This window comes from Coptis chinensis, chromosome 5 (assembly GCF_015680905.1).
Source record: "Coptis chinensis isolate HL-2020 chromosome 5, ASM1568090v1, whole genome shotgun sequence".
Taxonomy (NCBI): Eukaryota; Viridiplantae; Streptophyta; class Magnoliopsida; order Ranunculales; family Ranunculaceae; genus Coptis; species Coptis chinensis.
Genome location: NC_141460.1, coordinates 7511756 through 7583844, shown reverse-complemented (window position 1 = coordinate 7583844; position 72089 = coordinate 7511756). Strand labels below are relative to the sequence as shown.

General features: G+C 39.2%; 2 protein-coding genes and 2 long non-coding RNA genes across 7 annotated transcripts; 3 read left to right on the top strand and 1 right to left on the bottom strand.

Annotated features, from left to right (window-relative positions):
- The first annotated feature begins 18599 nt into the window (after positions 1-18599).
- On the top strand, positions 18600-20027 carry LOC147496481 (uncharacterized). Its single transcript, XR_015194801.1, has 2 exons — positions 18600-19825; positions 19946-20027. It is a non-coding gene; the product is annotated as an uncharacterized LOC147496481 (long non-coding RNA).
- Positions 20028-30706: 10679 nt separating this feature from the next.
- Positions 30707-31433, top strand: LOC147496480 (uncharacterized). The gene is made up of 3 exons (XR_015194799.1): positions 30707-31020; positions 31126-31267; positions 31387-31433. It is a non-coding gene; the product is annotated as an uncharacterized LOC147496480 (long non-coding RNA).
- Positions 31434-43195: 11762 nt separating this feature from the next.
- Positions 43196-49361, bottom strand: LOC147496479 (uncharacterized). 4 transcript variants are annotated; one of them, XM_086559478.1, is made up of 8 exons: positions 49026-49361; positions 48311-48942; positions 47950-48237; positions 47756-47855; positions 46834-46935; positions 46238-46340; positions 46104-46148; positions 45889-46009 (listed from the first exon to the last, which is right to left on the bottom strand). In XM_086559478.1, the coding sequence occupies exons 1-6, from the start codon at positions 49269-49271 to the stop codon at positions 46290-46292; spliced, it is 1419 nt and encodes a 472-aa protein (XP_086415604.1). In that variant the 5' UTR covers positions 49272-49361; the 3' UTR covers positions 45889-46009; positions 46104-46148; positions 46238-46289. The 4 variants fall into 4 exon arrangements, 3 of the variants coding, with proteins under 3 accessions (XP_086415604.1, XP_086415606.1, XP_086415605.1); XM_086559479.1 differs by lacking the exons at positions 45889-46009; positions 46104-46148 and adding an exon at positions 47056-47661 and having other exon boundaries at positions 46307-46340; XM_086559480.1 differs by lacking the exons at positions 45889-46009; positions 46104-46148; positions 47756-47855 and having other exon boundaries at positions 46296-46340.
- Positions 49362-52282: 2921 nt separating this feature from the next.
- LOC147496478 (tRNase Z TRZ3, mitochondrial-like) lies at positions 52283-54432 on the top strand. Its single transcript, XM_086559481.1, is given in 4 exon segments — positions 52283-52850; positions 52979-53013; positions 53016-53506; positions 54031-54432. Coding segments are annotated over 4 exon segments (969 nt in total). The 5' UTR covers positions 52283-52710; the 3' UTR covers positions 54334-54432.
- Positions 54433-72089: the final 17657 nt, after the last annotated feature.

The window sequence follows — 72089 nt, the reverse complement described above, 5'->3', positions numbered from 1 at the left end:
ACTCCAAAACCTATCTGGCATCATAGCGTAATCTAGAAAATCCCGGCTCACATGATCATATGCTTTTAGCCAAATTGATTTTACATAAGATGCAGGTTGCGGCTCCTCTTCCATCATCAATGGCCTCATTAGCAATTAACACCCCATCAAAATTTGTCGTCCAAAAGCGAAAGCCCCGCTGTTGAGGCGATCCTCTAGATAACACCTTTTTAACCTAATAGAGAGAACATTTGAAATGATTTTATAAGCACTTCCAATGAGACTAATGGAATATAAATCACCAATATTCTCCACCCTTTGATTTTTGGAATAAGCTTTATGAAGGTGTTATTAAGGCTATGGGCTAAAAACTTCGACTCATAAAAATCTCGGACCATATCCATAAAATCGCCTTTCACCACCCCCAAACTTTTCTAAAACTCAATTGGAAAACCATCCGGACGGGGAGACTTATCACTCTTGGACACTTCATGGCTTCCCATACCTCCTCCTCCATGCTCTTTTCTAACTCATCCCTTTCCCCATCTGAAATGCAATCTAAGCCAAGATTATCAACCCGAAGGCGAATTAGGCTCGAAGATACAACTTAGAATAATATTGCACCACCTTTATGCGAGATTATTTTCCCTCACCTCCCCTGCCTTCAATTAACAATCTCTGAAGAAAATTCTCTCAAAATCTCGCTTTAGCACATTGGTGGAAAAATTTAGTATTAGACCTGGCCTTCCTTGATCCATCTTTCTCGACTTCCGTCTCAAGAAATTTCTTCTAAGTTCACCACCTTCTCAAAATTTGCTTTCATGTTTAAGCGACTACTCCACTCTTCCTTAGATAAAGGACCTTCCTCCTCCTTCAAATCTAAAATCCTTATATCACTTAAGAGTTTATCCTTTTTCCTATCAATCCTACCAAAAACCGTCTTATTCCACTCCATAATCTTAAACTTAACAAACTGCAGTTTCTTAGAAAACATAATGCTAGGTCTATCTCCCTCCTGATAAACCCCCCACCATTATCTAATCTTGTCCACTAAATTGGGATCAGAGAACCACATGAGCTCGAATCTAAACGGGGTAGGTTTGCCTCCACCAATCTCTTTAGATAAGGTGATAGGGTGGTGATCCGATGTCTTACTAGAGACCATGGCTTGAATCAAAGCGAGGCCATCTCTCTTCCCAAATCACTCTTGACAAGAAATCTATCCAAAGGCGAAGGGTGGGATTCTCATGCTTATTTGACCGGGTGAACTTTTGATTGGGGGAATGTCCATAAAGCACACCTCTAACCCGGCTCATCAAACTCTCTCATCTTAGAAGTTATCACGACAACCACCCATTTTCTCATGAGAAAATCTAATCACATTGAAATCACCCGCTATACACCACGAGCCTCCCCTAGAAAGCATAAACATCATCAAGTTCTCTCAAAAAAAGAAAAACTCCTCTTTATTCTTCTTAGAAGGCCCATAAATAGCAGTAACTAATTTAGAGTCTGCTTCCCCACAAATTGAGACAAGAGACATTGAATAAGATCCAACAATATTATCACACACCTCTACCTTGTCCTTATCCCATATAGCACAAATCCCACCCTTAGGCCCTATGAAGGTAAATTGATCCCCATCGAAGGGCATTAAGGAACTGCCCGGTTCAATCATTCATGAGGGAACACAATGGTTTTATTGCTTGGGACCTGGGTATTCATAGTGCTCTCTCGTGAGGGATATAATGAGTGTCTGCTCGACAATGATGTTAGACTCTATTCATACGTGAGACCGGACTGAGACAAGAGGCTTTTGGTCTATTGACAGAAAGAAGGAGGTTTTCTTCTAGATCATTTTACTTTAAGCTTTGTTCTCTAATCTCCCATCATGATCTTAATGCCCTTCCTAAATTTCTGGTCATATTATCACGGGGTTCTAAAGTTCCGATCAAAAGTTGTCTTTTTGTTTGGTGTGCATCTCTTGGTAAAATCTTGACTATTGACAATCTCGAGAAAAAGGCGTGTCAAAGAAGTTCTTCTCACTTTTTGTCCATTGTGTTTAAGGGATGGGAGTCACATTAATCATATTCTTTTGCTTTGTCCTTTTTCATGGCCGGGTTTGATGTCATTTTATTCTAGATTCTGGCGTTTTATGCATTCGAGGGTTCAAAAAGTCCATTATGTGCTTGAAATGTACCACTTTAGCGAGATAAAGGGCAAAGTCATGTGAGAACTTCGAAAGCCATTATCTTTGGACTCGGACCTCGTGGGCGATACCTTATGTCAAAAGCGACCCGGCTCGGAAAAGAGCTTTGCAATAGTCAAGCCTTGACCCAATCAGAGGGCAGAAAGTGGACGAAAAGTCTGTGGAAGTCAACGCTGCAGCTGAAGAGGCCTTTTGGATTTGAAAGGAAATTGGGTTTTGGGCACGATTCTCACAGCCTGAACCAATCAACCCATGCACGAATTTTTGGATCTGGATGTATAAAAACAAAAAGCAGCTCTTCATTAATGGTAGATAGATAATGGTAGCAGAATGGTTAGAAAATAATAGTTAGCTTAGAATGAAAGTAGCCATTAAAATAGCTTGAGATCTAGTTTTATTTAATTGTTTTGATTAAGTATAGTTTCAATATCTAATTCATTTCATTAGATTAAACCTTGAATCTTGTTCTTCATTTGATTAGATCAATAAAGTAGTATTCTTTTATCCATTTGATTTTGTCAATTCGATTCTAGATCTAATTTCAATTTATGTCCTTATTCAATTTAGTCATTAAATTAGATTTCATTATTGTTTAATTAAATAAATTTCAATGCTTTATATTATGTTTAGTTTTAATATAAATGGAAATGATTGAATGATTCAAGGCTAAACCTCCATTAGAGGGGTTGTGAAGCCTTGATGAAAGCTTGATTCGATTATCGTATAGAAATAGTTGTTTTTCTATTTTCAGAAAGGCGATTAGTTCACCGTGAGAATGGGTTTAATTGTTCACATGCTAGTTATGAATTGGTAGAAATGCCATGTATAATTAGGGATTAGGAATAACCAAATGTTTACGTAAGCGTTCAATTCGGATTCGACGATTAAATGGTTAGTGGATTAAGTTGAGTTAAGGTGGAATCAATCCCCCTGCAACTCCTTATCATAGAATCAACGTAGCATTCCCTTAGTATTAGATAACCGACTAGTTGCATCTTGTGGGTAGTTGCATCGTAGTATAATTCCCCTTAGTAAAACTCTCATAGACTTAAAAGCGACTAGTTAGATTAGAAAACAATCCATGCTAGAGCACTGGGAGTGGAGCGAACTTATCTACTCCCTATATCTCGATTGGTTGAGAGTAAGAAAAGATTTGATAAACATAGGCATCATTAAGTTTTAGTTTATACGTTTTGAATTCATAGTTCATTTAGGTGGGTAGACTATTCATTTTACGTTTATCAAATGGTAGCTGCCATCTTAGTTGCACTTTATCATTGTTTTCATAATAGAATTAGTAATTTTTAAGTCCCATTTCACCCACCCACCCTTGTTTGATTCATCTTGTGGTTGCCGTTCAGTTTTGGAAAAATTCGCCGAAAACATGGCGCCAGCCAAAGAAAGCGCGACCAGCTATCTTGGACTTCGTTTATACATCGCTTGGCCAAAGACGTTTATCTTCTTGAACTTCGTTTATGCAACGCCAGCTACGAAAGCGCGACCAGCGCTATCTTCTTCGGCTCGACTTTGCCTTGGCCAGCATGAAGATAAATGGCGCCAGCCCTTCTCTGAATTTCGGGATTTCCACGGTTTGATTTGAACCCGAGTTGTCAAGTTTTTCGGTGTTCTATTCTCTTATATACACTGAACACGTAAACAAGGCGCTATTCATAAAGCGAAGCAAGGGCCTAATCGGTATTCCTTTCTTCCACACCTCGCGCATCTCTGTTAGAGGTTTATACTAGTATATCAAGAATTGTTTGGAGTGTTGCATGTGTAGTTAAGCTTTCGACTTAGTCTTGCATGAGATTAAGGTGCTGGTGGTACAAAAACGCGAGCGTAAATACACAACAACATCAACAATCAAGTCTATCTAGTATACCACACTACACCTCCCAGCTACTATCACACACCACACACACCACGATATAATGGGGAAGAAAGAGACTCTCTCCGGACTTCAAAGCCTTGGCGATAGCCCCAAATCTTGCATCGTTCTAGCAAACCAAACCGGGGGATTTCAGAATCCCTCAAATATTTTTAATTTGTTACCGTTTTTCATGGTTTAGACCATGAAAAACCTTACCGGCTATATCGTAGGATTGAACAAGTCCTAACAACATTCCACCATCCTACGGTTGGTTGAACAAATTAAATTAAGGGTATTCCCTTTCACCTTAGCCCGATAAAGGCGTCTTGATTAGCGCCTTGGCCTAATTACGTGGACTTCGTGGGCTAAACTTGTTCATTTGTTTATGGAACATTTTACCCCCCTAAAAACGGATGAGATGCTTTCCAAAGATTCATTTCTTTTCGACAAAATCCTCATGAAACATTTTGAGGAGGCTTGGAATCGTTCACCGATCGCTTATAGAGTGTCCCATCATAACTTAGCGAAAAACCGCGTTAGTTCGTGCCTTTTTCAAAAGGACTTCAACATCACCATAAAGAAGTCCTTGACATAATGAATGGGGGGGTAGTTTCTTAAGTAAAGGAGCCACCGGAGGCTTATAAATTTTTAGAGGACCAAACTAAAAGAAATAATAATAATTGGGGGTAGTGACGATTACTCCCGCTCCGCTAGTTCTTCTTCCACAGTTAAGGCTACCAGTATGTTTGAGGTTAAATCAGATCCTGAGCTTAAAACTCTAATTGAATCCCTCACAAAAAAGGTAGATGCCATTTCTGTACAACAAAAGCCAATCCCCGTTATGAATGTAAATTCAAATCCATGTAGTTTCTGTTGGAGCCCTGAGCATCCCGAATCCCACTGTCCTATAGCCTATGAACAGGCTTGTTCCATTAATAGTGAACCTAACGCCCGCGGAGAAAAAATCCGACCGGTTGGAGAAATAACCAAAAGCGTCACACCTCAAGGGTACAATCATCAATATGTTAGGCCTACGCAAAGCTTTAACCAAGCCCCACTACGACAAGGACAGGGTCAGGGTAATTTTAATAATTATAACAACCAAGTGCAACCTCGACAAGGTCAAGCACAAGGTCAAGGTAATTATAATAATTATAATGCTAATAGAGGTATCGTTCGGTAAATAATAACTATCAAAATCCACCGATAAATAATTCACGGGAAATAGTTCGGTAACACCCCCGTGACCACTACACCCACACGACGGATCGTCTTGACACCTTTATACAAGTGAGCCAAAACTTTTCCAAACCATGGCTCAATCCAACCAACACTTACCAATCCGTGAACTAATTTAACCCAACGGTTGGCTCAAGATAAAGCCCAAACCAAAGGTGTGTTTCGTGTAACATAATACCTAATCCTAAAACAACACCTGACCTTTGAGGTAACGGATAATACTAGTAATGAATTTGAAAATGTAGGTGAGATAAATGCCATCACCACTCTCCGTTCTGGCAGAGTGGTTGATAACAAAGTAACTATGCCTATAGTTACCCCACCAGTAGCCCCTACACCTGCTATATTACTAGATACTGAAATAGAAACTGAAGAGCCTACCAACTGTAGGGTACCGATTAAACAACCAAGAAAAGAAGAAAATACGGTTAAACATCCGGGAGATACCATTGCTAAATATGAGGCGAAACCACCGTTTCCACAAAAATTAGCCATGTTAACTAAGGATACAAATTATGAGGAGATTAGGGATGTTTTTAAGAATCTAACTATAAACCTTCCCTTCCTCGAAGCTATTAAAAAGCTACCACATCATGCTAAGTTTCTTAAGGAATTGTGTACTACTAGGCGAAGACCAAATATACCAAAAGGCGCCTTTTAACAGAACAATTCCCAACCTTATCCGAACATAATGGAATTGTTAAGTACAAGGACCACGGTCGCCCTCATGTACAATGCACCTTAGGAGATTCTATAATGACGACGGCGTTATTAGACCTGGGGGCTAGTGTTAACTTACTCCCATTTTATTTGTATAGACAAATAGGTCTAGACAAAATGCAACCCACTAAAATGGCGTTGCAATTAGGCGATCGGTCTATTAAGTACCCTAAGGGTGTAGTCGAAAATGTGTTGTAAAAGTTAGGGATTTCTACTATCCGGCTGATTTTGTAGTCCTCGATACGAAATTAAGCTAACGACTCTGTCCGATCATTTTAGGCGTCCTTTCTTGGCAACTGCCAATCGCTTCATTAATTGCGTGATGGTTCAATGTCCATGTCTTTTGGCCATCTTGTTTGTTGAGGTCAATGTTTTTAAAACAAGGGACACAGTTACCCGATTCGATCTATGGATGGAGAGGTTAGCATGATCGAGCTTTGCTCGAGATTATTTCAACAACACGTTCCACGATAGTCATATGCCCAAAATTCTTTCCTTTGGAAAGTCGGACTCAATATTTTCTTTCCTACACTAGTCGATACACATGTTATTGATGCGAGGATGGGATAGATGACTTTTCAAAGGCGTGAGAGGACTACCATAGTAATGTGGATATGACCAATCTAGATGAGGAATTTGATGAGTTTCTTGGTAGGTGACAATTCACCCTATCAAGAACTAACTAGCACAACATCCACCTCGATTCCCCTCCTTCCCCTTTCAAAGGAACCTCGAAGTTTGCTTTTCGATCCTGTTGTTTCTTCGTGCTCTATATTTTTTTAAATCCTCTAACAAGCGGATACTTGAAGGACAAACTTTGTGACACCTTCATTTTCAAAATTGAGGCAGTCCTACACACACAATGAATGAATGAGTTCGCTAAAACCAAATCCTCATTGTGTACAGGCTGTCTTTCTAGAACTTATCCATACCTACCATATTCTCCACAACCATTCACTTTTCCACACTTATTTACTAGAACACCCACTCATTCAAAAATGAAAAAGAAGGTGCATGATAGGTTACACAATAGGGTTACCCAACTTCGTTTGGATTCCACTAGGCTGAGTCGTAGGAAATCTTGGTGTTTCATTGTGTTTGGATATGTTTCCTCTGATATTTATTTATGGAATGATCCACAACTATTTCGGTTGTTGATATATGATCATTTGCAGATGTTCATACATATGTTTTAGATAAAGTCTTGAGTACCGACTATAAACGACTCATTTTCTGTGTTGGTGCATTTCCTTTCATTCCAATATATTGGTGGAGTGCACCATTAAGGTAACCGGCCCTCCCTATGGAGTGTGTGGCTGTAAGTACGGATCCTAAGTCCACGGTTCACATAGTTCACGTTTTCCACTCTTGCATGTTTTTCTCGGATTTTGAGTCATGTTTCTCTATGGTGTGAATTATGTCTTTATTGCTTATTGTTTTTTCCTCCTTAAAACTAAAAAAAAAAAAAAAAAAAAAATAAACATAGTAATCTATGAAGTCTCGAATCGACTTTAAAAAGACCCATCGCTAAAAACAAATTTTCTAAGCTTCGTAAAAAATTTGTTTGGGGTGGGGTGTTCGTGGTTCCGCGACTAAAATGTTTTATGTCCCATTAGAGTTGCTTAGGCCATTTTATTGTATTACTTATTCGGATTGACATGATCTATTAATTTAGAGTTCATTCGTCGCGATAACTTACGCCACGTCACGCACTTCGAGGCGTTTTCCACTATCTCATATGTCATCCGAAGTCGGAATAGAGTGTTTTATGGATCATTGGATAGGAAATTCTCTCCTGATCATTTCCATATCTCATTCGCAAATATCGGACCCGGTAACGGCGGAATTTTGATTTGAAATTCGCGAAAAAATCGAAAAAAATCGAAAATTTTGATTTTTGGGCTTGGGCTTCTAACTTCAGCGCCCACCAGCCCATGGAGATGCCAAGGCCTTTACATTCTCACGACAGTTCATCGTTTCATCTTCCATTAACGCCATTACCAAGCTCCAAACCTAAAAGAAAATCAAAATAAAAAGAAAATACAAACAACCCACGCCAAAAATCAAATCCAAAACCTCAAATCGACTTCAAAACACCAACCATCACTACCACCACCGATTTCTATTATCAAAACCAACTAAATTTAAAATTTTTTTGGTGCTGCCACCACGCCACCACCACCATTGTTCTTAAAGTCGGTCAAGTTTTAAACCACCACCACCACATCCTATATAAACCCTAATCGACATTTCAAAACTAGATGGCTCAACGCCAGATTATACCGAGCAGATTTTCACCACCCGACCATTACCGCTTTACTGGTGACGAAATGGCTAGTAGAGATCTGAATAGTCTTCGGTAATTCGACGACGAAGACTTCTACCATGAAGACTTGGTCGACGGGTTCTACAACACCGGAGTTGGAGGGAGTCGGATTTTGTTTGGTGAAGAAGAGGAGGAGGGAGTTGACTCACGGGTTTGTTGGAGATTCTAGGCATTCCGCCTAGAATCAACTGATGATGCTTTTTTAGAGCCCCAGCTTTGACGGGTTGAGCCGTTGATGGGCATCATCGCCATCAATGGGAGCTACAATCCAAACTCCCATTCAGGTGCGCCCGAGCTTCTCGAGGACCAACCAACCGGGCGACCCGCTGGATTGGTCGGAATGTCCTAGGCAAGGACAAGGTCGTTGATATCGGGTCTGACCTGCTTCCACGCCCTATGGATACTCGTGAGCCGAAGTACGATTTCTGTATCCGGAGTTTTGCTCAACATAATCAGGAGGATCGGACGGTCGTTGGCACCTCTTTCTGTGCTTATCACTAAGATCATGTCAAGATGAAGGCAACTCCCGCTTCGAGAGGATTTACATTACCCCCCGCACGGAACCCGCTGATCTATGGGGAGTGTGTCCAACAAGTCTGGAAATTGCCCGAGGATAGGAACAGGCTGGAGGAGGAGGAGCAGAGGGTAGATGAGGATGAGTCGGAGGAGGATGAGGAGGATGGCACCTGTTTTGATACCGGATGCCTTCCGTGAGGTGTTGGTCGATGCCGAGCGATGACTATGCTACATAGCGCACGCGCTCACTCAACACTCTCGCGGCAGACCTCCTCCGACTCGGCCACCATTCACCACAACTTCGAGCTCCAAGACCCGAGAGGGAGGATGAGAGATGGGAGCAGTGAGGGTGAGATGGAAGCCCCCAGCCTTTAGAGTGGATATGCTAGCACGCTTCCCCCCTCCTGCGGATCGCGCCTCTCGAGGACATTACTAGGCATGAGCCGCCGACGGGCTCCACGGGACTTCTTCTGCCGATCTTCGGAGCCCGTGAGCCACCACTGAAGTTCAGGCCCTCCGCCACCAAAATGGCGAGGTGTTTAGAGAGGATGAGCGATTGATAGTCCTGTTATTTATGTTTTAGTAGTTGTTGTTTTATTTACTTTTGTTGTCTTTATTGTAATGTAACTTTTATTTCAAGTAATTTGAATTTTTGTAGTAATATCTCGAATGAAATTATAATACAAGGGTTTATTTTCATATTGTGTGCTTATTTCATATCGACCACACCTTCCAAACTTGTTTGGGGGTGGTTTGATTATTTCAAGCTGTATTTTTATAAAACCCTAGTGTTAGAATTTATCATGGAGTAAGGTGAAAATATGGAAGTTTAGGCATATCGTGATTGAGAATCATTGTAGGATGAAATCTAGATTAAATAGGTACATTCAGTCATAAAATCCAAATAAGAGATAACCGGGTTTGAATTAGAATCCGTGAGATGAGTTGTTTCGATTTTGAAGTTTGAAATTTTAGGATTTCCTAAAACCGCTTTAAATTAGTTTTGGCAACTTTCCGATCCATTCGAAAGCAACTTTAAGCCTATATAAACTTGATACAATCTATCCTCACAACTCACATTACACCTAAACTCCATCACTCACCCTTCAAACCCGCTGATTCCCACGCTTCGACTTCATTTTCGCACTTCAAGAACTCCGGGCGGATACCAGCTTCTAGTTGAGCGCTGGCGCCTCTACAATTCTGTCGTAAAAATTTTGTCGATACCACGCTTCTAGTCGAGCGACCCCGCTAAGTTACTGGAAATCAAAAAATACAAAGAAGCCGCCACGCCTCTAAGTTGGCTACCGACTTCTCTACGGACCAGAAATTTTCCAGTTTTTCGCGTGTAGTATCCGAATCATTCGCAGCTATTCCAAAGCGAATTTAGAGATGACATCTCCAATATTGATACGGAACAGTCTTTTCAAGATTTGTTCCAAAGCACTACTTACTTACGGTGCTTGGTTTCGCGGAGGTGATCACATATGTTGGTCGGGAACCTCTTATGGTAAGACCGGGTGAACTTTATTCTCCAAAGCACTTGCATCTTATTTTTATAATAACTGCATTTTCTTTGAGAGACCGGATGGAGAACAAGTGTTCTCCATCAACATTGACGATGAACCAATGGAGATTACCAGGTTCTTGCTAGCCTTTGTTCTTGGACTTGCTATGCCCGCTGAGATACAAGACCCATGGTGCTATTGGGTCGATAATATGCATGTCTACACCTATGAGTCTTTGCACGAGGCTTATGGCAGGCATTTTTCCAGATTGAGGACCAAGGGGACTATAACGTTGCCTTGGTAGCCCGGTCCATGAACATAGGAACTGCTATGTTTTGGATAATGCTAAACATTTTAGGGGAATGGCTTTTTTTCCGCGGAATGACGCCACTTTTGCAGCGTTTTCATTGCTTTAGCCAATGGACGCCGGGTTCTATGACCTTCCCGGTGACTTTGATGTCTAGTTTAGCACGAGCCTATACTATGAGGCATAAGTACCTTCTTATGCCCCGTTCTAATTTCAATGATTATGCTATGTTTCTTTCCCCGTTTTTTGTACACGTTTCACGGATTGGATTAAGGTAGACACGCGGCGACCCACCAATAGTATTATCCGATCTTTCCGCGTAATGACTTGGGATGGGTGGCGGATACAACCTCACCAGGGTTGCACCCTACACCCCATCAGACCAAGTGGCACTTAATAGGTTAGCAACCATAGATGATAAATGGCGTGAAGCCCGCAAATTATCATAGCATGGCAGACGCTGAAGGAACCTCACTTCTTTATAGAAGTAGAGGATGACGAAGATGACGAATAACAACGGGAGTGGAGGTAAGTTTTAGTTTCTGTTAGTGTCTGCTTATGTCCCAAGCAATTTAATTATGTTAACCCCATAATGGGTGGAACTCTTATAGAGTTGTGTCAGTTTTTATTTCCTATATGAGTACGTTCTAACATTGTTTTGCAGATGTTTCTGAATTTCACGCGCTTCAATGGTATTTTTCCTACCCTCTTTATTTACAATGCTTTGAGGACAAAGCATGCTTCTTGTTGGGGGGGGGCATAGAATCACGTGTAATTAAGACATCTGTTAGGATATAGATATATATAATATGCATTTGTTTTCTAGTTAAAATTTCAAAAAAAAAAAAATTTAAAAATATAAATAAATAAGTTTATGCTATACACTTAGGAATATTGGTATTGTTTTCTTTCTCCATGCTCTTAACAATCTAGAAGTCTCACATAGTTGTTGCATCAGAATAATTGTTAGAAACTTAGGTTAATCGTAGGTAATAATCTTTGCATCTATCTATAAATATATTAATTGGAGTATCTATGATTGTTATGAAGTTTTTCAAATCTAGGCTAGAGTACTTATTCTACAAATCCTGTGAGAATATAGCCTAAAGCCTTATATGAGCTAAACATTTGAGAAATGACACAAGGGAGAAGTAAAATCGGGATAGAGAAATCACACGCCCACTTTTGCTTGATCACTAAACCATATCCTAAGTGAGAATTTAGGCTCTTTGGATCGATATAGCCAGAAATTCAAACCTATGAATTATTTTCCGCTAGTCACCACTCGAGCACGTTTCTTTAGCCTTCCATACACCACAATTCCTTTACCCTGTTACAAAACAAAACAAAATAAAAAAAAAGAGAATAAATCAACCTACCCAATTTAGAATAAGTCCGAGAAGAGAATGAGTGAAGAAAAGAAGAAGAGAAAAACCAGGTAAACAAAAATTGTTACTTAAAGCCAGAAAAATAAAGAAAAGAAGTTTCCATCCAAAGAAAAGAAAAAATAGAAATAAAATAAAAAAAAACTCAAAAAAAAAAAATAGAATAAAAAGGAGTCAAAAGCCAAAGAAAAGAAAAAGAAAAAATATGGCTAAGGATGGAAACAAAGTATAGAAGCAAAAGAAAATAACAAGGTTTTCTCTAAGTTACATAATCTGAAGACTCTCCCATTATCTCAGACTTGTCCTTTTGAATATCCATTTCCTTCCTTCTTAAACCATCTCCTAATCCCAGAACACCTAATAAAGACCTCTAAGCTCAATTAGGAATAGGTTAGTGTGATAGTAAGTGGCAAGATGTGTTTGATTGACCCCGGCTTCCTTGTTGTCATTGAGATTGTAAGGTAAAGTGTGCCCACTGATTAACCGGAGTAAATAAACTTGAGTGCAAAAAATCGAGTGTTGTTTCTTGACTATTATTGTGAGAACCTATTTGGGGGACGCTATTCCGAAGTTCGAAAAACAAACCCGCTAAACATTTGATAGTACTACTCATTGTATATATGTTTATTGTAGATGATTGATTATTATGCATATATTAACTTAGGGTTTTGACTGGTTATTCTTATATAATTGCTAGAGAGATGTATAGATAGTTGAGCATGAATAAGGAAACAATAGTTTTATTTTCTTAGTCGTTGTAGTATAGATGAAGTTTGTGAGTACCTTCATCGGAAAACTCTCACGAGGTTATAACTCGCCCACTAGGGAATTCCTAGTGGTTTAAGGCCTTGTTGCATATGGTCAATGCAATCGCACTCAAATAAACGAGATTAGGTAGAACTCCATTTTTGGTCACTTATTCTAATTTTCTCATCTTTGCTGCGAGGGACAAGCAAAATCTTTGTTTGGGGTGGTTTGATAAGAGCCCAAACTGTAGTTTTAACCCCTTAATAATCATCTTGTTAGACCAATTATGTGAATAATAAGTAAGAGTTAACACCGACACGCGTTTTTATGCATTTCAGGTTTCAAAGTCCATTATGTGCAGAAATGTACCACTTTAGCGAGATAAAGGAGCAAAAGTCGCCAGAACTTCCAAAGCCGTATCTTTGGACTCAGACACTGAATTGGGCATACCTTATGTCAAAACGACCGCTCGGAAAGAGCTTTTGCAATGGTCCAAGCCTTGACCCAATCAGAGGAGCAGAAGTGGACGAAAAGTCTGTGGAAGTCAACTGCAGCTGAAGAGGCCTTTTTGGATCGAAGAATTGGGTTTTGGGCCTGATTCTCTGGCCCAAACCCTGGCTCCAAGCCCATGCACGAATTTTGGATCTGGATGTATAAAAACAAAAGCTTAGCTCTTCATTAATGGTAGATAGATAATGGTAGCCAGTAGTTAGAAAATAATAGTTAGCTTAGAATAGAAAGTAGCCATTAAAATAGCTTCTAGATCTAGTTTTATTTAATTGTTTTTGATTAAGTATAGTTTCAATATCTAATTCATTTCATTAGATTAAACCTTGAATCTTGTTCTTCATTTGATTAGATCAATAAAGTAGTATTCTTTATCCATTTCGATTTTGTCAATTCCAATTCTAGATCTAATTTCAATTTATGTCCTTAGTTCAATTTAGTCATTAAATTAGATTTCATTATTGTTTAATTAAATAAATTTCAATGCTTTATATTATGTTTAGTTTTAATATAAATGGAAATGATTGCGGAATGATTCAAGGCTAAACCTCCATTAGAGGGGGGTTGTGAAGCCTTGATGAAAGCTTGATTCGATTATCGTAAGTCGCCGTATTTTCTATTCCACTCTAGAAATGATTAGTTCACCATGAGAATGGGTTTAATTGTTCACATGCTAGTTATGAATTGGTAGAAATGCCATGTATAATTAGGGATTAGGAATAACCAATTGTTACGCGGAAGTTCAATTCGATTACTGACGATTTTCGTCGTTAGTGGATTAAGTTGAGTTAAGGTGGAATCAATCCCCTCTAACTCCTTATCATAGAATCAACGAGCATTCCCTTAGTATTCGATAACCCATTAGTTGCATCTTGTGGGTAGTTGCATCGTAGTCTAATTTCCCCAGTAAAACTCTCATACTTAAAAAAGCGACTAGTTAGATTAGAAAACATCCATGCTAGAGCACTAGGAGTGGAACGAACTCTATCTACTCCCCTATATCTCAATTGGTTGAGAGTAGAAGAAAGATTTGATAAACATTTAGCATCATTAAGTTTAGTTTACTTACGTTTTGAATTCATCGTTCATTTCGTAGGTAGACTACTCATTTTATATTTATCATTGAGTTAAGGTGGAATCAATCCCCCTCTAACTCCTTAACATCGAATCAACGTAGCATTCCCTTAGTTGTCTGATAGTCGACTAGTTGCATTTTGTGGGTAGTTGCATCAGTAGTCTAATTCCCTTCAGTAAAGCTCTCATTGACTTAAGACCCGATTTCTTAGACTTAGAAAACAATCCATGCTAGGGAACTAGGAGTGGAACGAACTTCTTACTCCACTTAGTGCAATTCGCATTGAGAGTAGAAGCTTTGATAATTGAGATAGTAAAAGATAGTTTTAGTTTACTTACGGATTGAATTCATCGTTCATTTCGTAGGTAGACTAATCATTTTATAGTTATAAGCTAATCTAACCAAGGCTCTGATACCACTTGTTGGGGTTTATACCAATGCTAATCGATTCCCCCACTACACAGATAACTTGTATTTGAACATAATTCAACTCCAGACAAATTCTAAATATCAACTACAATCTATACTAACATGCCCAACTCGCTAAACAACTATTGACAACAAATAATAAAGTAAAGCAGTAAAAGCAAACCACAACACAAAGATTTACCGTGGTTCGGCAAATGATGCCTACTTCCACAAGAGCTAGTTCTTTATAAAGTAGGAAAGAAGATTACAATCTCTCCTTTCAGTCTCTCACCTTACTAGATCACTCTTATCTCTTTATAGGGTTATCTCTCTCAATCTTGATAGCTTTCAAGATTGGGTTTTCTCTCTCTGGTTGCTTGCTTGCATTAGTCTTGGTTTTCCAAAACCTTGATTTTGTTTTTATAGGAAAAAACAAATTTTGTGGTTACTGTAGCGAAGCCCACGAAATTAGATTTGGGCACGGGTTGCGCTCGGGTCAAGACCAATCTGAGCGCCGGTCGCGCTAAAAGTACTGGAGATCTTCTACGGCATGGGCGCGGGTCGCGCCTTGGTCAAGGCCAATCTGGGCGCGGGTCGTGCTCTGACATTTCCATGCAGAATGAAATCATTTCCTCTTCATGTGAGGGATAAAGCCAACACTTGTTTCCCTAGGCACTTGATTCCCTTCATAATAGGAGAAGACATCAATGAAGCAAAATCCTTGGCAGAACTAATCTTTTGAGTTTTATTTGTCTGAAACAATTCCAAAGTTACCAAATAACATGAAATTTGGCCAAGGAATATTTTAGCTTCGTAGTCTCAGTTTATTTCCCTCTATTAATCATTATTTGACGTGCCATCTTAATAATGTGATCTGTAACTTTATTGTCTTGAAGGTATACACGGTCCCCCAGATCTCCAATCTTTGTCAGAAACGGCATATAATTTAGGGAAAATGTGTGACAAAGGCCTCTCGTCTAGCCATATATCCTCCCAAAAGCGGATGTTATCACCTTTGCCTAAAGCAAATCTAATATGTTTGTAGAATGCCTATCCCACTCTCTAAACGCCTTTCCAAATACCACATCCATAATGTATGGCCACAGGACCACTCTTCCACCCCAAATCATGTTCTCCAAACCTAGACACAATCACCTTCCTCCAAAAGCTCTCCCTTTCCTCCCCGAATCTCCAAAGCCATTTACCTAGCAAAGCAAGATTAAACTCTTGTAAGCTTCTAATACCTAAACCACCTTCCTGTCTAGAACGAGACACCTTCTCCCAACTAACCAAATGAAACCTATGCCTCTCCTCACTGTCATCCTAAAGAAAATTTCTAATAATCGCCTCCAATTTAGTGGCAACACTCTTAGGCATGTGGAAAAGGGACATATAATAAACATGAAGACTTGAGAAAATGCTTTTAATCAAGATCACTCAATCGCCTTTAGACAAAAATCGTCCCTTCCACCCAGCTAGCCTACGACTAAATCTCTCAATAACCGAATCCCAAATAGAACTCAATCTATAACTCGCTCCCAAAGGAAGACCCAAGTATCTGGAGGGAAGACTACCGTTGTTGCAACCTACAGAGGACGCCAAAGCATCCAAATTATCCCCCTCACTCACCCTAAAAATAGTACTTTTCACCATATTCACCTTAAGACCCGATACAGCCTCAAAACAACAGAGGATACCCCTAAGATACCTCATTTGCTCTAACTCCTGCCCAACAAAAACCACTATATCATCCACGAACTGAAGATGAGATATCAAAACCTAGTCTTTACCAACTCTAAAACCCTCTAAAAACCCTAACCTATTAGCACTCTCAATTATTTTACCAAAAACCTCCACAACTATGAGGAAAAGAAGCGGGGATAAAGGATCCCCTTGCCTTATACCTCTAGAACTCTTAAAAAACCCCGCCGGCGACCCATTTATGAGAATAGAAAAAGAGGCCGATGAGACACATCTTCTTATCCAACCCCTCCACTTAACTCCAAAACCTATACGCATCATAACGTAATCTAGAAAATCCCAGCTCACATGATCATATGCTTTAGCCAAATTGATTTTACATAAGATGCCTAGGTTGCCGCTCCTCTTCCTGTCATCAATGGCCTCATTAGCAATTAACACCCCATCCAAAATTTGTCGTCCAAAAACGAAAGCCCCTTGCTCTTGAGCGATCACTCTAGATAACACCTTTTTTAACCTAATAGAGAGAACATTTGAAATGATTTTATAAGCACTTCCAATGGGACTAATGGGACGCAAATCACCAATATCCTCCACCCTTTGATTTTTTGGAATAAGCTTTATGAAGGTGTTATTAAGGCTATGGGCTAAAAAACTCGACTCATAAAAATCTCGGACCATATCCATAAAATCGTCTTTCACCACCCCCCAAACTTTTCTAAAAAACTCAATTGGAAAACCATCTGGACCGGAGACTTATCACTCTTCAGACACTTCATAGCTTCCCATACCTCCTCCTCCATGCTCTTTTCTAACTCATCCCTTTCCCCATCTGAAATGCAATCTAAGCCAAGATTATCAACCCGAGGGCGAATTAGGCTCAGCATACAACTTAGAATAATATTGCACCACCTTATGTCTGAGATTATTTTCCCCTCACCTCCTCGCCTTCAATTAACAATCTCTGAAGAAAATTCTCTCAAAATCTCGCTTTAGCACATTGGTGGAAAAATTTAGTATTAGACTGGCCTTCCTTGATCCATCTTTCTCCTGACTTCCGTCTCCAAGAAATTTCTTCTAAGTTCACCACCTTCTCAAAATTTGCTTTCATGTTTAAGCGACTACTCCACTCTTCCTTGGATAAAGGACCTTCCTCCTCCTTCAAATCTAAAATCCTTATATCACTTAAGAGTTTATCCTTTTTCCTATCAATCCTACCAAAAACCGTCTTATTCCACTCCATAATCTTAAACTTAACAAACTGCAGTTTCTTAGAAAACATAATGCTAGGTCTATCTCCCTCCTGATAAACCCCCCACCATTCTCTAATCTTGTCCACTAAATTGGGATCAGAGAACCACATGAGCTCGAATCAAAACGGGGTAGGTTTGCCTCCACCAATCTCTTTAGATAAGGTGATAGGGTGGTGATCCGATGTCTTACTAGAGACCACAGCTTGAATCAAACGAGGCCATCTCTCTTCCCAGTCACTACTGACAAGAAATCTATCCAAAGACGAAAGGGTGGGATTCTCATGCTTATTTGACCAGGTGAACTTGCCCCCAGTGAGGGGAATGTCCATAAGCGCACACCTCCTAACCCACTCATCAAACTCTCTCATCTTAGAAGTTATACGACAACCACCCATTTTCTCATGAGAAAATCTAATCACATTGAAATCACCCGCTATACACCACGAGCCTCCCCTATTGAAAGCATAAACATCATCAAGTTCTCTCCAAAAAGAAGAAAACTCCTCTTTATTCTTCTTAGAAGGCCCATAAATAGCAGTAACTAATTTAGAGTCTGCTTCCCCCACAAAATTGCAGACAAGAGACATTGAATAAGATCCAACAATATTATCACACACCTCTACCTTGTCCTTATCCCATATAGCACAAATCCCACCCGCCGACCCCATCGAAGGTAAATTGATCCCCATCGAAGGGCATTAAGGAACCTGCCAGTTCAATCATTCATGAGGGAACACAATGGTTTTATTGCTTGGGACCTGGGTATTCATAGTGCTCTCTCTGACAGGGATATAATGAGTGTGCTGCTCTGACAATGATGTTAGACTCTATTCCTTCTGTGAGACCGGACAGAGACAAGAGGCTTTGGTCTATTGACAAGAAAGGGAGGTTTTCTTCTAGATCATTTTACTTTAAGCTTTGTTCTCTAATCTCCCATCATGATCTTAATGCCCTTCCTAAATTTCCTGGTCATATTATCTGGGGTTCTAAAGTTCCGTCAAAAGTTGTATTTTTTGTTTGGTGTGCATCTCTTGGTAAAATCTTGACTATTGACAATCTCAGAAAAAGACGTGTCAAAGAAGTTCTTCTCAACTTTTGTCCATTGTGTTTAAGGGATGGGGAGTCTGTTAATCATATTCTTTTGCTTTGTCCTTTTTCATGGCTGGTTTGATGTCATTTTATTCTAGAGTCAAGGGTTTCTTAGGTTTGTCCGGTTTCGGTGACGATGATATTAGCCTCATGGGACTTGAGAGTCCACTATGGGAAGGGGAGACGAATTTGGAGCATGTTGTCTTTTGCGATTCTGTGGGGCATTTGGTTGGAGAGGAATCAGAGACACTTTGAGGGAACAACAACGCTTATGGAGAAAGTTGTGTTGGCAATCAAAGCTCTTTTGTGTTTCTGGTCAAAAGTGCATATTGAGACACGAGACATACCATTTTGAGGCATTTGTGTTTCGATGGGAGTCCATAATGAGATGATCGGGCTAAGAGACTTGTCACTTTATGGTTTTTCTTTTATTTTCTTTTTCTATATGCATGTAATGGAGGATATCTCATCCTTATGTACCTATCTTTAATTATATTAATAAAATTATACTTTACCGATAAAAAAAAAAATCTCCAATCTTTGGTTGATGCAATGTTGCTATTTATCAAAAGTAGTGCGGTGAAGACTCATTGCTTTGGCCTAATTCCCAATGTTGACTGAGCTATTGACTCTGCCTTTGGAAAATTTTCCTACTCCCTATCTGTTGATAATGTTGTCAAGATATCAGCTATTTTGATAAAGCCAAGTAGTCCACTTGTTTGTCAACTTGATAGTAATTCCACCAAATTGGTTCCTTCATATGTGGGTATAAATGAGGAAATAGAGTGGTCTCTAGGACTTCTTAAAGCTCCTTGTGGTTCGGTTTTGAAGCCTGGTGATATTTGCGCAATTTATGTTTGTGAGTTGCCTGAAATTAAGGGGAAGTTTGATCCATCAAAAGCTGTGGCTCTTGGATTGAGACCCAGACCTAAATATCGTGAACTGCAACTTGGAAACTCAACGTGTCAGATAAGCAAAACATGATGGTGGGTTAAGTGAAGATAGCTACCACCTCCTTTGGCTCATATGTTGTTGTTATTGCAAATTTATTTTTGGAATATGATACTATTTCTTGATTTTATATTTTACTTTTTTTGGTTATTCAGGTTCATCCAAGCGATGTACTTGGCCCCTCAGTCCCTGGCCCAATTGTGCTCATTGTAGATTGTCCTACACTATCTCATTTGCAGGAGTTGGTGTCTATTCAATCTCTTAAGGATTACTATTTGGGCAGAAAATTGGATAGTGTAAAGGAGCGTTTTGATCTTCTCCTAATTACAGTAGAAAAGGATGGGAAGGGTTTGGATTTTGGGTGTGACCGAGGTCGCTCAGGAGCGAGCTGCCTACGTATCTTCTCTCGTTTTTCCTTTTCTTTGGGGAGAGAAGAATCAGGTCTGACGTAGTTCCAGTAGGTGGTATTTATAGGCTTTCGGAAGTGGATATCAGCCCGGACCGTGTACTATTTTGTACAAATGTAGGGTGGAGATCGCGAATGAGTGTTAGGTTGGTTTTAGTATAAGCCGTGTTACGATTAGGGGTAGTGCGGTCGTCCCTATTTCCGGTGGTGGGAAATACAAATAAGATTTTGGCAATGATTACATCCGGTGGGGTGTGTTTCTATCCGGCGTTACGTATCGGCAAAGTGTTAAATCTTCGAGATATCTTCGTTCGCACCACCTACTCGAAGGAGCTGCTTTCGCAGTCGATCTTGGAGGTCGCCTTAGGTTCTCTATATCGCGGTACACGCGTGTGCTTACTAGGGCTTATTCGCAGGTCGGTTTTGTAGGTCGATGTCTTGGTTAAGCTTATGCTCCTCGCGTGTGCGATGCTCTATGAGGATATCGGCTCCCTACCACAGCCCCTACCGATAGAGGCGTTGATGTAAAAGCTATTTGAGAGAAAGAATCGGAAGACCGTGTTGGAGCATGAGCGAGTAGTAGTAGATGAACCGGACCGGGAGGGCTTACTTTTGAATCTTTGTGGCACTGGTGAATTGGCGGGAAAAGGTAGTTTTACCTTAATTGCACGTGACAGAATCGTAGCAGTTGGGGAAGAAACGTGTCGCCGCGTTATGCGGAACTGCTGAAAGGACAGTGCCTTGGAACACGTGTGCGGGCTATAGTGTAGGCTATAATCATAACTTCTTGGTAACTGAACGGGCGGTTTATACAAAATCAGATTTGAGATACCAAAAAGCTATTGCGTGTTTTCTTCTTCCGCAAAAACGCCAGCTAGGGTTTCTCAGGTGAGTGCTCCTGTTGCTGTTATCTTTCCAATTTCCATTTGTTTCCCTCTCTGTTCGGCTCGTTATTTTAAGTAGGTAGGTCATCATAAGGGTATAGGGTTTCAGCTTGAGTAATTGGTAGGGAAAAAAAAAACTTGCCATAATGTCTGATTCTGATGACACTCGGTCGGAGGAGGTCCGAGAGATATCCTTGAGTTGTGGAGAGTACGAGGATGAAGAGGCAGTGAGTGTTGGCGTGGAGGTTGATTTGGAAGAAGATGATAGGATAGGTGAGGGTAATGCCCGATCTAGGTCAGGAGGTGACGTAGCCAGTACGTCAGGTCGAGGGGATATGTCGTCATCAAGTGATGTGCCCCTTAGAAGTGTAAACCGTCGTGCTGCTAACTCGTTCCCCGAGCTGAGGACAGCATATGGGATTAATGTCCCCGACACGGAAATATCTGAACCCGATTGAGTGAAAATGTTCGTAGTGAGGAGTACAACCCGCCGAATGGTGGAATAATAATTTGCGAGGGCCAGCTGAGAGCGCATATGCACATACCGTTCTCGAAACTGGTATGCGACTTCTTGGCGCTTTGTTGGAAGTCTCCCTGTCAGTTCGTAGGTAACACCTGGCGATTATTTAAGGTGTTCGACCTGCTGAATGCGAGTGGGGAATATGACATAAGGGTATCTGACATAGTTGAGCACTATGTTGTAAGGCGATCTGGTAACTTGAACTTTAGCTTGCAAACCATGACTACGCGTTCTGGCTGGATCGATGGTCGATGCGAATCGCGGCCTGGACCAAGAGCCGTTCTTTGCTAGTTGGCAACTACTGTGCAAATGGGTGTAGATTGCAAACTAGGATTTGTAACATATCTGGTGGGTAGGAACACCTCTGTGTTGTTTCTCTATTTAAACGATTGAAATTTGTTCTAACAGGTCGTTGTTTTGCTTTGGCTGCAGAGTTTTCTGTGAAAAAGCGAACTGATCGTGGGGAGATAGAAAGATTTGCCCGGCTGACTCGTGCGGAAAAACAAGCGAAGTTGCCCGAGGTTGCACATTTCTTTGTGGAAAAGGGTGGACCGGCAATCCGGGAAAAAAGGAAAGCGCAAAAAGAGCGAGCTCGAGCTCCACTAAGGCAAGAAATGATGGAGGCGCGAACGAGTGACTTAGTAACACGAGAGGAGAGGCAACGGGCGCATGGGAGTGCGAGACGTCCTGTTAGGGGTGGTACCTCAGGAGCTGGAGGATCGAGCTCCCGCCCTGAATGGGGTTCGATCGATGCTCCTGTGGAGTTGGAGCCGGTAACTCTGACCGCTCGGGCTAGGGGCAGGTCGGAGAGGAGGTAGCGGCGGCATACCTCGAGCAATATTTGGACGAAGTTGCGAAGTAGCTCAACACACTTAGGGAGGGGCTCCAGTAGAGGGGCGGTTCTGATGGTGGCTCGGCTGGGGCCACGGTTTTCGCGGGGGCGAATGCGACTGAAAGCGAGTCATGGAGTTGGCCACTTTTGGGATGGGGTACAGTACGCCTCGATGGGGGCGTGACCCCAGTCCGGTGAAGAAGGCCAAGGCTCCCCGTAAGGTGAGTGGAAAAGCTGTTGCGTCTGCGGACGATCTGGAGGGACAATTTGTGTACCTGGATGAGCATGGGGCGAACGGGTGAAAGCGAAGCGGAAACCGATGGAAGGTATCGGGCTGTTTGCTAGAAGAGATAGCTCTGGATGGCAACCGCAGAGAGCTAGATGAGAAGGGGTTGGCCGACAACTTGAAACGAATGGAGATTGCGCAATGCTTGGTACGTCTGTGTAGTTTCGTCTGAGGTAACTGTTTGCTTACATAAGCTGTTGTTGGTATTAACCTTGTGTATGTTCGTGCAGCTGGTAAGTGGGTTCCAGAAATTGAAAGAGATCGCCCAGTTTGCAGAGGCAGATAGGGAAACGGTGGTGAAGCTGGCTGAGGAGCTGAAAAATGTCTAGGACGCCTCGCAGATGGAGCGCGAGGAACTGGAAGATCTGAAGAAAGCTCATGAAGCGCTGAGTCTGGCTAAGATGTTGAAAGATACGGAAGCGGAAGATCTGAGGCAAAAGCTAGAAGGAGCTGAAGATAACGTCCGGGCAGCTACCGTGGAAATTGGTAGGCTGAACGATTATGCCTTGCATTGCAAGAAGGTTGCTCAGGACGCTAACAAGGCCTATGACACCTTGGACGCAGACTTTGTTGAGCTGGAGGCTGACTACAATGGCTTGAAGGAGGAACATGCCCGCTGTGCGTCCCGTCCCTCAGTGGAAGAGGTACAAGGGGATGTCGATGGGGCGATTGCCTCTTCGTTGATCGTGCCAGAAGCCGGGGTAGTTCGAGCTGAAGCTGTTGCATCTGATGCGTTGATGAGCTTAGAATTGGATGGCATATCGATTATAGTGAAGGGAGAGATGCTGAGGTCGATGAAGTTTTTGAGCATGGAGAGGTATCTATGGTGCCCAAAGAGGGCGAATTGTAAATTTGTTGCATGTCTTTTATCAGCTTATACGTTGTGATACAATAGAACTGGTTTCCTGGGGTAACATGGGCAGTTCGCCTTTTTTGTGTTTGTATACTATAATCTTGAACGAGTTGGTGTCCCGTGCTGATTCGGGGTAACCAAGTGATGTTAATTCGTGTGGAGCCGGGTTGGATTTTCTGAGTAGTCTCAGCAACTCGGCTCAAGAACGATCTGTATGAAAAAGCTGTTAAACCAGGTCGTCTTTTGTTTTCATGCGATGATGGATACTTGTTTTGCTTGTGTATTGATAAATGTAAAATTGAATAGTCTACCTACGAAATGAACGATGAATTCACAACGTAAGTAAACTAAAACTGGACTTTACGAATCTATTATCAAAGCTTCTACTCTCGATGCGAATTGCACTAAGTGGAGTAGGAAGTTCGTTCCACTCCTAGTACCCTAGCATGGATTATTTCCTAAGTCTAAGAAATCAGTCTTAAATCTAATGAGAGCTTTACGAAATGTTATGCTAACAAGACGCGTTATTTTAAATAACTAGATATAATAAATAACAAGATAAAATATAAACTAAAGATAATCTACGAAGCTACGGAAATACGATTGTTTGACTCTAGATAAAGAAATAGAGGGGAATTAAATCCACCTCGAATCTAACTTAATAACCTAGTATAGATTGTCAGATCTCGATTCTTACGTTTTCACCCGGCAAGAATTTCGAGTCTAATCCCTAGTGTTCATGGCATTCCTACCGGATACTAACTAGCATGTGAGGTCGCCCACCCATTTCTCATAAAAACACGACCTTCTAGAGTGGAATAGATTCTACTACCAAATTCTATACTAACCACTAAGTTTTCATCAAGGCTTCATCAACCCCTCTAATGGAGGTTTAGCCTTGAGTCATCAAACTAACTTTTCCCATTGAATCTAAACTAAACATAATGTAAGAAATTGAGATTTACTTAATTAACAATAATGAATCTAATTTAATCATTTGGAATGGAATAAGAACAAGAATTTAATTTAGATCTAGAATGGAAATGACAAAATTCAAATTGACAACTAACTATTTTATTAATCTAATCAATCAAGAACAATCATTCAAAGATTTAATCTAAAACAGGAATTGAAATGGAACTAAAACTTAATCTATTAATAAAACTAGATCTAGAATTCTATATATTAATTTAGGTCTAACTAGCTACCATTAACAAAGAATGAAGCTTTTGTTTTTATACATCCAGATCCAAAAATCGTGCATGGGCTTGGAGCCATGTTTTGGGCCAGAGAATCAGGCCCAAAACCCAATTCTTTCGGTCCAAAAAGGCCTCTTCAGCTGCAGTTCACTTCAACAGACTTTTCGTCCACTTCTGCTCCTCTGATTGGGTCAAGGCTTGGACCATTGGAAAGCTCTTTCCGAGCCGGTCGTTTTGACATAAGGTAGGCCCAATTCCGAGGTCTGAGTCCAAAGATATGGTATTCGGAAGTTCTTTTGATCGTTGTTCCTTTATCTCGCTAAAGTGGTACGCTTATGCACATAATGGACTTTGAAGCCCGAAATGCATAAAACACGTAATCAGTATTAACTCTTACTTATTATTCACATAATTGGTCTAACCGTATGATTATTAAGGGGTTAAAACTACAGTTTTGGGCTCTTATCATGTATGCCTGATTCGCTCGCTTGATCATAGTTGTTTAGGAATAGACTGCACATAATAGAACATGATTGGTGTATTGTGGTGGCAACTTTTCCGCATCTGACTGGTAAGCTAGGATGAGCGTGCTGTTGTTAGATTGTTGTTAGCTGTGAAGTGTCGCGCGTCTTGCGACCGTCAGATCGCGGGAGTCTGGCTCGAGGCGTAAGTCGAATCGCGTTGTATTCGGTGTTGTAAACCGAAGTGTTCCCTCGCGTGCGTGACACGTGTAGGGAGATGAGCGGTTCAAGGAACATAATGATGGCGGGCAGATGGCGTTTGGCGTCTCAAGGTAATTATGAGGCGCTTAGGAAAAGACGTTTCCTAAGGAATATAAACGGCTCCTCGAATATCATCAAGGGGTTTGATCATCGTTGTGCCTAAACTTCCCTCAGCCTTCTTTGCTCTGCCCTTTCGCTGTGCCTTTCCTTCGTTGCTGCTTCATCAGGTACGTGGTTTCTTATTTGTGCATGTTATTCTGTTTGAGAAATACTTGGAGTAAACTGTAACTCATGCCGCATTAGCTTTGTTGCTAGGTTAGAGCATGGCTAGATGTCGCGCGTTTGTGAGAGAAACGTCACCGCTGACAATGGAGGAAATGGAGTTTGAGCCTCATGTTCATGGTGATCGTGGGAAGAGGAAAGTTACTGGTGAAGAAAGCAAGGGTCACAAACGACTGAAGAGGGCTAGTCGCCCCGCTGGCGGCATTGTGTTCAGGTCGCCACTGCGAGCGGGCGAAACTGCTGGTCGGGCTACTGAGCGCAACGATCTGGGGCAAAGTCACCCAGTCGCTGGTGAGAGTTCGTCTCCCCAAGGTAGGGATGTGGGGAGCGAATTCTACTATCTGGGGAAGACGGGGAAGAATCGGATGGTGAAACGCTCGGACTGTAGCTTCCACTCGGCGCCCATAGCGACTAGCGTTCTGAAGGGGATCGTGTTAGATGGTGATAAAGCAGAGGTGGAAGATGAGGACATGGGGACACTACTGGGGACGATGGATATGGCCGCTTGTTTGGTGAGTTCAGGACACCCTAAGCTATTTTGCCGTTTTCCAAGGGAGTCTGGTGTTCTAACTTTGCTCATGCAGTTTCTTGTAGGGTATGATAAAATTTGAAAGATGCCGTCGGCAATAATCGAGCCCTGGTGGCGACCCTCGTGTGGAGCTGGGGTTGATGCGAGCTGCGTGGGGGGCTGACAAGAAGAAGCTAGAAGTGATGACCACCAAATACCAGAACGTTGCTGCGGAGAATGCTGTACTAGTGACGGATATGACTGAGCTAGAAAGGGAATTGGCTGTGGTGACTGCTTATGCTAAGAAATGCCAGAAGGTGGCACAAAGCGAAGAGGGCGTATTCCGAAGCTTGTATCGGCTACGCCGCTCTGGACGAGAAGTATGAGGCCCTGAAGAAAGCGACTGTGGGCGATGAATCAGGGCAAGAGATGCGGGTGATGCTAAGATCTGCCCGGCACACGGCTTCTACCAGCGCGCCACCAGAAGATAAGCATGTCATAAGTGAGGTTTGAGGATGTGATCGACCATAGTCTCTGTCAGTTGGAAATTGTAAGTACCGGTTACGCTTTCCTCTCTTATATGAGAGTTAACAATAGAGCTGTGTCTTCAGGCTTGCCTGAGCAGTTCGCCTTTTTATTCGGAGAACTGGTTTCCACGAAAGTGGCAGTTCGATACTTTACTTATTTTGTAATAGACGCCGATCTGGATTTCCTGGGTAAGCCCAGCAGATCGGTGAACATATCTGTCGCGACGTTTGGTCGTGTATTGTTATTGCTTATGCTTCGCATGCATGTTGTTGCCTATGTGTGTATGACTAACGTTCTGTGTATGAGGCACGTGGTTTGCGATAAGTGAGTATCTGCTTGCGGAGAGTGTTCTCGTTTAGTCGACCCTAGAAATATAGGTCCTCATCGTGACAAGAATTGGAGAGGCTATGTAGCCTGTAAGCTCAGAGTTATGCGCTCCGCGGAGGCGTTCTCGCTTTAGTCGATCCTAAAAAATATAGGTCCTCGGCGTGACAAGAATTGGAGAGGCTAAGGAGGCGTTCTCGCTTTAGTCGATCCTAGAAATATAGGTCCTCGGCGTGACAAGAATTGGAGAAGCTATGTATGTAAGAAGCTCTAGAGAGCGCTCTCCGAGAGGCGTTTCGCTTTAGTCGATCCTAGAAATATAGGTCCTCGACGTGACAAGAATTGGAGAGGCTATGTAGCCTGTAAGCTCCAGAGAGCTGTCTGCTCACGGAGAGCGTTCTCGCTTTAGTCGATCCTAGAAATATAGGTCCTCGACGTGACAAGAATTGGAGAGGCTAGCCTATAAGCTCCAAAGAGTTGTACGCTCCGCGGAAGTTCGCTTTAGTCGATCCTAGAAATATAGGTCCTCGGCGTGACAAAAATTGGAGAGGCTATGTAGCTGTAAGCTCGAGAGGTATGCGCTCCCAGAGCGTGTGTGTGGCGTTAAAGCGTGGTGGAATGGGGAAGTATACTGGTTGTGCATCGGATGACCGCTGCATGACGTTCTGTTATTTAAGCACTATAGATCTAAGGTCACATTTGTATGATTACTTCGTATAGCTATTCCACCCCCTGTTCCGCTCTCGAGGGGACTTGGATACGGGCTAGCTAGTGGCTAGCAGTTGGGGTCGAAACGACTGGCGGCAGCCGGCCGACGGGATATCCCCGAGCCGTGGATCGCGGGAACCTGGAGGTATGCAACGGTGGGGGACTATATTGTTGTTGTCACATGTGGTGACCACCACCATCTGAAGCGACCGATACTCTAACCGATGGGCGGCCCGACTTTGTATCAACGCGTTGGATATCTTTCTTTGGTGAAGTAATGAGTTGGGGCGACCGCAGTGTCGGCTTATGGAGCCCCCAAAGATTACGCTTTGGCGGTTCGAAGTCCGGACTCCGGCCACTAAGTCATGTGCCATTGTGTAACTGGTGGGCTCGTGTATGATGGGGGTCGGTCCCCTGATCTCCACAGTGACATGATCTGGTTACATTGGTACGCTTCAAGCTGATTGCTTCTAAGCTCCATCACTCCCCGAGGTCCTGGGAAACGTAGAACTTGATGCAATGTTGACGGGACCGCCTGCATCTGATGGATCCGGGGCCGCGTCCCCTAGTATGGCATTATAGGGCGACTTGATGTCGAGAACGAAAACCGTGTATTCGGGTAATCTTATCCTCTCGAGATCCCACCGACATCGGGCAAGATAATGTCACCAATGGGGTCGGCCCTGGAGCCATTGAACCCGTAAAGGGGGGCAATTGGGTCTACGAGAACGGACTTGGGGAGATTCATCTCTTGCATGGTGTGGTAAAATAAGATATCACAGGAACTGCCGGTCGATCGGGGCGACTTATTTATCCGGTCGCTGATTTTGACATGGACTACCAATGCATCATTATGAGGAAGGCAGACTTTGCTTAAGTCGGCCTCTGTGAAAGTGATATCGCCTGCGCTGCGACCTGGACCACGCGTGACGTGGGCTGCCTGTGAAGTAAAATGATAGACTTCCTGAAGAGCGCCAACTCGACGTCTTTTCTCTCTGGAAGAGGTCACGGAATCGTCCGGGAAAGTAATCACATGAATAGTGCGAGCATTGTCACGATCAGACGAGTGCTGCATTCTCTCGTGATGAGAACAATCGCGGGAGCGTCCTCTGCTGCGAGGACGAGCCTGAACCCCTTGGTGGTGACGGTGAGGTGGAGATCGACTCACGCATTACCTGACGAGCCATCGTCGCCAGGACGCAGTCGCCATCGAGGAAATGCGAAAGTGTATTGTTTGATATGACCAGCTTCCACAAGGTCCTGGAGATAATGCTTGAGCCCCCAGCATGCATCAGTTTCATGGCACTTCGCTTTGTGAAATGCACAAAATGGCTTGCCAGTCGATCGCATCGGGCTGCCCGACGCCGGCCGGAAAAATGAGGCGCGTTTAATCTTGTCCAAGATGTGGTGGGGGAACGATGTCGGGGACAGCGAACTCTCTTGTTGTTGTCGATCGTAATGCGAGCTTTGTTGGTGCAAAGCGACTGGCGCTTCTTGGCCCGTGGGGTACGATCTGAGGCTTGCGACCTCCTGGTTCTCTTCTAAGCCGTGGAGTTTTAAAGTTTCCTGCAACTTGATGTACTTGTCCACGCGAGCGTAGAGCTCGGACAGTGTCTCTGGGCGTTCCTTCATCAACGACCTGGAGAGGTCGGTGTTTCGCACTCGGCAAGCATTGGAAAAGGCCAGTGTGGCGAAAGATTCTTTCAAGCCACTTTCCATGCACAACAGTTCGGCCTTGAACCGTCCTAGGAATTCACGAATAGTTTCGTCCTCCTTGAATGATAACTGAAACAAAGAATCAAGATCTGCCTTCTTCCGCCTGTTGTGGACGTACTGGCTGGCGAACAAATCAGTAAGCTGTTCGAAGGTTTTTATAGAATCAGATTCCAGTGAAAAGAACCAATCGAGAGCGCCATCCTTGAGGCTGGCTGGAAATAATCTGCAGTGGAGATGATCAAACTCTGGTGAGCTGTAAAGTGCCAAACTCTGAATATAGCGAGCCACATGCTGACCAGGGCACGTGCTGCCGTCGTACATGGGAAAGCGTGGCTGGATAAAGTCTTGTGGAGAGGGTTTATTGAGGACCTCTGCGGTGAACGGAGATGCGCGATACGTCTTAAGCATCTTGTGCACAATCTGTGTCGAATCCTTCTGCGCGCGTTCTGGCCAATCCTTTGGGATAACTCATTAATCTGTTGATTAACGTCATTGATGCTGTTCTCTGCTCCGTTGCCGACTTGTTGTTGCTGGTAACTATCCACCTGAGCACGTAAAGTAGCATTTTCCTCCCTGAGCAAGGAAATGCTCTCATTCGTTATTCCCAACTGGTGGGCAAGGTGCTGGACTTGATCTTCTAGGCTAACCATGCTTCGTGGGCTTGAGAGTTAGAGATGGATGAACTGGTTTAAAGTGGCTCTCAAGTAATCGAAACCACAGACGGCGCCAATGTAAAGGAGCGTTTTGATCTTCTCCTAATTACAGTAGAAAAGGATGGGAAGGGTTTGGATTTTGGGTGTGACCGAGGTCGCTCAGGAGCGAGCTGCCTACGTATCTTCTCTCGTTTTTCCTTTTCTTTGGGGAGAGAAGAATCAGGTCTGACGTAGTTCCAGTAGGTGGTATTTATAGGCTTCCGGGAGTGGATATCCTTCGGACACGTGTACTCTTTTGTACAAATGTAGGGTGGAGATCGCGAATGAGTGTTGGGTTGGTTTTAGTATAAGTCGTGTTCTGATTGGGGGTAGGTGCGGTCGTCCCTATTTCCCGGTGGTGAGAAATACAAATAAGATTTTGGCAATGATTACATTTGGTGGGGTGTGTTTCTATCCGGCGCTCAGATCGGCAAAGTGTTAAATCTTGAGATATCTTCGTTCGCACCACCTACTCGAAGGGAGCTGCTCGCAGGTCGATCTTGGAGGTCGCCTTGGGTTCTCCTATGCTGTGCACACGTGTGCTTACCAGGGCGCTATTCGCAGGTCGGTTTTGTAGGTCGATGTCTTCAGTTCGCTTATGCTCCTCGCGTGTGCGATGCTCTATGAGGATATCGCTCCCCTACAGATAGGGCTAAGTTTGTGGATTGTATTATTCACTTGAGTCCATCCTTGGTCACAAGGACCGTTACGTACCATAAGTGGATGAAACGATTTGGTGGGGCGCAGCATATTATGGCTGGATATGAAATGTAAAGGCCTGTTCTTGCTGGATGTTATATGGAGGGCATTCCTACATGCTCGTTAACTTTTTGATTTCATGTGGTAGTTTTTCTAACCCTTTTACGTTTCTGCAGAAAGAATATGAAAATTCCGATTCTAAAAGCCAGTGCTAGAGTTGCCGCACGACTTAATTATTTGTGTCCTCAGTTCTTTCCGGCTTCAGGATTTTTGTCTCTTCAACACCTTTATGTGCGAGAGCCATATGGTTTGAGTGAGGTTTGTTAGTTAAATCTTGCCTTTGAGACGAAATGATTACTTATTGTGCTCATTTTTCTTAGGAGTCACTTGTTTGTATGAAACGACTGGCAATTGAGTAGTTAACTTTTATTATTCAGGATTCTGGACAAAAGCTTTGGGAGATACTGGTGAGAATCTTCTGAAGGTATGTAGTTCGTGAAGAATTATTTAAGCTTGTCCTTGGTTCATCTCATAACCATACTTTACGAAGACCACTAGTAAAATGATACCAAGGCATCATATCTCATAATGTTGTAAATATAACACTGCAGAAACAACGTTACCCACTATAATAGATCAATCCTACACAAGGATCAATCCTTCTTACTAGACAAGGCTTCAACACCCTCCAAGCAATATCCCAACACTTCTCAATATCAAATAACAAGCATATAAAGTAAAACAATTAATGTAAAAGAAGAACAAACCACAAGACGAGATATATCGTGGTTCAGCAATTTGCCTACTTCCACACTGCGAGTTCCAAGCTTTACTAGATGTCCGGAGTAACAGATTACAAGTCTCTCAATCCACTCACAAAGAATTGCTCTCTTATAATCTCTCTCTTTCTTGGTTTTGGAAAAGTTAGGTTTCTTCAGAAAAAACCTATATTTATACTTTTTCAGGAAACTTTCGAAAAAGGGCAAATTCGTGCTGAAATAAGGTGTCTGCGCCGGTCGCGCCCTCGACCAGACAAAGTTGAGCGTGGGTCGCACTTAAATCACTGGAGGTTGCCAAAGCATGAGCGCGGGTCGCGCCTTGCCCAGGTGTTAATAGAGCGCGGGTCGTGCCCTTCACACCAGAATGAGAAAACATCGTTTTTCTCTACAATTCTCCACCTCGGTGAGGTTTTAACACATAAAACCGAGCTGAACACATCCAACAAGAACACATCCATCCAGAAACTCGCAGTCCATCCGCCCACAAAAGGCTCTATTAATCATGTAAGATTTGGAGCAAGTCCAAACACTGTTGGAACTTAACTCTAGTGACAACCTTAGTCAGCATATTAGCAGGATTGTCATGGGTGTCCACTTTCTCAAGTACTACATCACCATCCTCAATGACATCCAGTATAAAGTGATAACGGACATTAATATGCTTGGTCCAAGCATGATGAACCTAATTTTTCGCCAAATGAATAGCACTCTGACTATCACAATGTCAAAGCAACACTATTCTTCTCAATGCCCATATCATCCAGAAGACCTCGAAGCCATAATGCCTCTTTCACTGCCTCTGTCACTGCCTCAGTAGTAGATAGAGCAACTGTAGCCTGTAGCATAAATCTCCAACTAACCGGTGCACCATGCATCATAAACACATAACCAGTAGTCGATCGTTGTCTATCTAGATCACCTGCATAATCTGAATCCACATATCCACTAACATAACAAGTGCCTCCACCATAAACTAATCCTACATCCAAGGTACCCTTCAAGTACCGTAATACCCATTTAACCGCCTCCCAATGCTGCTTCCCAGGATTAGCCATATACCTGCTTACAACAATAACTGCCTGTGAAATGTCTGGGCGTGTGCACACCATAGTATACATCAAACTGCCCATTGCATTAGCATAAGGAACATATGCCATATGTTTTTGTTCCTCCACCGAACTAGGAGAGAACTTAGCTGAAAGCCTAAAATGCCCAGCCAAAGGTGTAGAAACCGACTTTGAATTCTCCATACCAAAATGCGAAAGTACTTTCTGAAGGTATTTCTTCTGAGATACAACTATCCGTCGATTCTGCCTATCTCTATCAATCTCCATGCCCAGTATCTTCTTGGCTCCACCTAAGTCTTTCATCTTAAACTCAGAGCTAAGTTGAGATTTCAACTTTTCTATCTCCACCATGCTTTTGGAAACAATAAGCATGTCATCCACATAAAGCAAAAGATAGATGAAGTCATTACCACGAAGCCTACGGAAGTAAACACAACAATCATACTTACTTCGGGTGTACTCATGTTGCATCATGAATGTGTCAAAGCGCTTGTACCATTGCCTGGGAGATTGCTTTAACCCGTACAGTGACCGATTCAATTTGTATACATGATCTTCTTTCTCAGCAACGACAAACCCTTCAGGTTGTCTCATATAGATCTCTTCCTCCAAGTCCCCATGCAGGAAAGCAGTTTTCACATCAAGTTGCTCTAACTCCAAGTCGAAGTGAGCAACTAAACTCAATAACACACGAATGGACGTATATTTGACCACAGGGGAAAATACCTTATTGTAGTCGACTCTTTCCTTCTGTGAAAAACCCTTTGCTACCACTCTTGCCTTGTACCCAGTACTATCGGACTCAGGAAAGACCTCTTCTTTCTAAACACCCATTTACTGCCGATTGTCCTTTTGCCCTTTGGCAATAAAACTAGGTCCCATGTGTGATTTTTATCAAGAGATTCCATCTCTGCTTGCATAGCTACCAACCAATCTCTGTAATGAACATCTCTAACAGCTTCCTTGAAGCTATCTGGCTTATCATCTTTGATATTCAGTGTATATGCTACTAAATCCACTTAACCATAGTGTTTCACCGGCTTCTCGTGCCCATACTTTTGCACTTCTTTAACTTGTCTCTTTGGCCTAGGGTCAGCCACTACAAGTTGTGAATGCTCTTGCTCTTCTTTCTGTTGCTGTGTGGTTCCATGATTTGGTACCTCATCATGATCTAACCAGTCATCTGCTGCATCAGACAACTCAAGCTCAGTAGCTTAAACTTCTATAGACTCACCATTGTACAGGTAACACGCCATGGACACTGCATCTGCCCAATACTCTTTGCCCAGACTGGCATTAGACAACAAACATCTCGCTCTTTCAAGCAAGGTTCTATTCATCCTCTCTGCCATTCCATTTTGATGTGGCATGCCACTGACTGTCCAGTGTCTAGCAATTCCCTGTTGCGCACAAAACTCTTGGAAAGGTCCATAGGTATACTCAATACCATTGTCAGACCATAATGTCTTTACCTTCCTATCTGTGCTATCTCAACCCTTGCCTTCCACTTCTTAAATGTCTCAAACACTTCATCTTTCGATTTCATCATATACACCCACACATAACGAGTATGATCATCAATGAATGAGACATAGTAGCGGTTACCTCCCTTTGAAGCCACCCTGGAGGGTCCTCAAACATCCGTATGCATATAGTCAAGGATGCCTGTTATCGTGTGCTTGCTTGACTTGAACTTGACTCTGCACTGCTTCCCATAGACGCAATGCTCACAGAACCCCATACTTGGCTTCTTCAAATTCTTCAAGAACCCTTGCTTGCACAACTCAGACAAACCCTTTTCATTCATATGCCCTAAATGCATATGCCATATCTTAGTGCACTCAGAATCATTACTACATGCACCCACTGCTACATCATCTATCACCGTACTACCTATCAGAGTATACGAGGTTCCATGTTTTTGACCCTTCATAACAACTAAAGAGCCATTAACAATATTTAGGACTCCACCTTCGCCCACAAACTTGTGGCCTTTGTAATCCAAGGTACCAAGAGAAATAAGACTTTTCTTTAGCTCAGAAACATGTCTCACATCGGTTAAAGTCCTCACTACACCATCATATATCTTGACCCATATAGTTCCAATTCCTACCGTCTTACAAGCAATGTCATTACCCATCAAAATGGAACCACCATCAATGCTCTCATAAGAAGTAAACCACTTTCTATTTGGGCACATATGATAAGAACATCCGGAATCAAGAATCCACCTTTCGATCATATAGTCTTGTGTGGACACACAGAGACTGAACTCATCTTCTTTAGAGCCTGAAGACTTGCCTCAATTTTTGCCTTACCTTTTTTCTGACCATCTCTCTTGTTCTCTTTCTTCGGGTGAGGACAATTACTTACGTAATGTCCCTTTTTATTGCAATTGTAGCATTGTACATGTTTTAAATGCTTCTTTAACTTGGACCTAGAATTCTCATTACTTGTAGAATTCTGTTCATATGAATTTCCTCTTGCCACTAACCCCTGACCTATATCAATGTTATTCTCTACACGTGTCTTCTTCATTAACTCATAAGAAAGAAGTGCACTCTGAACTTCGTCAAGATCGACGACTTCTCTGTTCATAAATGTATTCATTAGATGCTCATAGCTTTTTGGCAAGGAGAATATTAAACATTCCGCTTGATCCTCATCATCCATCTTCATACCAACATTCAAATAATCCGCTAGACATCGATGGAACTCACTAACGTGCTTTTGCATCGTTGAACCATCGACCATCATGTACCGATAAAAACGCTTCTTAAGGTACATCTTGTTCATCATGCTCTTGGTCATATACATAGACTCTAGTTTGAGCCAAATACCGGCAGCGGTATTCTCCCATCACATTATACATGACCTCATTAGCAAGACATAACCGGATTGATGAACAAGCCTGAAGATCGAACTCTTCCCAATCATTGTATAGACCCCCACTTTGTGGCTTATTAAGCCCATGGATCTAGCCCAGTTCAATTAAGCCAAAGGGTTTAATCCTAGCTACACCTAATAACTGGTCTATTTATGAAATGTCCAGGTTCATTATTCTAAAATATAAGGATAAATGTTCAAAGGATAAACACAGTCATCTTAGGACTCAATCTTTACCAATTCATAAAAAACATTCTCTTTCACAATAAGGAACTACGTTGAAACTTGATCCCTAGATAATAGATCTTGGATACGTAGGCAGCCATTATTTGGTTTAGTTTTATCTCCCCCAACATCAAATTCCTCTGTTTCTTAGTGCGTTCTTTACCATTGCTCGTTGTGTGGTGAAGTTCTTTGCCAAAACATAATAATTCGCGTTTGTGGGTTTTTTGAATCCATTATCATGTGAAACAATCAAGATGGTAAGCACAAAAAGCAGACCAAATAGTCAACATATTCCTCCTGCCAATAGGAATCGCAACCCTCAAAATTCAAGTCGGCCAATGCAAGAACCGTTGAACAATCGAGTTGCTCCTAGTGGTAGGATCAATTCTCAACATCCAACTGTAGCAGCGCCACCACAAGGTGTTATTTCTCAAGCACAATCAACCAGTGCACGCTCTAAGAGTAATGACCATATTACCCGAACTTATGGGGAGAATCGGATTAACAGGGATAACTACTACCCTAGACATGTCCGATCTCAAAGGGAAGATTTACCTCAGAGAATCAATTTCAGGGAAGACCGCCATCCGAGATATGTCTGACATGATTGGGAAGGCAGGCACCGCAGACAAGAGCAACCAAACATGGAAGAGCGGTATAATTATACCGACCGCCCTGCCAAGGGTGACTACCGGTCTAGGCAGGCTGGTTACAGGGATAGAGAAAGACAATCACCAGTCGGAGCTAATCGTGCTTACCGCCAAAGATCTCTAACTTCAATAAGAGACAATGGAAGGTATCCTTCTTTCCACATGAGCACAACCGGGGGCATCTATCTGTTTGAGCAAATACTTTAACTCTGATGGAACAACAATTGAAATAGTTGATTGCAAAAGAACTTAACGATAGAGTCAAGGGATGTCAAAATTTAAAATTTGATGGTCAAGGAAATGTACTTGATAAGTTATGAAAAAATGTCATCCCAAACAGGTTTGACCTGACAGGGAAGACCGACATCCTAGACAGGTCCGACCTGACAAGGAAGGCCGACCTTGCTGATTTGAGGAAAATTGCCATCCCAAATAGGTCTGACCTAACAAAAAAATATCATCACAGAAAAAACTATAAAGAAGACCATCGTCCTAGACCGGACAGACCTGACAGGGAAGGCCGACCTCGCAGATTTGAGGAAAATCACCATCCTAGACAGGCTGAGAAAGAAGGTGCCACGGAAGAAAGTATAAGGAAGACCATAATCCCAGGCCAGACCGACCTAACAGGGAAGGCCGACCTCGCAGATTTGAGAAAAATTGTCATCCCAGACAGGGAAAGAAGGTGTCACGGAAGAAAATATAAAGAAGAACAATATCCCAAACGAGACCGACGTGACAGGGAAGGCCGATCTCGTTGACTAGAGGAAAATCGCCATCCTAAACAGGTCTGATCCGATTGGGAAGGAAGGTGTCACAGAAGCAACTAGAGGGAAGACCACGATCCCAGACAAGCTACCGACTTAGATATGCTGGTTACACGCAAAGAAAAAGACAGTCTCCAGGCGGACCCGAATGTGTGTACCCCTAAAATCTCCAACTCTTGTAAGAGATAATGGCAAGTGTCATCCTCCACATAGGCTCAACCGGGGGCGTCTGTTTGTTTAAACCCAAAGCTTATAGAATCGGGAAAGTTCGGAGAAAATTGGCAAGGACCCTACATCATAGATCGTCCAGCATCTAAGGGGTCATATTTCCTCCGTAATGTTTCTGGAAGAATGATAGAGAAACCATGGAATGCTTACCACCTTCGCAAGTTTTATCGTTAGGAAATCTTTTGCATTTTTGTGTTTACTCCATCAATAACAAATCTATCCATCTATGTAGTTCGTTCTATTTTATCCATCAATAAAGACATTCAATTTCCATTCTCATATGTTTGGTTGTCATTTTACATTACTCTATTTTTCTGTACTCTTCCTTTCAACAATGTCATTCATTGACTTTAATTCCAGAGAGGTCATCCATATTATGCCTTCTTCGGTCCAAGTCAGTCGCATTCATGCATACTTGAAGGAAATCCGAGTCAATAAGATGGTTATTCTTGCTCGGTACAAGTATTGCAATACTCCCAAATTACAATATCCGTGCAAAATCCACTACTAAGGCAACGATGTTGTGTTTTAGTTTGGTCCCTAGTGTGGAAACTCGGAAAGTTGTCAGGCCTTGCCTCACGTTCGGTACAACTATTTTGACGCCTGAATAGCTACATTCATTGAGGACGATCATGGCCCCTTTGCCTTTCAATCACACTTTCTCCAATGGATTTTATATTGGGGGCGTCTGCATTCCCCTCGTTATATCCCTATCATATTTTTCTATCCATACTACGTATCAACATACAGCACAGCACGCAAGATAAAAAACGAGATGATATATTATTATCAAGTTATTGCCGACAATGCATGATCATTTAAGGTTGGTAGTATTTTTACTACATTTATTTCAAAATCAACTGTCTATTAAGTTCCCTCTAGAAAAGGCACACCTTTCGGAGCAACTTTAACAATCTCCATATATATTAGATATAATTTATTATAGGTCTTCTTTCTCTCTTCATTCTCTTCCAGAACATCTGCCTTTTGCATAATTGCTTGCATCCTCTCCATCTCCTTATTTCCTATCTCAAGGGAAGCTTGTGTTAACAATTTCTTATTTTTCACATTCTCTTTCTTAGCAGCACTTAATAACACTTTTGCAGTCATTTTTTCGTTTTCTTCTTCCTGCGTTTTCACCTGGTCTTTCAAATCTTCTAATTCTTTGGTCCTTACAGTGGCGTTCGCTCCTGTTCTTCCATCTCATTTAATTCTTCCATTATTCTCACTACCTGAAACATTAACATGCATAACCTTAAAACGCATGTTACAGTTAAATAAATAAACAAATAGAACAAACAATTTACCTCGTTTCTTTTCTCTCGTTGCATGCTAGTTGTCACTTGGATTAAATTGTTGGATTCACCTTGCGTTTTGTGATTTTCCTTTAGTGCTAAAATGCCAACTCCAACCTGTACAATATCGTCTTTCTTCTCTAAATTTTTAGCCACAGTTTTCTCCTTTTCTTTTATGCTCTCTTCTCTCCCATAATCATCTTCTAAAAATTTATAGGTTTCACCGTCGTCCTTCAACGGTAACTCATAATCTTTTCTTCTTAATGTTCTCCTCTTTTTTGAAGTATTCACCCATTCCTCTGTATCACTATTACTATCTTCATCTTCTACGATTATTCGTTTATTCCTAATAATATTGTTTTGGTCTTTGATCTTATTTTGTCTAATTAATTGTCCACTCATAACTTCAAATTCTTTAGTTCGCTTTTTCTCCACACCTTTTTTATTATTTTTCTTCCTACAACTTTACAACTCTTATCTTCATCCTCTCCTTCAACACTTCCTTCTTCTTCTCCCTCATCACTTTCTTCTTCACTCTCTTGCCCTTCACTCTCATCCTCTTTTTCCGCCTTTTCCTCCACCTCACATAGGAAGTCTACAATATCATCTGGGAAACTTAGGTCAAATACTTCAGATGGTATTTTCCCATGGAAGTAAAATTTTAAGTTATCCTGTGTTTTGCTATCCATGTCTACCATATCAATCGGCGGATTTTCCTTTACAAATACCACCAACAACAGAAACACAATTAGTAATTAAGTTATTGCAAAATCTTCCTTTCCAAACACAAACATAGTATCACCTATACGTAAACACAATACAGTTACTTACTAGTAAAATTGTTTGGAATGTCCCTTCCTGTCGTGTTCCACTTCCCTCTTATGCGATACAGATAATCTTCCCAATGCTTGTAGCTATCTGGAATACCACTAAACCTCTCCCTTCTATTTTTAAAGTGCACGCCGAGCATTATGAAATTGTCTTTCGAAGTGACACGAGGCCTTGCAATTGCGTAAAGCTCTTGACACCCAAATCTTCGTAATTGTAATCTTCGCATCCTTGAGACTATTAACCAAAATGGAACTGACATCTGTGCAGGTGTAACATGCCACCATTCTAAGATCCTTGCAACAATATTATCTAAGGGAAATTTCAAACCATATGATAATTGGTGCCATGTTGCTACTACTTCATCTTCTTTGGTTTTTTGTAAAACACTTTTCACACTGTCCACATTGAATTCTTGTAATGCAAACCGTTTCTTCATCTTCGTTATTGAAGTCTTCCTTGGTTGACCTCGTATGTATAGAGTACCTTTTGTTTTGGTCCATCTTCATTGAAGTTGAATTCTCACCATTATCGTATCAAATTCTCGCTTCTAATTTATTATATCATATTACTTAATCTCGCTTTCCTGTCATTTTTTCTTTCCTTCAATATGTTTTATCCATGTGTGTCCTACCTCGTTATTTATAATGATGAACTCTTTTGTTTGAATTGGATTAGAACTGTAAGTCTGTTTCCCTCTAGCAATGGGACTCTACTCCCCATTGGAACAAACTCAGAAACTTTATTTTATTTGTTTCCTTATACTACTATGTTTGCTCTTCACCTTTTTCAAAAAGTGAAATCGCAAGACTATTTCGTTAAGGTCCTAAGCCTACCAGCTTCACGAAAATAGAGAATGAACCTATACTATTTTCAAACAGCATGTTTTTATTTTATTTTCTTTTTTTATAATAGAAAAAATTAGAGAGAGGTGAGCGAGAGAATGATGTAAAGGATAAAGGAGCGGTCCATATATATGCCGGTCTACTCTCTTTCTAAAACCAGAAAAAACAAAAATAGATCAAGGCCGGCCCTCCTATTCACCAAAGCTTTTAGGTATTCACATTGCCAATCTTTTATTCATATCTATATATGATGACTAGCTCAATAAGAAGTCCCAACTCAATAAGCAAGTCCCAAAACAGATATTATATTACCCAAAGCTTTTAGCCAGTCATATCAATCATCCGTATCAATACCAATTACAATTCCTTTTTTATTTTATTAGTTTAATTTATCACTCCAGCCTTTTTAGTAGTCCTATTGTTACTCTATTTTTGGGCAAACTACTTACATCCCATTCAACCGGCCAAATCCCATATGCTTAAAGCCAACCTCACACAATCTCTTAAGTTAAGACTTCCGCCAATTATTTTCACCAATTACTTCCGCCAATAATTTCCACCAATAATTTTCGCCCTTCCGCCAATAATTTTCGCCAATTATTTCCGCCACTAATTTTCACCAATTACTTCCGCCAATAACTTTCGCCATTTCGCCAATTATTTCCGCCACTAATTTTCGCCAATTATTTCCACTAAATATATCCGCCAATAAATTTTCGCCAATTACTTCCGCCAATAATTTTAGTCTCATGTCATCGCCTACTATCGCTTTTGACAATGAGATTACACACACTCATACTTGGTAACATTTATTCTATTTTATTTTTTTTCTTTTAAATCGATGTTCTTCCATTCTTTTTTCTATATTAACTTCTTTGCCACATGGGCTTTGCCCATCCACCAAAGAGAGGGCGATGTATAGACCCCCACTTTGTGGCTTATTTAAGCCCACGGATCCAGCCCAGTTCAATTAAGTCCAAGGGCTTAATCCTTGCTACACCTAATAACTGGTCTATTTATAAATATGTCCAGGTTCATTATTCTAAAATATAAGGATAAGTGTTCAAAGAGATAAGAATTCTTTGGACAAACAAACATAGTCCTCTTAGGACTCAGTCTCTACCAATTCATAAAAAACATTCTCTCTCACAATAAGGAACTACGTTGAAACTTGGTCCATAGAGAATAGATCTTGGGTACGTAGGCAGCCATTATTTGGTTCAGTTTCATCTCCCCCAACATCAAATTCCTCTGTTTCTTAGTGCGTTATTTATCATTGCTCTCGTTGTGTTGAAACAGGTTACTGCCAAAACAATCATCATTACTCATATTCGCCGCCTTAGATTTAATCCCCTTTAAAGCCTTGTGCAAACCATGTTGGATGAGGATGTCCTTTACTTGGACTTGCCAAATCCCAAAGTTATTCTTCCCATTAAACTTCTCTACTTCAAACATTGCGTTTGATATCTTGGGAGCTATCTTTCAAGTTACACACAATAACCCAAAAATAATTTCACTTCGGAATTTAATCGAACACCTTGTCTACACAAATTTCGAACACTAAACTCAAAATCCTAGGTCGTAAACCTACGCTATGATACTAATTGTTGTGAATATAACACTGCTGAAACAACGTTACCTATTACAATAGATCAATCCTACACAAGGATCAATCATTCTTACTAGACAAGACTTCAACACCCTCCAAACACTATCCCAACACTTCTCAATATCAAATAACAAGCATATAAAGTAAAATAATTAATGTAAAAGAAGAACAAACCACAAGACGAGATATATCGTGGTTCGGCAATTTGCCTACTTTCACACTGCGAGTTTCAAGCTTTACTAGATGTCCGGAGTAACAGATTATAAGTCTCTCAATCCACTCACAAAGAATGAACACTCAACTCACAAAGAATTGCTCTCTTATAATCTCTCTTTCTTGGTTTTGGAAAAGTTAGGTTTCTATAGAAAAAACCTATATTTATACTTTTTAAGGAAACTTCCGAAAAAGAGCAAATTCGTGCTGAAATAAGGTGGAGCGCGGGTCGCGCTTAAATCACTGGAGGTCGCCAAAGCATGAGTGCAGGTCACGCCTTGCCTAAGTGTAAATGGAGCGTGGGTCGCGCCATTCACACCAGAATGAGAAAACATCGTTTTTCTTTACACATAACCATACACTTCTGATATCTAATTTATTTATTGAAATATTTATTATGGAGTGGGATATTTGTGGGTGGTCATTCCTGATGCTGTACACTGGTTTTGTGTTTATGTTTGACCCACACGTAGAGCTGTTACTGAATTTTAAAAGGTCAACTCCCAAGAAGCTACAAAACATTTTTTGATCACTACACCATATATGTTGGAAAAAGACACTTTTGGATGTCGTTTTTCCAAAAAAAATACACTTTTAGGTGTCGTATGGTGACCCGTTTTTTTTTGCAGTCTTTTTTTTTCTACAACACTTGACAAGTGTGTTTTTTTTTTCATTTATTTTTTAAAAAAGGATGAATCAGGGCCAAAAAATGCCCCTACAGTTCTGTAGCATTAATAGCATCAGTAATAAACAGATACTTATGCCTTTTGAAGTGTGCAGTAATAGACAAAGCCTATTTACTTGTTGAGGATATTCCATCCATAGAAACTCAACCAAAACTCAAAACAGAAAACTCAACCAAAACATTTAGTCATTAAATGGTACTAAGTTCCTAAAAAGTTCAGGATATCCATCCATAGAAACAAAACAAAAAATAGTGTATTCTTCTAGTACCAATTGCTTTTAAGATACATCAGATCTTGGTGGAATTCTCCATCCTCGACTTCCCACCTCTTGTTGTGTATTCATTAATGGAAACTCAGTAGAACCTAAAACAGATAATAAGATGTTTCTTTAAAAACAGAACTCTTTAAATGTCTGAGACTGAAAGAACAAAACACTAGTGACAACAAATACTATCAACATACAAAACATGACAGATACAAACTAACCTCAACCCCCCAATTGCTTTATTTAAGTCTTTTTGCACTTAACAAACAATATTCTAGTAAAAATTAAGTCCTATCACAATTTTCATCCAATAAAATTTTCCACTGAACCAAAAAGTCCATAAGAATCAAAATAGTTTACATGCAACAAGGAAGCCCATAAATGTTACTAGTACTTTTTATTATGGTAAAGCAATTGGTAGACCAGACAAGGATGGAAAGAATTGAATGCAGCCCATTTGCAGTTCATAATTAGCCACAGATTGTACTCTTCAACATATCAAAGAAACTACTTGAGATCAATCAGTACTACTACCACAACTTGATCAAGAAGAAAGTGTAAAAGAAGTACTCTCAGAAACCACAACACCCAGTTAAAAGAAGTACTCTCAGAGTTATTCAAATGGATAATTTGTTTTCAGATATAGTGAAAAATTGTCGTCGGAGGAGGTTATGTTGTTCTAAAGTAGAACTGCAGCAGCAGAGGCGATACATTTTGTTCTAGTTGAGCTCTTTAGTAGCTATGTCTTGTGTGTTTCCATCTACTTGTAAGGCTTGAGCCTGCTGGTTATCTGAATAGAGAACATATAGCAATGGTCGAAAACACAGCTACTCTAGTAATGTCTCATACTCTCATGTAGAGATGTTTCTCTCATTTGGTGTACTTGGATGGATTAGAGATATTAAATATTACTTCCCAACTCTCATTCGCATACCATACAAACACAAATTATCCTTATCTAATAAACACAAAAAAACGCATCAAGGCTCTCTCCCTTGGTGAGAATTGAGGCGAGCCTCAGAGGCGCTTGAGGGCTTAAGCCTCAATGAAAAAAAAGAAAGAAAGGGAGAGAATGAGGAAAAGTAGGTGATGATGGAAGTTTGTTATTTTTAATAGAATGAGGTGTTTTGATGCTGAAACATAACCGAATAGGTGGTTTTAATCTTTAAACAACTTATGAGGAGTAACATTATCAGAAATCTTTAAATTTGAAATTATATGACAGAATTTCTCGTTTATGTAATGATATTATAGTGACTGGATGCTAAATGTCTTTCTATAACTCACTCATTGAAGAACTCAGTACAAAGTTAGCCATGAAAGATTTAGAGACTTTATATCGTTTTTTGGGATCATAGGTTTCTAAACATGAAGAAGAAATGTTCTTAACACAATCCAAATATGCCTTTGGAAGTACCCAGAAAGTAAACATAGAAGGAGCTAAAAATGTTCAACACCATGCTCCACAAGTTTGAAATTAGACAACCCACAACGTGTGAACTTCTAAGAGATCCAACAAATCTCTTGTAGGAACACTCCAATATAATATTTGGATAAGCGTGATCTTAGGTTCATGATAAATCAAGTTTGTCGGTTCATGCATCAACTAAGAAGCACACATCTTGCAATTTTGTTAAGAGAATTTCCGAGATATTTAAAGGGTTGTCTCACTTGGTATAAGGTTAAAGAAAGGACAAAGACAAAGTCATTGCATATCTTTGGTGCCGACCGGGGTGGTGTCCGTGATGGTAGAAGGTCAACCAGTGGTTTATGATTCTTTTCGGTTCAAAGAAGCAAAGAACCTGTCGTATCAAGATCCTCTATAGAAGCGAGTATAGATCTGCAGAAATGACATGGCTAAGGACCTTGTTAAAAATGTATCGTCAAATCCACCAATCTTTGTAGGGTGACAATTCGAGTGCTATGACACTAACTCTAAACCCTGTGTTTCATGCGTGTACAACTGTGTCTGAGCTATATTTGTAACAAACTCTACTGATTCTCTAAGAATAAGCAATGTAAGTTTTCTGTTGCAGGAGAATAAAACACAAGGGAAAACCTATCAAACCCTAGTGTAGAATAATAGACCTTCCTTAAGTCGTAGGTGTTACACAAGCAGTAATAATAGATGTATACCAACAAAATAGATGTAGAAATGATAGGTACTAATATCCACATATTTGGTGTGTACGTACAAGCAGTTACCAACAGACATGAGGTGTGATAATTAGTCTAAGAGTAAAGGGCTGGTTTCAGCATTTAAGATAAAATAATTGTATCCAGCACTACACTAGATATCCAAGGTCTTTAAAGCCATGCATGACTCACACTAAAAAAAGAGAGAGGAACCATAATGGATAAGAGCAGAAGACTAACCACAACGCTACTCCATATTATGTTTTTTGTTGGACTAGGCACATTTTTGAAACTCTCATAAGAGATAGGACAATGTGTCTTTGTTGTCCCACCAAGCAAACTAGAAAATTCTTTTGAACCGTCTCCAACAGGCTGTTCGTCAGAGTCAAATTCAACTTTCTTCTTTCCCTTTGAAGAGACTATAAAATAAAAATAAAATTACGGAAAAGGCAAAAATATGTCAATCAATTCGTGGGAATATATAAAAGAATAACTATCAACAAATAAAATTACTAAACAAATACTATATGTACCACAAGAACCTCCACCTCCAGAAACTTGGGAATCACTAGATGATGATCCTGGAATCAAGAAAAGTTATGATATCAGATACAGGTGCAATACATTTAATAGATTATAATGTTTTTCTTATTTGTGTTGCAAGGAAATCCCTACCCCCAAGATGCTCAAAAAAACGGGATACTAAGGAAGGCCTCGAGTCTGCAAGTATAAAAGGACTAGCTTAACTTAGTATTGAGTAAATAGAGTGCCTATAATTGCCAACCCTTCATTAGATTTAAACTTTGTACCTGAATCAGAAATATGTATGCCACCCGTTGAGATCTCTAGCCATCACAACCCTCACATTGATAACATTGTCTTCCTAGCCCTCTTTTCCGCTTGCTTTGAGCTCTTAATAGGATAAAAGATAGACTATTAGGCAGCAACCATTAACAAACTAAAATTTTACGTATTTAAAAGAACCTCAAAATTCATTAACTACAAGTCATTAGTTCAACTGGTTCATTTACTATGAAGACATCGTGACTACAGCTTGTTTGGTATCAACTGGTTCAGAGCCTCCTTTGAGACCCCAGTGGACTACAAGGGAATGGTGTACATACAGTACCAGAATGCAACAACATACAACCCTGACTTTGCGAGATTCTGAGATTGACCAGTATCAATCTCAGAATGTTCCGCTTGAAGTTTCTACACAAGTTAACTGTGAAATGGCCAGAACTCAAGGAGCATTTCCCAGACCTCAACTTTGGCAGCAGTCTCTACCTCCCCCATTGATTCCCCTACTTTGGCAGCAGTCTCTACTTATCCCCAGCAACCAATATCAAAAGTGTGATGGCCATGACCGATCAAACTGAAATTTTACGTATTTAAAAGAAAGTACCTCTGTGCTCTCCTGTCCCGACATATCCGATCCTATGGATTTCAACGAATACACACTTAGCAGAAACCCCAACACAGCTGGAAGGAAAACACTATGCTTGACCTGCAAATAATGTCATACGTGCAATCAGATTTAAGTATATCATCAATAACATGTCAAGACATTGTACTAAGATGGACATTATAAGACAGTATTAGTTAAGCCACCTGACTTAGATATTACCTAATATCAGTGAACATCAATCATTTATCTTCTTACACTAATGAACTCAAAAGTGTCTTGTTACAATCTTGATTCAAAAACTAAAGGGTTTTCATACGCATCCATGTCTCTAGTCATTCTCTTTGGAGCATGTAACACGACATTCCAACCACTCCTTGTTAGGTCTTTGCAATAAAAAACCTGTGATGCTTGTGAGGCAAGAATAAATGGCTAATCTACAATCTTCGAACTTCCTTTAAACTTGCTCAAATCCACGAATGTTAAATTAATATCCGGATCAGTGTAACATCCATTCACTTTATCTTCCACACGAACCCAATCACAACAAAAAACAATTATAGTAAAATCAAAGTAGTCGAGTTCGAGAATTTGTCTAATGAGCCCATAATAAGTAGTATCATCAGACACGAGCTTCTTATCCTTTGCACTTGCACGAAAGTTAGTCATCGCATTCATTTTAATTCCAGAATTCTAAGTTGTCTTGTTAGTGTCCCATTCAACAATAGAAAACACATATCCATTGGCTTAGTATGTGTTATACGAAATCGTTTGGAAGTTGGGACCATCAGCAAGTCTCTTGATGGGAGAAACCTCTTCATTTTGTAACTGTCAAAAAATCCACAAAAGCTAATATTATTATGCAAGAACTACATGATCCTACGTGTTACTCTAAGTGATTACTAAGGTACTGAAACTATACTTGTTCCCTTAACCAAGGAATAAAACTCATTGGTGTTTCGGTGTTGCCTTTTCTCTTACGACCACTCGGTTTAAATCCTTGCAAGTATATTTGGTATTTCCTACAATGAAATGACACAAGAGACAAGTTAAATAGGTCTTTATAGTTTCACGGTCTCATATACAACATTATAAACATGACAAGAGTAGACTTACTTTTGCCATGGAATAGAAAGTTTTGAGCATTGCAACACCCATCTACGTACTTGTTCGTATTGCACATTACTCAATCTATATACACCTTTCTTATTGAGAGGTTTCTCATTTGTCAGCTCTCCTGTGTCATCCATGAATCTCTCTTTACCTCGCTTGTAGCTTCCCTTTGAACCATCAGGCATATGCTCCATACAATACATTATTGATTCCTCAACAACGTAACGCTCAGCAATACAACCTTCAGGATGTGTTGGATTCTTTACATACCTCTTGTAGTCTCTCATCATCCTAGTACAAATTAACAACATATATTACTCATATCGAATAACAAAAATATAGATAGCTCACTCATAAAACTTACCGTTCGAAAACATACATCCACCGACACCAAACAGGTCCACAAAGTTCTACCTCTTCCGCCAAATGCACAACAAGATGCATCATGATGACAAAGAATGAAGGAGGAAAATACTTCTCAAAAACGCACAACGCTTCAATCACTCTTTGTCTAGCAGCTTCAAGCTCATCGAGGTATATTTCTTTGGAGCAAAGGATGTTGAAAAATGTTGACAATTGTCGGATTGCTACCGCGAATTGCTTATGTTCTTTAAAGCAATGCATGAGTAATAACGGCAAAAGTTGTTGCATCATTACATGATAATCATGCGACTTCAAGCCTTTTAATTGAAAATCTTCCTTGCTCACCCGTTGCTTCCAATTGGAACTATATCCTATAGGTACCTTTAATGTGGCTAAGGTCTCAAAGAACAATTTTTTTTCAGATTGGGATAAAGTAAAATCAGCCTTTGGTAGGAACAACTTATTTCCCACTTCTTTTGGCCACAAGTGTTGCTTTATATTCATCTCCTTCAAGTCTAAGCGTGCTTGCAAACCATCCTTGCTCTTGTCCATTTCCAAAATTGTCGCAATAAGGTTCTCGGCTACATTTTTCTCCACATGCATTACATCCACATTGTGAGCACTAAGCAAGAACTGTTAATCACAAAAACACACAAATTACAATGATGTATAATGATGTACAAGAAACCAAATTAAGAAATGGAAAATTAAGTTACCTCCCAATACGGCAAGTCAAAGAGTTTTGATCTTTTCGACCATGCAGTCACGCCCTCATCATTAACATTTTTTTTCCCTTTCTTTCGTGCTACCTTTCCATAGACCGTTTCAAAACTTTCCACTTTGCTTTTTACCTCAGAGCCACTCAATCTTCTTGGAGTTTCCCCATGTTCTTCCTTCCCATCAAATGGTCTTTTTTGTCGCCTAAAAGGATGATCTTCTGGAAGAAATCTCCTAGTGCCCATATATGCATTCTTATTCCCATGTTTTAATCTAATTGAATATGTCTTTTCGCCGCATGGAGGACAACCATAATTTCCACCGGTCTTACAACTCGATAACATGCGACGCAGGGAAAATCATGTATGGCCCACAACAAAACTGCTTTCATAGTAAATGTGGTGTTACTATGAGAGTCGTATGTTTTGGTGCCTGTGAGACCACAACTCATTCAACTTTCGGAGATTAGGGGTTGCAAATAGACATCAATGTCTTTCCTTGGACTACTTTTCCGTGTATCAACATGGACAACATAATAAACTGTTTAACCATACAAAGAGATGGCGGAGATTATATGGAACAATCATAACGGGCCAACATGAATAAGAACTATTAGAATGAGAGAAAATGGGTTAAATCCATCCATCGCATGAAGTCCAGATTTAACATTGCGTGGCTCAACGTAAAATTCTCGCCACTTTGCATCAAACGTGCTCCAATTGAGAGAGTCAACCGGATGTCTCACTCTATTTTCGTCAACCACAGCCCTCGAATGCCATGTCATGTTCTCCGCAATCCATGGAACACTAAAAAAATATATATACATATATTTCATTAAAAACTGATTGATTCAAAGGGTAAGAAGTAAATGCGATAACGTACAAGTATTGAAGCCAAAGCCTTACCTATACAATCTTTGTAACCTAGGTATTAATGGGAAGTATCTCAAGACTTTTGCTGGTACGAGTTTAGCCTTTTTCTTGTCTGTAAGATCAACAGCAATCATGCAGATCTTCACAGAGTTGCTTGTTAGTATATAGCAAGTCATAGATGGGAAGTGTTAGTATGAAATAGTGAAGAAAGGGCGTTCATAAGTTCATGTATCACTCATCTTGCTAAGGTTATTATATTACACTCGGCACCAATATTAGCAACCTGTTTATTTCTGTCCATGCAACCTAATGAAGAGGCCCAATTCAAAATTTTCATTTTCGTTTCAAGAACACTTGTTTGTTGGAGAGAATGCAGGGGTGGGGAGCGTTGAGAAATATTATTGTTCGACCATTAACCCGATCAATTTTCATTCGTTTTCCAGCAAAGATATCTAATGGCCTCTTCATTAGGAAAGAAGACTAAGCTACATAAATAGTAATTACTGAAAGTTCTCCTAGCTGTCACAAATGAGGAAATGGTGCTCCATGGATTGTAATTTGGAAATAATAGGGGTACTGGAACAAAAGATTTTTGAAGCTGATGGACAATGAGCAGAGCAGAACAGAACTATAAGAACCATATAGGATTGTGTCAAATTGAGAATGAGATGCTACTGCCAATTGAAAATCATAAACTGAAGACATGAAAGTACTGTCTATTTTGTGAAATCTACTCTAGTGAAACTTTCTTTTAGGCATTGGTATTGACACAACTCTTATAGGACAACCCAATGTTCATCCTGTAATCCCACTGCCAATTAGTATGACAACCTCCCAATATTCAAGAAGGAGGCCTGGGACTTTAACCCATACGAGAGCGGTAGATTGTCAATGACAATCAGTTTAGATTCCATTTGGATGTTCTTAGCAATTTGTTGCTAAGATCAGATTGGTTGTGAGTTGTGATGAGATGACATATGATCATAGAAATCTGAAATTTCTAAAACCATCGGTATTATTTTGATAAAGAAGATCTTTACGTTTATCGGTTTATGGACTTCAATGAGCTAAATAGCAATTGAATGTTCTTTAAACCATGTAAACAAGTGAAAGTGATTACTTGAAAAAAAACACGATATTACAAAAAATAATTAATTAAAAACAGATATACGTAATTCCAGGGGGTGACAAAGGTAAGAGTGGCATTCTGAATACACACAATCTGAAGAAGACGAAAATTCATAACTCCAACACTGTTGCAAATGACATTTGTTGTAATTCCTGATTTTACACTCCAATATTATTCATTATCTGTTTTTACCCAAAATAAAGAATATCCCATTACATTATCGTTCTAACTTTAGCATATACAACACTAACTAATTATATATTCCCGACAATATGCGCCAACCGACATCTTAGGAAAAACATGATTATAGTTCAATCAATTCATCTAATTATGATATCATTTACGTAAATACAAATACTCCTCCGCCATTCAATTTGACCGAATCTAATAAATCAATGAATCACTCATTTCGAACTTGATTACATGTTTAAAGATTATATGAATTAATCTTTAAAAAAACGTTAAAATCTAAACGAAATCGCTTAGATCTGATAAAGAGATTGTATATTTGATAAAGAAATAATTGAAATTACCTAAAGAGATTGTAGATTTGCTGAAGATAGCGATTTGAGGATCGATCAAATATTATGAAGATTTTGAGAGTGGTTTTTGAGAGTGATTTTGAGAGTGGTTTTTTCTTATTTTGGTGAGAGAGAACGAAACAGGTTATTTTCTATGGGCTGTGATAATGTGATCCGACGTTTAGAGGAGTTCAACGACACGTAGTGGGCGTACTCATAAAAAGACAAAACAAAAGTGTTGGTAGCTTTGTCTTTTCTTTTTAAATCTGGTGTAGTGGATGCTGCTACATCATGCCTAATTTGTTTGAAAAATTGGCTAAGAAGAAATAAACCATTTCAGTTTGGCAAAATGTTTCACCACTCAAGATTGTCTATGAGTTACGTTATTTTGACACGTCTTTTAGTGATGGAGACCTTTATGGTCTTAGGAATAGGACTTGAGATCTCTACAACCGGGTACAGAGATCATCTCTGTAACCGTGTTATCTCACCGTTGATCCGAATCCGAGATGTGTGTGTGTGCCTCAATACCTGTGTGTGTGCTCCGAGATGTGTGTGTGCGCCGAGATATGAGATGTGTGCGTGTGGTACAGAGATCAATCTCTGTACCCGGTTATAGAGGAACCGGTCTCGAATAGGACTCGAGATCTCTACAACCGGGTACAGAGATCATCTCTGTAACCGTGTTATCTCGTCGTTGATCCGAATCCGAATAGGAATAAGTAGTGCTTATATTTATATTCTTGTCACATCAATATTCTTTCCTAATTGTAGTATTTCTTTCAATTTTGCATCGTAGTTCCAGCTACTTCTTTACAGACAGCTTGGGCTGAACAGATCTGGTATTCTGAACTCGTTAACTCAGAAAGAGATTGTTAATGAACTCATATCAGAGATTCCTGAGATTGTAGATTCTGTGGCACAAGTCCAAAACTTATGGAATGAGTCCACGGATACTGAAAGAGAACCAAAGCAGGAAGATGTAGTTACAGTCGAGGAGCCATTGATTGATGGGAATTCTTCCTTACCAAAAACAAATTTGAGGGTTCAAAATAAAAGAAATTCTAGTGAGGGGACCCTTGGTCTAAAATGTTCCAACACAAGTGAAGGGAAATTTGAATGTCCACTTCCAAGTTCCTTGGAGAATATATCAAGAGAAGACATGGAGATTGTCTTTCTTGGAACAGGTTCATCCCAACCATCCCAGTATCGCAATGTTAGTTCCATTTTGGTGAATCTTTTTTCGAAAGGTGGTTTACTCTTGGATTGTGGGGAAGGAACCCTCGGACAGCTAAAAAGAAGGTAACATCCTTGTTCCTAGAATGTGCACTTTTTTCATACCATTATTGTATAGCAACTCAATAAAATAAATGATTTATATACTTTATGTTAAGCTAAAAGATAAATATATTAATTTTCTCTGAGAACAGATACGGTGCAAGTGCGGATGATGTTGTGAGAAGTTTAGTGTCTGGATTTCTCATATTCATGCTGATCATCACACAGGTCTAACAAGAATTCTTGCTTGGCGGTGCGAATTGTTAAGGGTGGTTCCTCATGAACCGTTGTTTCACTTGTTTGTTATTGGGCCAATGCAGTTGAAAGATATCTTGGATTGTTATCAAAGACTCGAAGATCTAGACATGCAGTTTCTAGACTGTCATTTGACTGCTCTTGAAAACTCTTTGGAGCTACGCAGTGATACAGTAAACACTAACACACATCTTCAAAGTCTGAAGAATTTAAAGAAAGTGCTGGAAGAAGCGAGTTTGGAGGTATTGGTCAGCATTCCTGTTCTGCATTGTCCCCAGGCATTTGGGTTAGTTGTGAAGGCTGCAGAGAGAAGTAATACCACAGGAAAAATCATACCAGGATGGAAGCTCGTTTACTCAGGTGACACAAGGCCCTGTTCGGAACTAATAGAAGCTGCTCGTGGAGCAACAGTTCTCATACACGAGGCAAGTTATTAAATGAAAAACTTATACTGTTGTTTTTTCTAATCTCATTAGCAATTAGCCTTTCTCTGTCGTGGAGCCAGATAACTGTCATTCTCTGCAACGAGGACAAATTCTTTTATGAGTGGTGTTTTGTAGTGTTGCGATCAGAAGGTAATCATATGCAGGCCTTGATTTATCATGGCCTCATGTGTGTGTATAACTTTAGTAGCGATATCAAAAGCATCTTAGTAATTGAGGAATTGCTTACTGATAAGATGTATATATATTGAAAAGGTTAAGACAATACAGTTCTCCTAGTATTGAAGAAACTAAAGTTTGGAAATTTAGACGTCTCGTGCTTAGGAATGATTGGGTGGATGTGCCTAAATTTGCAACCTCGAAATGTACACATAGGCGTATGAGATTTGTGCCTAGAATTCCAAATTCCAAGTTTAATGCTCTGTTTTGTGGTTTAATGTCTATTTTTATTGCTAGATAAAAGTCAGAAAGCGTTAAATACCCTCTTTTTGTTTGTTGTTTTGCAGGCAACCTTTGAGGATGGCATGGTGAAGGATGCCATTAAGAAGAAACACAACACAACAAAAGAAGCCATTGAAGTGGGAGATTCTGCTGATGCATATAGAATCATCCTTACTCACTTCAGCAAGAGGTACCCAAAGATCCCAGTTTTTGATGAGACCTACATGCACAAAACATGTATTGCTTTTGACTTCATGAGCATCAACATAGCAGACCTACCGGTGCTTCCAAAAGTTCTTCCATTCCTCAAATTTCTCTTTAGAAAGGAGATAATAGCCTATGAATCTGATGACACTGAATGTTCTTAGTTGTGACAAAAGCATATGCAACCTTCAATGTGAAGTGAAAGAAAAGAAAAATTCTGGTTTCCCTAAGTCTTTGAAACCACATAGTTATCTATTGCCATAGTGCTGTCAAATGGGCCTTTGAAACCCCACAAGTTACCCCTCATTTGTTGAGGGCCGGCCATCGGGCTAATAGAAAATTTGGTTTTTGTTCTGGGCCTATTATAGGGCCGAGGGCGGGTTAAAGATTGAGACCGGGTTAGGAGTTTTTTTTACCCACTATATTGAAGTTTTTTGACCCACTTGTTCTGTTTATGGTCCTGGGAATTCTAAGCCCCATGTGCTCCTGGTCATATTTAAGTTCAACTATATGTGTATAAGTATATCCTTAAAAAGTTAAAAGTGAATAAAAAGTGCATGTGTTGTATCTGAGTGATTAGCAACAGCTTAATCATTATGTTATTTAGATGAGCATCTCATTGTTGATCTACACCTCTTACAGTCAGGACTGGAAATTATTTAATTGCTGAACTCTTGAAATTAGTTTCTTCTTATGATCACCTTAGTGATCAAACAGACATTCATAGATGAATTGTTAACTTCGATCTTCTTGTGGGATTCATTGGTAGACATTAATTTTCTAAGCTTTCAGTTTTTGGGTGCACCAATATTTTTCACAAAAAATGGCACTTTGTACTATGGTTTATTATCTATACCTTCCTGTGAATGGGTTACCTCTATGAACATCAGTAAGAGTTAAGTAGGCTCAATGGTGGAGTTATTGGAAGGGAGGACATTAGTATAAAACTATAAACCTATATACTGGAAATTAGAGGTTGGTGGGATTCAAAAACTTTCCGACAGTGTCACTATCGCCTAACCCCTATTTGTCATTCATCACTTCTGTGTATATTTTCTGTCACAAAAGTTATATAATAAGAATTTTAGCACCTGTGCAGTATATTCCAACAGACAGCACAAAATAAAATTCTCTTTGTTCTCTTTCCATGTTTTTTTATCCACTTTAGTTTCAGTGGTTGGGAGTGAGTTCCAGAACTCGAGGAGCTACCATGCACCACAAGAAAATACCGGCATGGTTCTCTAAATCTTTGGGTGTGGTTAGCAAAAGACAGGCGAAGACTTCAGACTCCAGCAGACTTCAGACTCCAGCAAATTCAGGAAATAAAAGACAAGTGTACAAGTGTACAACACATTTGAAAAGAACAAGTGCCTGTATACTCAAACTTAGCCACCAGCCCACCACATCCTAAACCTTTATGGATTGTATGTCACAAAGAACAATACTCTATGCTTCAACTAACTGGATTAAAGAATCAGGTCATGACTTCAAGGCATACCGAACATGCAAAGACAACGAGTCAACGACAATATACATGCCTTTTAAGAAAAATGGTCTCAGAACCAACTTAATTATTACAATAAACTTCATACACATTAACAAATAAGTGAACTTGCGTACCTTTCGAAGTTCATTGTTCTTCAATTGACCATTGCACGGAAATGAAAGATAATTGCATAAGAAGAAAACTAATATATAGTTAGACAAGCTTGTAAACCTGAAAAGCTAATTGATCCGGCCAAATTAAGTCAAAAGCCATAATTTGTAAAATACACTGATTTCCAACTCGGATGGCATAAACCAATTGTGTCACTACCAAATATGCAAAATTTACATTGCAAGTCTAAAAAATGTGAAGGCAATCTCAAGTATCGGGACAAAGGAAAGGTTTACATAAGTACATAAAAGCAAAATAACATAGAAATCAACACCATCAACTATTCTTGAAAGGTAACAAAGTCACCACCCACCATAGCACTACACAAATATATGACTGAATATGCAATGTGATACCTATACCAGGAAAACATAAAATTAAACTTAATAAGACATAGTAATACTATAAAGAATAATAATTATTATAAAAAGATATTGAAAAAAACTAAATTCTTCCAATAAATGGCCTAGTTTAGTCGGACCATTCATCTCCCCACCAAAAATTTATCCAAAATTACCAACAAGTGAATTAGGAAAATGAAAGATAATGGAACGCAAAATGTAACCAAAATTTTATTTCCAAAACTCCAAAATAGACATCGAAGTTACAACTCGAGATCTTGCATCGCCTCTTCCATTTCACACCATGATCTTGTTTCTGCATTTTGAAACCAATCCTTCAAGCACATCAAAGCCTCAATAGTCTTGAACAAAGAGCTGCAGTTAACTCAATTTGGCGCTTAAAATCGCATGGAACTGTAGAGAAACTTGAAGTTAGTAAATCTCGAGCCATTTGCCCGCAGAAATGGATAAGTACCTTCCTCGAAGTTTTCCACCAATGTTTAAATGGTGGCTCTTTGTCGACTTTTAATGACCGGGTCGCTCCAAATAATGTTGCAAATCGGACTTGTTAGTATTACTAGAAGATGCTCTCCATTGTAACAACAAGTCAAATACAATGTCATCATCATCAATGTAATTTAAATGATTCAAAGGATACTCCATTTTCTTTTCATATTCTTCAAAGAGCTCGGCCAATTTGGTTTTATAAGTCTTCATTTTGATTAAATGTAAGTTAGTTTGGTACAACTTGAGGCTCAGATTCATAATTCAGGTTTTTGAGAACTTTATCGGGGATCCATGCATGAAGCCCCCAAGAACCAAAGGAACATCTTTCCAATATCTATCATATTTTTTTCTCATGCTAGTATACATAGGTTTGAAAGCAGGGTTCACTATCACATTTTTCAAGACCAACAAGATTTTACTCAGATGATAACAAAAGGCACTAGATGTAACATCTCGACTCCACGAAAACAACTTAGAGAGTGATCCTGGTAAACCTTTGAAAAGATCTCTAATAGCAACGGCATTTTTCCAATCAAAAGAGTAGGAGTATTTGCATACTCCTCACCATAAAAAGAAGAGATCAATAACTTTTTGGTGCGGTATTGCATCTCTCAACATTATAAAGGTGGAATTCCACCGGTCGGAATGTCAACGGGCAATCTTTTTTTGTCTTCATGTTCAATTCTCAAAAAACTTTTCAGGTTTACTTGAGAAGAAGATGTTTCACACTCTCTCTAATGTTATTAAGGGACACCTCAACATGCTTTAATTTGAGATTTTGATGTTTTAAGATGACACAACTCTACTTAATGTAGCATCACCAAAAAATTTATCTTTACACATTATCCAAAGTTATAGTTCCTATCCTATCACATATCCCCCAACTCAACAAGTTGGCATACATTGCATCACTAAAATTCTTGAAAGGTGTGAGGTGCGGGGAAGCACGGGAAGCTAAGGACTCGTTTATGAAGAGTCTTTAGTTATAAAGTGGGCAGTTATACACATATATCCTAGCTCCGATTTGGCGTCCACAACTGATGTTAAACAAACTTTACCGGGGAACACTTCTCAAGATATCTTTACCGTTCTTCTTGAAAACTCAACATCACATCACTTCTCATTGTTGAACGACAAGGAGGTTTAAACTCGGACCAAATGCCATCTTAATCCATCTATGAAAGGTTGGTTTCTCAACTTTCACAAATATGACAAAATACCCTAATCGACGGGCAATTATCTTATTAAACTTAAAGGAATAAACCACACCATTCTCAGTTCTACCAATTAATGGTTGAAGTTCTAATAACACAAGTTTTGAAGGTGACTAGTCCTCCCCTACCCCCCCAAGAGAAAGAAGAGTTTCGCAAAATTTTACAAACGGCACTATATTTAACAGACCCATGTTTTTACTTCACTACCATCGTCATTCTTATCAGCCTTAACATTAAAATGGTCCCAAATGGAAGATCTTGGTTTTTTACCAATGGAGTGTAATCATGAGAACCAATGACTTACAAAGAAGGTTTTGGAGATTCTACCTTTAATCACAATCCAATATGTTATCTATCTAGTAAAGAAAATATAAATGAAGGAAGCAAACCTAAGGAAATAATAATTTGTGCAAATAAACTCTGCATTTAAAACAAATGAGTATATAATAGAATATTAGTATTTATTTTGATCGATGAAGAAGTAACTAATTTGAGGAAAGATTGAAAATCATTTTACCTCGACAAAAAGACACTTTGATGTGATTCAAGGATTTCTTATAGCTTGGTTCTCCACCACTACCAAAACAACAACCTGGACCATAAACAAAAAAAAAAAAAAAGGAAAAGAAAGCATATGAAGCTTAAACTTGACTTGATTGACTTGATGTAAAATCTACGCCGCCACAACTTCAATTGTTACAGATCAAATCCAAATCCACCATTTAAGGTCTTTGTTAGGTGGATTTACAAACGAAATGAAGTTGGTTTAGGACCTCCTACAACATCATGCCAGTAGACTTTAAAATGAGTTAGCTTCTCTTTATTTAGCCCATGTTTTGTCATTTTGGCCTAACACGCCTTGTTTTCCGTCGATAAGAGGATGAGACACTGGGAAATGAAGATGGAGAAAATTGTGAAGGAAAAGCTGATTTCAAAAGAGTTTTGGCCATGGAGAATCAGTTACATAACTTCCTATAAAGATGGAATTTTGTTTAGAAAGATTTAGTGAAAGATGCGGAAATCTAAAGTAAAGAGATATAATTGTATTTATTGCTCCCCCAAACTAAAGGAACGTGAGAGATGAATAATCGAGTGGCCAAGAAATACAAAAGTGGAAGATCTAACACAAAACAACGGTGTGAGGAGAGACCATTTCCGATCTCCCACTAGATATTAAAATAATTGAAGTATAAAAAGAATGAAAACTAATCTTGAGAGATTCAACCTGTCGGCAACCATGGTGAAAATGAGAATTTTGGGAAAATGAGGGTTGGGGAAAATAGGGTTTGTTGTTTAGTACTTTTTATATTAATACAATGACAACTTTACCCAATTTCTAAAGGGTAGATATTATAACCCTAAGGGTATTTTAAGTAAAACAAAATTTTAATATGGTAATAAGGTAAATAGGTAATTATAGATCTTCTTTTCCTTTGAATGAGGGCCTAATAGGGTCGGGTTGTGGGCCGGGCTTAAGATTTGAAGTCTAGGCCCTTACCCCTCCCCTCAAACCCTCAAATCAATGTGGGCTTTGTTTTGAGGGCTTTTTCAGCCCATAAGGGTTTGAGGGTTTTTGACAAAGACTATATTGCCATCATGATTTTGGCTTGTTTTTCTCATAAACATTGACCAGACCATTTGCTTTCTTCAAAAATATGTTTACTTAATTACTTGTCCAACAAGTTTAGGCCACTTGTCTTTTCAAGTTACTTTAGTAGTGGATCCAAGAGCGTGATTCAGGAGAAGTAGAGCCTACACTGGCAATGATGAAGAAAGTAAAGTTGTTACTGAAAAACAAAAAGATGAGAAATCTTGAAGACTACACCAAAAAAAAATTGGATGATATTTTGGGACTCACTTATGTGTGTTGTGCTTGCGAATGTTTCTTTTGCAACTATGAGAAAGCATAAACTCATCTTAGGAAGAATCATCCTATGATTGTTAAAGAAACCATGACTAGAAAGTAGGACTACTATCTCTACTTTTTTAGGTTCAATTGCAGGACGACTAGTATGTTATTATGTATGTTAGGCTTGAAGCCTGTCGGTATAGAGTATTTGTGTTCATCCTTTTAATGATCAACTCTTAGGGAGGCTTGTAAGGTTTAACTTTTTGCAATAATAACAGGTGGGGGTCTGCTTTAACCCTAGCTTAATCTTCAAAAAAAAAAAAAAAAAAAAAAAAAAGGATTTGATAAATCCAAGACAGCTTTATGTTTGCGGAATCTGTTGGGAATTTGGGACCATTGCAGCAGTTTCTCCGTTTGCATTTTCTTGTGAAAGTTAAGCAGTTGAAGGATTTTGCTCTTCATGGGTAATACCTTCAATTTATACGTTCTTGTTTTACTGCCTTTTTTCAGGTAGTTTGCACAATTAAGAACTAAGACATCTTGTGAGTTATCTGCATTCACGGCTTTCGCACATGCTTGTTTATTGAAGTACTTTTAGATGATGTGCTTTAAGATGCTTGGTATACACCAATGGCGGAGCTAGGAATATTGGTGAGGGTTAGCCACTTTAACACAACTAACAAAAAATACACACTAACACACTCAATTTGTCCTTTTTAAATCTTCGAAATTACAATTAACATTTCATTTAGCTTTAGAAAATTAAAAACTTAAAAATAGAAAATATTCCGTATATATGCTTTAGCTAGGAAACCACTTCAAAACTATACAATTTACAAAAGCAAAGAATTTTTAGGTCTGTCATAAGAAAAATAGTCGAGGCAATGGAAAAAAAGAAATTGTCACCACTCAATATGGCAAAAATATTGTAAAATGGTAGACTTTAGTGTATTTCTTTTTGTCTTCACTTACGCGTTTGCTTTAATTGTTTTTCATTCTATTCCAAAATTTCAATCAATGTCCTAAAGTAGATTCAAAACTAATTTCATTACAATAAATAATCAAAATTAGTGTAGAAACACATTCAACACAATAAATTATCATGAATTCGATTAACTGATATAATTCATTACAACCAATATAAATATCATGAATGCAATAACTGATATAAAATGTTTAGATAACGTACTAATGAAAATATATTATTAAATATTGGGACGTGAGTGTTGTTTTGTTTCCTTTTTATTTTTCCTACCAAAGAATTACAATAAATGTTTATAAAACTCGTACCAAAAGTATTGTTCTATGAATGAAAAATAGATATAAAAAACAATCCGTGAGAAGATATGAGACTGACAAGGTTTCTTTTTCGTTTTTGGTATGTTACGTACGATGTAGGTGTAGGTGTAGGTTAGGTAACAAATCAATATTTATATAAATTGTTTTATAATTATTCTTATATATATATATATATATATATATATATATATATATATATATATATTTTAGTTTTTTTTTTCCAAAATTTGAGGGTGAACCAGGGTGTACCCGAGCCTGGGACCCCCTAGCTCCGCCACTGGTATACACATAGGCATACCTCGCCATACCAAGAAGTAGTATGCACTGACACATTATCATAGGCTCTAGGTACATTGTTACGAAACAAAACAAAGAAAATTGGCACAAAGACCCAGAAGGCGGGGCTTTGCACAACAATTACTCGTAGTCGGAGAGCACCAACATAAAATCACTACTCGAACAAAATTTGCTATTACTTGAATGACACGGAACGTAGTTTCTTATCTCCTTAAAGGTTTAGTTAATTTGAGTTAACTAGTTTTTGAGCCCGTTCAACGAACGGGGATCGTTTTCATGTACGTATTAATGTGGAGTTATCTATGAGTAGAGAAATATCTGTAGCATTTACTTAATTATTAATATAAAGAACGACAAATAGGTTGACCTAAAATTTGGCAATGAGCATATGATATCAAATTAAACAAATAAGATGCAACTTGGTAATTGATGTGTGCCATTTGTTGCAATAGATTGTTCTTAATGACTCAAAACATATGTGGTGAATAATAAGCAATCATTTTAAGCATTTGAAAATTGATAGTATGATAGCATGTTGCAGTTTGGGAGCGTTGCTACACTGGAAATAATATAGCGACAATCACATTGTGATGGGATATCACATGAATTCCAATTGTGAACTTTATGAATTTTTTTGAGATGTTTTGTTTCTTCTTAGTAAGTCCAGTTCTGTGAAAATCATCATTTATAACTCGGCATTTCAAATATATCTCACTTATTATAATTTGTATTATGAAGTTAGATACTCCAAGGATTATAGGAAAAATACTACATTAGATAAGGCAATTGGATATTTGACATAGCCACTAAATAAGCTTTTCTTATGAATAATGAACTTGATCGGTTTGTAAACTTCTTCAAATTGAGTTCTCAGCTTTATAACCTTTTTCGCATGATCTGATTTAAGAACAATGACTGAGTACTTCTTTTGAATTCTCGGGGTCATTTCCTAGTTTTGCTTCCCCGAGCCACCGTGTAATTGAGGACGTCGACTTCATTTACATTTGAATTCTAAATGTGGTATACCAAAGTTCGATATTAAGGACTATTACTTCATTCTTTCTAATGTACGTAACATTTTTTTAACTTGAGTGTTAATGTCAAAACACAAAATAGACATGAAGGCATGAAGAAATCAACTACATACTTTCTCAATGGGCTAGTAACACCATCTTTATGACGTATGCTGAAAAATCATTTTGTTTGAAGTATGCTTTTCAGCTAGATTTTCACCTGCACGAAAGAGTGTCAATTTAGTCTCTAAGATGTGTCTTATGGCATAACGATAGACCTCTTCCATGTGAACAATATATATCTATACAATAGAATTATCCATGTTTACCACAATAGTAATGTCTCGAGGATGAAAAGCCAAATATGTAGTTGTGATTGTCGTCATGGCCTGCATTTGGCTAAAACAAAATTGCAATCATTGACCAAGATCAAAATCATTGGGTTAGCATGACATCAAAGGAATCCACACACGACTCTTCATTATCTTAAATGTCGAAAAAGATGTTTATCTCGCCACCTCTGAATTGAACAAAAACCTTTTGGAAGGATACAATGCGATTGCGAACATAATAAAATAATTATATGCAGAGTTGTGGACTTTCTCTTTTGAACTAAAAAAATGTGGTAGATTTGTCATTTGCACAGAGAAGGATGCCATGGAAGCGGAATCTATAAGATATGTACCAATATTAGTATATTATCAATCTTAAAGTCGCGGAAGCTATAAGATATGTACCAATATTAGTATATTGTCAATCTTGAAGCCATATAGAAAACAATAATACCAGTTTTACTATATACCAATCATAATATTGTAAGAAGTTATCTCCATTTTAATTTTTTTGTTGACTTGAACAACATTAGATCAAGAACTGATCTCAAAATCCATGCCTCAATCAAGCTGACAGTGAGTACTTGTAAATAATTTTAATCTAATGCAAACAACAACAAATGAGATCAGACTAAATGCTTAGTTAGAAGAAAAAAAATTATAACAATAATAGAAGTCTTAATATTATACCAATTGGTAGCAGTAGATACTAAGGAGCAATAATGAAGGTGAAAATCTTGCGATACAAAAATGCAAGTCTTAAAAGGCTTGTTAAGTTTTGACAATATTATACCTCTCAAGTATAAAAATTGGGTGGTTCAATTCACAAAATATGTTCACAACAACCTATTGATTGGTTACACTCGAGGGCGAGTTCCTACTTCCTCGATGGACAAAGAAACCAATAAATAATTGACTACACACTCTTTGCTATAAGTTATTGGAGGCTCTATTTGTTGGGTTCACGGAAACAACTTTAATGCAACTAAGCTTTCAAAATGGGTCTTTTGGTAGATATATCTCGCTAATGAAAGTTGTAAAAAAAAAAAAAAAAAAAATTCCATCTCATTCATGCAAAAAAAACCTATATATATTAGTTTCTCACGGCCCATTCCTCTATGCTAATTATTATAGGGAGCATCACAAATCTATTTACCAATGTGTGTACCAGTTTTGCTATCACAATTGAATAGACCAATTAGAAACACGATTACTCTTCAGGAAGAGTAAGTGAGTTTTATACAGATTTTGACCTCACTACATGTCCATGTCATATGAACCAATATGGCCAACAAATCTCATGATCAATTCATCCTAGAGCACAATGAAAATAAGTAACAAAGCTCATATAAATAAAGTAATAAACTATATTTAGAACAGTGCAAAAAACATGAGAAATTCTAAATCAATCCGAATATCAATGGTAGCTTCTTTATCCTTTTTCTTCTATTACATATAGACATTGTGAATTACAATGTAGAAGTAATAGGAAAATAAGGTGAAAATCTACTTAACCGATCGTATTTCCATCATCTCAACGTAAAGTCAATATCTCAACCGATAAGATGACCTCGTCTCAATTGCCCATCTAACACATAGAGCATTAGACAAAAAATATTGTCATAAGATACAGTGAGCGTTCTAAAAAATTCTTGTTGTTGTATCCTAAACGTTGTATCATGCATTATCATTCTGATAATTTAATTAGCTTGTGAGCTTGTTTTACTCGTACTAAGGAATGCTTCTTGAAGCCAAATAAGGGCATAAACCACTATAAAGAGTCTTGAGTACCTTCCCTTCCCTTTAAAAACCAACTAAGGAAACTCTGGTTGAATACAAAATCCTGCTAGCCATTATTCGTAAGACTTACTCCTAGATCCATGACGGAAATGGGCATATGTAAACCGGTGTTGATAAGCGAAGAGCAGAAAGAGGAATCACAAACTAAATTCATTCTTTCTTAATTTGATTGAATTTACCGGTATGATGATCTTAATCTAAGCTAAGTAAAGAAGATTTCATAAGAAAAACCAATCCTGAGTATACTTCACAACTTATCAATTCTTCGTTATTCAACACCATTAAAAATTATAGAAATTGATGTGTTCTCTTTTGGATCTGAAACGAAGCTGACAGGTTTAAGCAAATACTAAATATCTAAATATTTAGTTTTTCGTGTTTCATTAACTATTTGCTTATACTGAGTTTATGTAATTAGCCTTATTTACCATCTAATAAAATAGTTAATAGTAATGACTTATTTTGTAATGAATATCAGATTAGGATAGTAATTAACCTCAGTTATATATTAGATACTTGTAAAATAAGATACTTTGATTTCAAATCGAATAGTCAAAGGAATAACGACTTACAAACGTACCAATACTCTATAAGCCTTAGGTCTAAAGTCACAATGAACCAATATTTAGAGGACGCTTACAACCCAGCTTCTTAATAGACAAACGTGCATAAGGAATAAAGAGCAATGACGATATATACCTGAAACCAATGAAAAAAAGCAAGTATAAGGGGGACTGACAATAATGGCAACCACTTGTCTCGTCAATGTTGCCTCAATTGTTATTGGTGCCAACTGCCAAGTGACATTGCACTACCTTATCGATCTGAAAAATACACCAGCAAATAAAACCCACATTAACCAATTGTGCTAATATATCAAACCAAAGCAAAAACCACAAAAAAAAAAAAAAAAAAAAAAAAAAACCATGGAGAGCTAGTTTTGTCTTGGATAGGTTCAAATCAATTCACTTTGTTTTATCATGCAATGAAGATTTTAGGCAATGACAATTAGATATATATATATATAAGAACTTTTTAAACCTCAATTTTTTATATTTCGCCGTGTTCGACACTCCGAATCCGTGTCAGTGCTGACACAGATTCGGACTATGGACACATGTGTCCATGTCAATGCAACTTAGGTTTAACATAAAACTAAAAGGATATGATGCTTAAGTTCTATAGTGTACATTTTTGTCAACCACAGTATCTATTTTATCATATCTTAATTAGTAGAAATAGCTAACATGCAATATTAAAGTGGTAAATGGCCTTCCATGATTCATAAGTTTCTTTCCTCAAGCTAAAAGTTTTGTATTGCCTGTTTGCTGACTATTTTAATTATCAGGTGGGCCAAGAAAGTATGACTGACGTCCAAAATATATTGTATAGCTCAGAGAAATCCGAAGCTAGCGATGACTGATCATAACTTATTAATTCTTCTCTTAGCAACCAGGCAATACTGTTGATTAGCATTAAGGCCACATCAATTGTTCGGATATCTTGAAAGCTCTGTGGACCTTTAACAATATATTAAGTAAAAGATGGACCCCAGAATTTTGATGCGCATAATACAATCTTCCAATTTTCGTTCTAGTTCTTCGGGTCCATTTCTTTAGATGTTTCCACCATAGTACAAAATATCAGGATATGGGTATTTATCGATATTCAATTTCTGAATATGTATCGTGGATATATCTCTCTCTTTGGGGATATTTGACATTGTTTTACATGCAAATATCGTGGATATATCCAAAATATCAACAAATATCATAGATATTGTGGATATTTCTTGATATATCATGATATATTATTTATATTTATTTGAAATATAATGGTAAATATTAAATAAAATTGTTATATACATAAAATATCGCCAAATATCACCAAATATCCCCAAATATTGTAAATATCATTGAAATATCACCGATATTTATAGTCGTATATATCTCTGAACATATCATGATATTTATATATTTTTCTCTGAAATCTGGATAGATATCCCCAAATATCGGAATATATCGGAATATTTTGTACTATGGTTTCCACCATACCCATTTTGTTGGGAAGTCAACATATGTAAGTTTAGTGTCTTCATACAATGAATTCGTATAAAACCACTCTGTAAACATTGTCTTCTCAATGTTTTCTCTAGCAAGAACATTAACTGTGGGTTCGTTGTCACGAAAGATTACAGTGTGTTCATTTTCCAAGTGATAGTAGATTCTTTCAACTGCTGGGTAACGAAACTGAATAAGGAAATCCAAAATTCTCCAACTGGCTTCAGAAGCAGATATGCATCTACAGTCCAGATATGTCTTGATTTCATCCACTTGTTGAATTACAACTTGTTCATCAGAAGAAATTCCTGAAATTCCTACTTATTTTTTTCAACTATTATAGTAGTTCTATCTTGACCTTTGTTTATGTATTTGAATAAGTATTTTATCGATCTTCCTTGGTTGTAGATTTCTATGTTGATATGGGCCTTTTACTTGACTACCAAATCTTGAGGATGTGGTACACCCAGTGTTCTAAAAAACGCTAGGCGGTAGTCGGGCGGTGGGAGAGCGCCTAGGCCTTCTAGTGAGTGCCTAGACGGGCTAGGCGCTAGGCGTTTTTTTTTTCCTAATATATATAGTAATACACACATATACTACAAGAAATGAAGAAAATCATTTACCATAATTCAAAATATAAACATAAACAAATATACTTATTACAAAAATGCGTAAGGCTCTATTTGGCCATGTGAAATTTGGTAGTACTCGACCATGTTTAGGGTATGGAAAATAAGTGGTGGATACTCAAAAAGTAGTTACTCTAGAAACTGTTTGATCTCTTTTTCTTTAGAGAGATTGTCTCGTGCTGTTTTTCATTGTGTTTTTTTTTCAACTCCCCAATGGAATAAAAATCCCAAAAAAAAAAAAACACAAATCGACCAAAGAAAACCTGTATCAATAACTTCAAAAAGAAAAACCAAACTTCAATTCAACATAATTTCATTGAAGAATCAAAGTGATGGTCGGTCGATTGGAATGGAGACGGTAAAGAAGAAGAAACCATAGACCATTTATGTTTTTTTTGTTGCTTGCTCCTCCTGTTTATAATCTCTAATTTTAATTTGGAAAGGTGAAGGGAGAAATTTGTGAGAGAAGAAAATGAGTGGGTGAAGAAGAAGGCTCAATTTTTTGAGTGTATAACTTGAATGAATAATAAAAGGATGTTTTCTCTCTCCTGTATTTCTCTCGTGTATTACGTTATCTCACCTAAACCCAAAGATCCACTATACACGTTTTTTCTGGTTTCACAATCTACCTGGTTTATACCCTACTCATTAGTTGTGGCCCCAATTCATAAAATGGACGGGACCAAACACTACGACTTGGTATACAGGGTCTTATTCCTTCTACAGGTTGGGCAATTCATGTTGTCAAACAGGGCGTAATAGTTGAGGAATATTGACTTCATATAAAAACATAGTCTTTGTTATAGTGTCATATAATTTACATTAGACTTAAGTCTTTTAAACTCATTCAAATCTTAAGCCTACACAGGCCTTTATTTTTCGACATTTTATCATTAAAAAAAAAAAAAAAAAAAAACTTGACTGGACTGCCTAGACCGCCTAATCGGTCCGCCTAGACCTGCCTAGTCGGTCCACCAATTTTTAAACGACTAGGGCCTAGGTGAGTCGGTTGGGCACCTTCTAGTGCCTAGAGACCGCCTAGACCAATTTTTAGAACAGTGGGTATGCCACTACGGCATACCTGTTTATATTTGAAAAGTTAACTTAATTGAGGAAAAGCGCATAAGCACAAAAGATATTTACAAAGGTTGAGATATAACAGTACAGCAACGAGGGAGATATAACACATCTGTTGTCTAAGCAAGCTCGATATCTTTTTTTAAAGCGATTCTAGAATCACACATAGAATACTTCATCATTTATGGCAGTTTCGGTAGAGAAATGTTTTGGAAAATGCCTAGAACATTTCCCAGTATTCGTGCAGGGTGCATCTTTTCTTAATTGGCCACACGGTCCATGAATCAGGAACTGCACTACACGCTCATATCCAATTGGATCATTCAATTCATCTTATCTGGCAATTCTTCTGAGATTATGTTATCCATATCTGAAATGATTGTTGGCTTATCAGCTGGATATAAGAACAGTAAAACAACGGAAAGCCCCTCTTTTGAAATTCTATTGTGTATACCACTACAAAATATATAATAAAAGACATGTTAATGAAGTGCAAATTTTTTTGAAGCATTTGTGTAACAAAATACTTGTTTAAACATAAATACGATTACCTGCATTTACACGACCAAATCGTCTGCCATGTTGTAAATATTTCATAAGCTCATCAAGTTTCATCTTGAAAACCCGGGAATGGTATCCAGTCTATCTGCTACCTTCTGACCAGATTTTTCTAGCATTTCTTTTATTTCAGGCCAATTTGGGCTACAAGTGAAAGTATTGAATAGGCTCGGAGGGCCTGCCCACCTACAAATAGCAATGACATCCTGATAATTTTCATACATATATCAAGGCATAGTACAAAATATCATGATATGGGTATTTATCGATATTCAATTTCTAGATATGTATCGTGGATATATCTCCCTCTTTGGGAATATTTGACATTGTTTCACATGCAAATATCGTGGATATATTCAAAATATCGACAAATATCATAGATATTGTGGATATTTCTTGATATATCATGATACATTATTTATATTTATTTAAAATATAATGGTAAATATTAAATAAAATTGTTATATACACAAAATATCGCCAAATATCGCCAAATATCGTAAATATCGCAAATATCATCGAAATATCACCGATATTTACAGTCGTATATATCTCTGAACATATCGTGATATTTATATATTTTTCTCTAAAATCTAGATAGATATCCCCAAATATCGCGATATATCGGGATATTGTCCCCTGTAAATGAGGAAGGCAATATTAGTCTTCTGCCTACAGAGGCATACAGGTGTGGTATCACCTGCAACAACCGCATCCACTAATCCTTTGTATAGTTATGCTCTAACTGTTGCTCGGTTATTTCTGTACCACCATAATCTAGCTTCTTCAATACATGCATAAGCGTCGACCATATATTGTTGGTGAAGACGCAACAGTAAATCCATCTTCTCCATAAGGAAACAAAATTGAGTACTGCATAGCTATAAAGTTTCTATACACTTGACCTATTCTTTGAAATCCAGACTTTTCTCTCTACTATAATATCACGACCTTCACTACTCTCTGAGCCGTCTCCAACCAAAATGGCAGCAACCTCAGAAGTAGTTTTTTTTTTTGGTAGATACCTCAGAAGTAGTTGGCAAGTCATATTGTCTATCTTCATTTTCACGACTTCCAATGATTCTCAATCTAACATTTAGTATTTCATCCTCACGGAACTTGTCTCTGGCCATTTGAAAAGCCTCTGTTAACCGATTGTTATCGTCAAACATCTTTATAAGTCCTTTGACAACTACATGATTGAGATTTCCGTCAGTGTCTTCTCTATTAACATAGTTTATTCTATGTTGCACCTCATTTTATGTATCATAAATATATAACTGTGCAAACTTTGGTTTATGGCCTTCACTTGGTAGTAATGTACAAATCCTATGGTAATTCTGTCTTTTGATTCGAAAGGCATAAGGACCACCACTATCATTTATTTTTCTATCGACCTTGCCACATGTAGGGGAGCAATATCCCCTTTAGAACATTGCATACGAAACGTAAACGATCTCAGTACAGCGACCTCCAGAACCGATCTATGAAGCAGCTCTCTAAGAAACATTGCATACGCAACTTCAATGCATCGACCTCCAAGAGCGACCTCGAATTGCATACTGAGCGAAGATATCGGTACAAGCACTTGGCTAAAGGCAGAACGCCTCGGGTAATGATCACCACCAAGGGTAATCATTACCAAAATCTTGATTGTATTTCCCACCACCGGGAAATAGGGGTAACCTCGCCAACACCCAATCAACACACGACTTATAATATAACCAGCTCAACACTCATTCGCGATCTCCACCTTACACGTGTACCATAGACACACGTGCCTTCTAGATTGACATTTCCCTAAGCCTATAAATACCACCGATTGAACTTCGTCGGGCGGATTCCTCTCTCCCAAAAGAAAAACCAAAAAGAGGATCGTTAGGCGGTTAATTTCGAAGCGAACTTCGGTCCCAATGAGAAAATCCAAAACACCCCTTTACATTGGCGCCGTCTGTGGTTTCGATTACTTGAGAACCACCTTAAATCAGTTCATACATCACCAATTCTCAAGCCCACGAAGCATGGTCAGCCTCGAAGCTCAAGTCCACCACCTCGCCCCCGGTTGGGAATAGCGAGCGAGAGCATTTCCTTGCTTTCGGGGAGGAAAATGCTACTTTACGAGCTGAAGTGGATAGTTACCAGCAACAACAAGTCGGTAATGGAGCAGAGAACGACGTCAACGACGTTAATCAACAGATTAACGAATTATCACAAAGGATTAGTCAGAACGCCGTAAAGAAGGATTCGACTACAGTTGTGAACAAGATGCTTAAGACATATCGGCGTCTCCGATTCGGTATGAGAGGTCCTCAATAAACCCTCTCCACAAGACTTTATCCAACCACGCTTTCCCATGTATGATGATGGACGCGTGTCAAAGACATGTAGCTCGCTACATTGAGTTTGGCATTTTACTGACTCACCCGAGTTTGATCATCTCCGCTGCAGATTATTTCTGCCGATCTCGAGGATGGGCTCTTGATTGGTTCTTTTCTTTGGAATCGATTCTATCAAAACCCGAGCGACTTCATCGATTTGTTCGCCCGGCCCGATCGTCCACAACAAAGCGGAAGAAGGCAGATCTTGATTCTTTGTTTCAATTATCATTCAAGGAAAGCGAAACTATTCGTGAGTTCCTAGGACGGTTCAAGGCTAACCGTTATGCATGGAAAGCGGCTTGAAAGAATCTTTCGCCCCGGCGCCTTTTCAAATGCTTGCCGAAAGCGTAACACCGACCTCTCCAGTCGTTGATGAAGGAACAGCCGAGACCTTTGTCGAACTCTACGCTTCGCGTGGACAAGTACATCAAGTGGCAGGAATCTTTGAAACTCCACGGCTTAGACGAGAACCAGGAGGTGGCAGCAGTTTCAGATCGTATTCTACGGGCCAAGAAGCGCCATAGGTCGCTTGTACCAAAAGCCGATTACCGGTCGGACAACAGCGAGAGAGTTAAGCTATCATGACCGCGCCCCGGTTACATTAGGGTAAGATTAAGCGAGCCCCATTCTTCCGACCCGACGTGAGGCAACCAGTAGATCGACCTGACAAGCCATTTTGCGCATTTCACAATGCAAAATGCCATGACACTGATGCATGCTGGGGGCTTAAACATTATCTCCAGGATCTAGTGGAAGCTGGCCATATAAAACAGTACACTAGCATTCCCGACGGCGACTTGCGTCAAAATTGATGGCTCGCCGAGTCCGTAGTCGATCTCCACCTCCCCGTCGCTACCAAGAGGTTCAAGCTCGTCCTCCTGGCGAGGAAGGGCGCCCGCGAAGATCGTT

Bases quoted from the DNA above. Each gene is read 5' to 3' on its own strand.
- LOC147496479 (XM_086559478.1), bottom strand. From the start codon at position 49,271: ATGGGCACTAGGAGATTTCTTCCAGAAGATCATCCTTTTAGGCGACAA. The intron at 48,943-49,025 runs GTAACTTAATTT...TGTGATTAACAG, and splicing joins TTGACTTGCCGTATTGGGAG to TTCTTGCTTAGTGCTCACAA. The intron at 47,856-47,949 runs GTAAGTCTACTC...ATTTCATTGTAG, and splicing joins CTTTCTATTCCATGGCAAAA to GAAATACCAAATATACTTGC.